Raw genomic sequence first — 72,089 nt, forward strand, 5'->3', positions numbered from 1 at the left:
AGATCTGAGCATTGCCATTTAGATTCTTCACGTAACTATAGAATGCCTTATGGTTGTCTTTGGAATCTTTGGCAATTTTATTTTTGCAACTAGCTTTGGAGGATTAGATGAGGGATCTCAACTTCTTACAGAGGCCAGTAAGGGAGATTTTTGTTGATAGAGCAACAGGGTTTGTATTAACATAACGAAATGCAGAGAAGGATTAGAAGTCTGAAACCCAAATGTATGCCATTATGTAGTGACTTCAATCCTGATATGTCCCATACAGACTTAGACAGTTGATAGAATGACATCTATTACCAAATATGACTTATAAGTAGTATTGATACATGTAATTAAAGTGCTTTTATTTGTTTGTTTTCCATTCTAAGTTAAGTTTAAGCATAGCTGAGTGGGTTTGTGGGTTACGGCCCTCTGCTCAGAATTGCTTAAACATCTCATAGGAGCTAAGTAAAAATGTACATAGCTAAACTCCTTAATGATGTGATAGCATACTGATTAGAGTCCCGACTTTGTATGTAGGAGTTCACCGTTCCAGTACCAAAACAGGCACTTTATTTTTACATGGGAAAGCATTGTTAAAATTATTTTTTTTTATGTTAAATTATGTAGTAATTTATATTTGGTTACCCAGGGTCATGTGACTGGTTCAAAATTGAAGTGTGAGAGCATATAAGATGTGAAATCACCCATGTATACACAAATGTCAAATACAGTATTGTCACACAATGTAATGAAAGCATATAAGGGGATGTCATGTAAAGTAAATGATATGCTTTTAATAATATGTCAGTAATGAATTAATCTACAATCCTGATATTTTTTTTAAATGAAAGCTGAGCAATGCTAAGCAGTGCTCAGCCAGTTTAAGCATTGATTAGACTTAAATACTAAGCAGCAGTCACTCAGATAAGTGGATTTGTGCACTGTTAAGCATGGCTCAACAATTACCCCTTTAAGCACTGTTCAACTCAGATTAGCAGATTTGCTCACTGCTTAGCTGAGCTTAGCTTTTTTAAAAGGGTCCAATGATGACAAAGGGTGGAAATATGCCCTTATTTAAACCACACAGGTGGGAATACAGCCATAAACTGTTGTAGTCTGATCTCTGCAGGAACCATGTCTGGCATTGGAGAGGGAGTGCATTTTCAGGCACAGCACTGGGGCATTCAGGAGTCCAGGGTCATGGGTGGGCTCCTCATAGAAAACAAGGATGACAGACTGTGGCAGGGCCAGTACCAGGGCTTTCAGGACAAAGCAGAGGCCTGGGACTGTCTGTCACATGACCACACCAGTGCCACTGGAATCCCCCAAACTGATGAGCAGGTATGGCATCATTATGCTGACCTAAAGCAGAGGAAGGGAGAGCTTTTGGCCCAGTAGCTCCAAGATGCATGGGCATGAAATTGTTGTAGTAGCTGTATGAAGAGTATACCAATACACCGTGTACAACTGTTCCACTGTCCAACTGCATACCTGTAAATGACAGCAGGATAGATACATACACCATGCACTCTTCCTGATACATGTCTCTCAAGTGTCACACTGTCATTGCTAGTGGTCACTGCTGCCAATAACCTTGGACACAGATAGTAATCCAGGTGAAGAATGCCAGTAGCAGACTCACACAACATCAGTGCAATGTACTCCTTCTCTGTCAAGTATGTAACCCTGATATGTGCAAGCCCTCTCAAGCAATGTAGCCATAGTTCTCCCAGTCTGCCACATACTATTACAGGAAGACAGTCTAACAGGTATGTATGTGCTGCAGATGCTATGGGCCATAGGTAGATATTAAGTGAGGGCAGATGTGTAGAGTATTGAGCAGCACTATTATGAAAAATAGAAGCCTCTACACTTGTTAATGGACTGTTTTCTCTCACCCCACCCATCTGCAACAATAATTATTATCATATACTATGGGTATGTTGTTCTCAAAACCTGTTGCTGGGACATGTGTTCTATTATTGTTCATATATTTAATTGGTTGCATATTAACATACCTTGTTCAAATACGATTATCGGTGGCCTGCTGGCGTCAATGTAACTTGCATGCTGTCAAGGTGCTTACTGTTGTTCCATTTATGTATGTGTCCTGTATGCTATGCAACTGTTTCAAATCTGTTGTTTTGGGTTAATTGGAACACCCATGCATGCTGTTTTAACAAATTTTGAAATATTTTGTTCATGACTAACAATATATCTTGGAAAACCACAACACCATAGCACGTTTGGAAAGGCCGATCCCAGTGGATCCACCTGTCCCACCTCATCTGGCCATGGCACCAGACCTCAGCATGTCTGGGACCCAACCTGGAATATCTTCCTCTACTGGTCCTGCACCACCTTTGGGTGGAACCACCTCAGAGGATGGGGCCTGTCCCCGCTGGGCACAGGCACTGAAAGGAGCCCGTCACATACAACATGGTCTGGGGTATGGTGCAGAGCATCATCTGTTCTGAGTTGGATGGATGGATCCACTAGATGAAGGACCACCTGGTGCACCTGGAGGGGCAGGCTGCCCTGTTGTCCAGTCCCCAGCACAGCCACCTTTGGGGCCGTGAAGGTACAGTGGTGCCTGCCCATGGGTGAGGACCTCAGTTCCACTGTATCTATTTGGGGGCTCATTGGCCTCTGATTCCAAGCCACCCTCCCTGTCCAAGGTGTTTACCCCCTCATGAGTCATATAACACCCCTGTCTGCTGCCTTGTGTGTCTTGTCTGTCTGCAAATGCAACCAATCCTAGCCAACCTACCTCCCCAAATATACCTACAGTCCTTCACCAACATCCCACTCTCACCTTAAAAAAAAAGTGCATCTGTCCTGCAAAAAAATCAATGGCCCATACATAGCTCTACATTTCGCCACCATATCCAGTGACGTAAATCAATCTACAGCCAAATTACTCTACAAATGTATATTGCCAGCACACCTCCTTGTGAGGTATGAGGCTGTAAATTCCAAATTTGCCATATCAGTCACAGCTGTTGCAGCAGAAGAAATGTAGAGCTATGGTCATTCCCTACACCCATCCTGTACATCCCTAGCTACTTTTCCTAATGTTTTACCCACTTTCCTATCACCCTTTTTCTTTTCTTTATTTAAAATTGGCACAGATGTAAGTGGGAATAAGCGCCACTAAGCAAAGCTAAGAGGACTTAACCATCTGTTAGCATTGCTTAGCTTCACGCAAAACTACACAAACCTGCTTAAAACTGCTTAAAAGTGCTTTAATCACTCTGTCTCCATCAGCCCTTGTTCTGCCCAACAACAAAATAATCAGTGCTGCCAATTATCGAACACAGAACACAGTACACTGCAGTCACAGCAATGTACCACTACACCATCTGAGCTGTGAGGATTTAAATGCTTTTGCAAACATATTATGCATTATGGTCATTTAACATTAATAAAAATGTCATCACTATGAAGTCTTGAACCCAGGACCAATTGCACTACAATCACAGCAATCTATCTCTGCACCCCCTGAGCTATGGGAATGTGCAATTCTTTTACAACCATATCATGCAGTACAGTCATTTAACATAAGGGAAAATCACATACCCCTACCAAGCCTTAAATTCAGGACCCTGTGCACTCCAATCACAGCAGCTACCACTACTCCACAATAAGCTGTGGAATTATAAATGTAGGATGGTCATGCAACATTAGGTTAGGTTTTCTTATAGATATATGTATTCATATATATATATATATATATATATATATATATATATATATTTACACACACACACACACACACACACACACACATATATATATATATATATATATATATATATATATATATATATATATATATATATATATATATATATATATCGATACACTCAACCTCTTACTTCAAGACATCTGCCAGAAGCCTGACAAAGTGGGGGGATAAAGGGCAAGCAATAGTGACATATTTGAAATATGGCTGTTATAGGCATAGAAGTTTGCTAGAGCATCATGGTCTGTTTTAACATATATTTTCTGAGAGATTTTAGGTCTGAAACACAAATGACTGTCATCATTTACTGATGTAAATGCCCATATCAGCCCAGTGATGTGTCTGGAAACCCACAAGTGTTATAGGGAACACACCAAAAATATGAGCCACACATCTGGACAATGTATAGAAATCTGGACAGTGGAGAGGTATGACTGCAGTCATGTAATAACAGAAGGGAAAAAGCATTGACAGCTGTTGACCATTTCACCCAGCACCTTTTGCACTACAGTCAGACCAACGTGACACTACCCCAAACTCAGCACTGGGGAATTAATCATACACTACAGGGATGCAACTAAAGGGTAAAGCAGACATCAGTGAGAAATTGTCCACCCACAGACATTTGCACCACAGTCACAGCAACATACCTGTACCCCGACTGAACTCTAGAGTATAACAACTGTTTGAACAAACACATCCTGATTGCCAGTCACACACTACACCGATATATACTGCCCCAAGTCACAGTCTACAGGGAATCCTGAGGTGTTACAAGACATTTCTCAGTTTGCCCCTACAAACATATACACCTAATAGACCACCAGCAACTGTAGCAGCATGCACAGTCAGATAGAAAAGTAACTATGACACTCACATCTGCCACTTTCCCTACTCAGCCAACAAACATTTACACACAACACTGCTGCACAATCTTGACAGTCTGTTAACGATGGCCAGACATACATAACTCTCAATGATACAGATCTCCCCAGAATGTCCAGGGTGTGGGACCATATGTATGACCACTGCCTCATACCACTTCTGGGAGTCTGCTAACTCACTGGGATGATATCAGGAGTGACGTCACTAAATAATGATATACCATACCTCTGAACCTCTTACTGCAAGACATCTGGACAAAGCCTTACTTACTTGGGGACAGGGGTCAGAAAAGAGGGACATATCTCACATAATTGTGTTACAAACTGAAACAGTTACTGGTGTTACAGGGTTTGTCATAACATAACATCTCTGAAGGATATGACATCTAAAACACAAATAGATGCCAACATTTACTGACTGCAATCCTCACATTATCCTACTGATTTCTCAAAAACAGAAATTGTCTGAGGAACAGACCAAATATAAGAGACAAACCTCTGGGCATTCTATGGACATCTGGACAGTTGAGAGGTATGTCATAGACATATCACTGTCAGACGTCATGTCACGCAGAAAATGCATGTCTAGACAAACCCAGTAAATCTAGCAATCTTCTATGTGCATGACAGCAATACTTACTTACAGTCTGTACCTAATTCTGGAACTTTGTCCCCCATTTTGCTGGGCTGTCTCCACATTTCTTGTACTAAGAGGTATTTCCACCTACTTTCTGTGAAGCTGTAGCCACCATGCCTCCATAATGTCCTCCTCACAGGCAAGGAAAAGGGGCAAGACCCGCATTATGGACTTAATTATAGCACTGTGTTGCTATGGCATTGGCTAATGGAAAGACAACACAGCTGCTCTGGATGCAAGTAGCAAGTGGGAGATACCAATTGGTGAACAGGCCATCACCTGCTCACGAGCATTACCTACAAATGGCAAGATGCTGCCTATGCAAAACTGGTCTGAACGCATTTAGACAAAAACAGACTGTGACTACACAAACCTAAACATTTGTATTATTCTGAGGAAACTCTTCAGCAGTATAACAGGTACATCAATCAATTAAGCATGTCATGGAATGCAGAAGGGGGGATGCAATAATGTGAAATAGAATGTTAAACAATAGGTCTCATCAAGACTTGCTGGACACACATGTTGCTGTCCAGCACCTACAGCCATTCCTGCTGGCCCTGTCTGCAGTGACATAGATCACAGCTTTGGCCTCTGAGTCACTCCAGAAAGGTCAGCTCATATATGACTACTACTGGAGTATCTGTTGTCCAGTACTGACTGTGATTTTGCTAAGCCAGCTACCTGGGATGTTGTAAATATTCATATTTTTATTTATTTCATTTTACATTAGTTGACCTGGCTAGTCCAGCTGGATATATGTCCATTTTCAGTGGAGACCCGGGGAGAAAAGCTCCACAAATTACAACAACATAAAAGGTCAAGACAAAGACAATAACAGTATAATTTGGTACATAAGTTTTAACAATTATAGTACAAGCCTAAGATTATATATTTTATATTTCAGTAGGAAAAAGGAAAAATTTATCTAAGAATAGATGAATAAGACTAATACATTTGTATTAGAAATGGTGTAGTACAAATCTTTATAACATATTACAACATTAGATACACCTAGTAATTTATGATAAGAGATACTAAGGTCTCACAAAAACCTAAGAAAGAAAAACACTAGAGATCAATAGATAGAGTATAGAAGAACAGCAAACAAGGATGGATTTCTAGTGTTATTTAACACATAGGTTGTGATACTATATGAAGGTGTTTGATCATTCCACAGTATATACTTATTTACATGAGAAGAAATCCTAAGGAAGGTTAAGCTCACTGCAAATTAGTGAGACACAAGATCATGATCATGGGAGGCTAGGAATTGTGGGAGTCTAGTTAATAGTTAGGTACTTAGTCTGGGTTAACACAGGGGCATAGCCAGTGTGATTTGAGGTAGGGTTTAAGCTTGCTTTTAAATAAGCTGACAGAGGATATTGAGGTTAGTTGGCTTGGGAGGATGTTCCAGGCTTTACCTACTGTACTGGAGAACAAGGTGTCACCAGCTAAGTTGCTGGATTTTGATATTTGTACAAGTAGGTTATTAGCTGAGCGTAAGGTCTTGAGGTTATTATAGGGGATGACTAGGGATGTAAGTATGGGTGTATTTTGAGGTAAATACAGGATCTTATGAGCTACTATTAATTGATTGAAAAGTATTAAATTTGGCAGCTCTAACCATCCTAACTGATTCAGATTGATACAGTGATGAGTTCTATAGGAGGGCCCAGCTGCAAATCTGGCAATATTGTTGTAGGAGGATGTAAGTTTACTCAGATTACTTCTACATATGTTGGTATAGATAGGGGAGGCATAGAGCAAGGTAGAGATGAGGTGGGTACAAGCAATAGTAACCCTGGCTGGAGGTGTAAGAAAGGGTTTTATTCTATAGAGGGAACCTAGTTTGTTGTTTACTATTTTTATGGTGTTATTAATGTGAGGTTCAAAGGACAAGTTGTTATCTATTAGTACCCCGAGTAGTTTGGTGGTTGGTTCAGGAGATATTATAGTTCTATCATTTGAAGTAATAGTAAAATTAAGTGGGGAGGTTCTGCGGGTGGGGGTAAATAGTAACATTTTTTGTTTTTTTGGGGTTAAGGATAAGACATCTTTGTAGGAGCCAGTTTTCAACTGTACTAAAGGTCATTTTGGTTAGTGACTGAAGTTCTGCTTGAGAAGCAGCAGTGCATATGAGTGTGGAGTCGTCAGCGTATTGGATACAGTCAGCTTGAGGAATTACAGAATGAAGGTCATTTGTAAAGATGGAGAAGAGTAATGGGCCTAATATAGATCCTTGCGGGACCCCTAGAGTGACTGGGACATGGGAAGATAAAGTATTTTCCCATGGTACAGCCTGTTGCCTGTTATGTTGGTATGATTGGAACCACTGTATAGCATGGTTGTCCAATGACAGGTTTTTGAGTGTGTCTATAAGGAGGTGGTGATTCACCATGTCAAATGCTTTGGACAGGTCAATAAAAACAGCTGAGGATAGAGTATCAATATTACGATTACTGTTAATATGGTTAGTGAAGGATAAGAGAGCAGAGGTGGTGCTATGAAATGGTCTAAAGCCATGTTGACAGGGTACTAATAAATTGTGATCGAGTAGGTAGGTTAACAGTTGTATGTGTATACATTTCTCCAATATTTTTGCCAAAGGAGATAGAATAGCTATGGGCCTATAATTGGACAACTCTTTGGAGTTACCACCCTTATGCAGGGGAATTATGTGAGAGACTTTCCAGATTAGGGAATAGATCCTTCAGAAATAGTTCTGTTAATGAGGATGGATATGGGGTAGGCTATGACTTTAGCAGCTTTTTGCAGGTATTCTGCAGGTAATTTATCAGCAGAGAGAGTAGTGGGTTTAAGTTTCTGTATGAGGTTACAGATAAGTGAAGTGGGCACTGGCTGAAAATGAAATTGATGAGAATTATTGGTAAAGGTTGTGGCAGAGCCTGGGGTGCTAGGGGATAGCTGGTTGGCTAGGGACTGTATGGTTTCAGTGAAAAAAGTATTAAATGAGTCAGCTATTTGGATGGGATTGTTGTGATCAGTGCCAGAGGGAGAGGGAGTACTTGAGCATCCAGGGTGTAGGAGGTTATTGATACCTCGCCAGAATTTATGGGGATTATTTTGGTTGGTTTGTTGTAATTGGTAGTAGTAGTTTCTTTTATTGGCTAATATGGCTTTTTTTGTTTCATTTCTTAGCTGTCTGAATTGCAGGTGGTCTGAGGAGCTTTTTGTTGAGCGCCATTTGGCCCATTGTTTATTTCTTTGGAGAATTTTTTGTTTGGTCGTTTTGGTGAGCCATGGTGCCGGTTTGGTTCTAATTCTAACTTTGCATAATGGGGCATGGCTGTCTAAAATGGTTAGAAATTTAGAGTTAAAGTATTTCACAGCATTATCTATTGGGAGATATTTCAGCGGTGACCAGTCACAGGTGACTAGTTCAGCTTGAAAGTGAGCAGGGTTAAAATTTTTGGTAGTGCAAATAGTTCTACAGATGGTAGAGTTTAGGATGCCAGTTTTTGTTCTGATTAAATAGGTAAGCAAGTGATCACTTATGTCCTCAGGGAGGGTGCCTGTTTTATAGTTTAGTTGGGGGGTATTAGTGAGTATCCAGTCAAGGGTACTAGTTTTGTTGTTAGTTTTATTGGTGCGGGTTGGGGATGTTATAGTTTGGGTAAAACCATATAAGTTGATATGAGTAGAAGGCTGCTCAGATATACAGGAGTTCCAGTTAATGTTAAAATCTCCAAGTATAATGGTTTCTTGGGGGTAGTTACTTGAGAGCCAGCTGAGGATAGCCTCTAATGTGTTGATGTTATTGCCTGGGGGAAGATAGACACATGATAGATATATGGCTTTGCTTTTGTTAAGCTGAACCTTAGTTAGCAGAACTTCTGCATTGTTGCAAAGTGGAGGTTTGGAGTCTAACAAGGCAACTTGTAATCCATTCTTATAAAGTATGGCTATGCCTCCTCCTTTTTTAGTGTTACAGTCACGTCTTATGATATTATAGCCAGGGGGTAGAATTGCACTGTCTTGTATTGATGGATTAAGCCATGTTTCAGACAGACAGAGGATGTCAAAGGAATAAACATCAATAAGGGCATGCAGGTGAGCTATTTTGTTATTGATGCTACGAATATTAAGATGAGCTATCAGGAGAGAGTTGGGGGGCTTGGTAAGTGTCTGTGTGATTGAATTTATTGGTGTATTAGGCTGTGTATCTGTTATAGTGGTAGGACCTGGGTTAGGGTGTATATCACCATCTAACAGGGAGTGGCCCTGAACTTTTAGGATGAGTTGTAGAAGTTTAAAAATTAGGTTCTTATTTTTTCTAGCTAGTGGGTTAAATTGAGAGATGTGATGGAGTCTATGAAATATGGCTGCTGAGTACTTAGCTGAGCTGGGGAGGTTGCTAACACTATGAGTGGAGCTGGGGGTAAGGACAGAGGTGTGTGTGTTGTGGGTATGCAGTCCTAGGAATCTATGGTGTTCGTAGAGAGTAAGTAGATAGGAAATGATAAGTATAATTAGGAGTAGTAATAAAGGTAAGGGTTTACATGATCCTTGAGCCATTTGTTTAGGTTAAGGTGGTTAAATGTAGGGATATTTGTGGATAGAGTGGTAGGGTAATGGATAAAGGTAAATGAGTGATGGTTCTTTAAGGGGGAGGAGATGGGGTAAAGTGAGAATATAATAGAGGTAATAGCACTTTAAGGGGAGGAGTTAGAGGTTGGTCCTAATGCATAGGGGTGTGCCAGTTAGAGTATAAGTTTAGGACCACTGGGGGTGGGTGGGATTTGGGGGCAGGGTAGGGGAGCAGAGTGAGCCCGCAGGGCGAACGGAGTGGGATGAGCCACAGAGGAGTTCACCCTAGGAAAACAATCAGAGGAGCAGTAAGCAAAGGTAAGTAAAGCAGCAGAGGGTAAGGTGACACAATGCCTTGATAATAGAATATGCAGAGAGGGTTGGCAGTGAAGAATATTAGAAGAAAGAAAGAAAAGAGTGGGAGTATTAGCTCTTCCAGAATATTAGAATCCAAGAGCCTGTAAGTTACTTAAAATTGGAGTCAGAATGGTGGTCTAAAGGAAATTATTGCCCTCTAGTGGACAAAAGCTGTATAGCAGAGGCTATATATATTGAGAAAAGAGTGCAGGGCAGTAAGTATGTTATAGAGCATTGAAGAGTAAGAACAGTAAAAATACTTGTAGTCTAAGAAGGGGGAAGGGGTGACAGGTATGGGTGCAGATAGTAAAGGCTGCCGGCTGTCCTGGCTGGTGAAAGTAAACTTACAACCTAGGATATCGCACACTAATTGTCTTAAGACTTTGGTTTAAAGTACGTACTTTACTTATAATTAAATTCCCTTGGGGACTGTAGCAGAGGGGAGGAAAGGTTCAGTTCCTTAGTTAGGGGAACCGCAGTGTGTTGAGGAGAATAGTTGTTTTCAGCACGCAGGGCAAGTCCTCCTTAATACTGGGAAACAAGGTTGAGCAGCTGGGAATATAAAGGGAAAAGAGAGACAGTGGTAAGACACACAGAGAGATAAAAAATAGACAGTTACACAGGCTTATTAAGTAGTAACTTGAGCATAGAACAGAGATTAACTTGCATAGTAAAACAGTCTTGACTGCACATATTACAATGTCTCTATCAGTGATAATATTCAAGCAAGACACTTATAAAAGCAATATAGTTCAGGAACAATAAAGGTTAAACTCTTCTATGACTCAGTCAAAGACTACATTCAGCAAGACACTTGTTAAAACAGCATATCTCTGAAACAATAAGGTTCAACTCGTCTTATAACTCTCTATCATGTTTGCATTTGTTATTTGTATAGATAGATATATATTTTTGTTTTAGAAAGGTAGGCTTCTAATTAGTCCTCCTTATTTGCACACATCATTGTTAATTAGGCTAGTCAGTATAAGGTGCTTGGGCAGAGGATGCTGTGATTTCTGTCATATGTATAGTAATAGTATGCAACAGGAAATACTGCTCTATATAACTATACAGTGGCAAACAATAGCTCTTCAAATCCATACGATGGTGAAAAGCAGAAACATAAACTCTATACAGCAACCTTAGCTGTCTTTATAGGTCTGAAACAACACTAGAATGCTTGTAGTCATTAGCGTTGTTAGCATACAAAGAATGCCATGATTCCAGTCTAATATATAAATATATTATGTAACAAGAGCGGTTTATAGTTTTAGTATTCGTCAAGAGGTTAGTTCTTATAAATCATACATTGTCCAAAAACAGAGTCTAGAGCTCTATGTAGTGACTATAGTAGTCGTAAAAGGTCCAAAGCAACACTTAAACGCTATTAGTTGATGGCGTAGTTAGCATGCCACAAAAGCATACAGTCTATCCGGTGCTACAAAGTTCCTGAAAACTACTCTACCAGATCAACTAAAAAGGCTACATAAAAGGCTACACAGTAAACACACTATCATTTAGGTTGCATGTTAAGATAATCCATTTAGCATATAAGCAGAGCTGTACAGTATTCTAACCGTGACTTTGTTCACACCTGACCTCCATGTGCAGTAAAAACACTCAGAAGCACGCCAAAACAGCTGGGGATAGTACACGCTACGCAGGTTCTCAACACAGTTATTTACAAACCTGTCCTGCACGCAATTAGTACTTTACTAGGATATCATCAGTGTGGTTTAACAATTCTGAACAGGACAAAAAGAAAGCTTACCTAAAAACCCTATTTACTCCACCGCCAGGACTAAACAGCACCCTAAGGCTAATTAGGAGAATAAAGATGGCGTCCTGAGGGAGAAGGTATATTTATAAGGTAAGTGATGTCATAGAGGGGGGGAGGGCAAGAAGAGTAAGCATAGCTACAGGTAATGACCAGATTTATCCACAGCAAAACCCTAGGCAGGAAATGGAGGGGGTGGGTCCTATGCTAACATAGTGAATAGTTAATTCCTGATGTGCTAAGGATATGAGCATATAGGAAATACAGACAGGGGAAGGAGCAAAGTATTCTAACCAGATGGATGTTAAAGGGAGTAGATGGGAAGACAGAAGATAGAGAGCTATATTAAGAGGGTCAGAGCCACAGAGGAGTTCACCCTAGGAAAACAATCAGAGGAGCAGAAAGCAAAGGTAAGTAAAGCAGCAGAGGGTAAGATGACACAATGCCTTGATAATAGAATATGCAGAGAGGGTTGGCAGTGAAGAATATTACAAGAAAGAAAGAATAGAGTGGGAGTATTAGCTCTTCCAGAATATTAGAATCCAAGAGCCTTTAAGTTACTTAAAATTGGAGTCAGAATGGTGGTCTAAAGGAAACTATTGCCCTCTAGTGGACAAAAGCTGTATAGCAGAGGCAATATATACTGAGAAAAGAGTGCAGGGCAGTAAGTATGTTATAGAGGATTGAAGAAGAAGAACAGTAAAAATGCTTGTAGTCTAAGAAGGGGGAAGGGGTGACAGGTATGGGTGCAGATAGTAAAGGCTGCCGGCTGTCCTGGCTGGTGAAAGTAAACTTACAACCTAGGATATCTCACACTAATTGTCTTAAGACTTTGGTTTAAAGTACGTACTTTACTTATAATTAAATTCCCTTGGGGACTGTAGCAGAGGGGAGGAAAGGTTCAGTTCCTTAGTTAGGGGAAACCGCAGTGTGCTGAGGAGAATAGTTGTTTTCAGCACGCAGGGCAAGTCCTCCTTAATACTGGGAATCCAGGTTGAGCAGTTTACTTATAATTAAATTCCCTTGGGGACTGTAACAGGGGAGGAAAGGTTCAGTTCCTTAGTTAGGGGAAACCGCAGTGTGTTGAGGAGAATAGTTGTTTTCAGCACGCAGGGCAAGTCCTCCTTAATACTGGGAAACAAGATTGAGCAGCTAAAAACCCTATTTACTCCACCGCCAAGACCGAACAGCACCCTAAGGCTAATATATCACCTGTGAATACTACTATGATACATATGCTTGTCTTACAAATGTAAGATACCTATATATGGGTAAGTGCATAGTAAACAACTGGCACAGAAGTGTGCGTTGAACTATATGTTATATACTGAGCTCATGCCTTTCAACTGTCGAGAGTCTTGCAGACTGACCACAGGTTTGCCTCATATTTATAGTCAATGCCTCATACAGTTGTGTATTGTCTGGCAAATCACTGGCAACCCAGTAAAGACTGAAGTCATAACATAATAGCATACATTTGAATGTCAGATGTAATATCCAGTGGAGCATTCCTGTGAATGCGAAACTGTCTTTGCTAGCAACTACGTGTGTTACAGCTAATTTTATAAAGTGTCACTGTTTTCCAGCCTTTGCCCACAATTGATGTGTGCCTTTGTCCAGATGTCTTGCTCTAACAGGAGCTAGGAGTCTTAGCATGAAACTAATGTCATTGAAAGCATACCTTATCCTGTAGGATGCTGACATTTGTGCAGTCACTGACACCTAGTTTGCAGCTGGGGAGAGCAAACTAACCTTGCCAGGTTACTCATCCCACCATACTGTTAGACCCCAAATGGAGGGCTGCAAAGTCAAAGGAGGTGGAATTTTAAACATTATCATACACATACATACCTCCAGGCTGGCCAAACAGTATGATGCATGGGAGACATCCCAGGTGCAGTTAACTGTTGACAAAACACCTACTCAAATCATAGCTAGCTACAGACCTCCAACCATGACTCTGGACATTCCCTACATCTATCTGCACTCACTTGAATCTGTCAAGATTCAACTCTTTACCCTGCTCCTGGCTGACTTTAACTACCCAACCATAGTGTGCATGACCTATTTTACCTGAAAATTAATGCACAGAGATTCCTTGGCTTTGACAATGCCAATGAATTAGATCAGTTGGTCAACACTCCTACAACAGGTGGAAATATCTTGTGCCTGGTCCTAACCAACATGAGTAGCCACTTTAGCACTCCTACAGTGTCATCGTCCTTGGTAAGATCTGACCACATAGCCATCACTGTTGAGGTCACCATCTCTCCTGCCCCCCCCCCCCATTATCAGGGTCAAACAAAAAACACTTTCCAAAACTGACTATAAATTTCTTCATGGCAGGTATAAGTAGAAAACAGCCACTGTCCCCTCAGTTGGAACTAGCAGTAGCATCCAAGCCTACACCACAATACTATGTGGGCACCTACATAGCTGTATTGACTCAGCAATACCTGAAAGGACAAAATCATCTCCTTCAAGGTAGGGTAAACCTCTGTGGTGGACAGCAACAATACACAAATTCCATGATAGATGGAAATAATTGCTGGACAGGGCCAAGAAGAAGCAGGTGCTAAATTGGAAGCAATGTCACCTTTGTCTGAACAAGCAAATAAGGTCACAGGTGAATTACCCTAAGGCTAATTTTGAGTGCAAATTGGACACATCCACTAAGGCCAATCACTAGGCCTTCCACACATATGCCTACAATCCCAGAGGCAAGACCGAAATCTGCTCTGTAGTGGTGTTCAATAACACCACATACACATACTGCACAGATATAGACAACCTGCTGCAGACAGGTTAAGTGTACACATTGCTTTCCTGTCCCCCCATTGGTGCACTTGGACATGCACAGCACCTCCCCCCTCCCCTCATCAGCAGGAACCAGGTCTGTAATGCCCTCCCAAAGGCAACAAACTGAACTCTCCATAGGCCGGATACCATTCCTGGCTGCATCCTGTATGTACTCAGGCATGAGCTCTCAGCTCTATTACACACTGTAGTCAACCAAAGCCTGAGCACCAGTGTCATCCCATCTGCACAGAGGACAGCCACTATCATCCTTATACATAAAGGTGGACCAGGCATTGATTCAGCCAATCATATGAAGATCAGCCTAAGTAGCCTGATCTGCAAGGGCATGGAAGGCAATATCAAGGATGTTATAAACAGGGACATCAAAGTGCTTGAGCTCACACAGTGTGGTATTGTCAAAGGGAGATCAGGCCTGTTAAACCTGGTCAACTTCTTTGAAGTGGTCAACAAACACAAGGACAAGGGGAAGACGATGCACACTGCCTACCTTCACCTAGCTGAAAACTCTCACAATAATCCCCAGGTAGCCATGATACATAAGCCTACACAGCTAGGCATCAACCTGTATGTTACCAGATGGGTAGCTAACTGACTCAATGATAGTACCCACTTGGTCAAAGTAGTGGAAGCCACCTGTAGTAGTAGATTCTTACAGAGTGCGGTACCCCAAGGCTCTGTCTGGGGGCCTCTACTGTTTGAGATATACGTTTCTGAAGTACTAGACAAAACCAGTGATCTGTGTCTGACCAGGTTTACTGATGATTGCAAGTTGGCCACTGTCTTGGATTTCCCTACTGATGTGAGCATCCTCCAAGAGGCCCTTACTCAAATTAATGACTGGTGCCAGAAACATTGCCTCAAACTTGAATGCCAGGAGATGCATCATTTTCCCTGTTGTGGTAGATGTCATCCACACTAATTATGACAGTAATAACGTACTGAGAATGCAATCAGCTGCAAGGCAATGTGCACCAAGGTTGGTAGCAACCTGACAGGTTCCCTCCATGTGGGCACTATTGTACAGAAGGCTGTCTACATGGCCCACCTCAAAAATATGGGTATGTCATCCAGGAACCAAGAGGCTACAACATCCCTGTACTCCATCCTTATCAGATGCATTACCAAGTACAATGGCTCCTTTGGCATGTACCTTGCCAAGCAAATGCAGCAGTTGTACACACAACAGAGGTTCCTGAACAGGCAAATCCTGGGTCTCCAACATCTATCTTATACAGATAGGCTGAAAGCCCAGTCCTTGTACTCAGTCTCATATAGCCTGATCATAGGCGACCTGTGTCAGGCATACAAGGCCATTTCCAAACCAGCCTAGATTGTGTTTATGCATATCCGTAAGACAAACCCCACTTATGCAACCCACATGCAAGGCCCTCACTTGGTTGATAACACGTGTAGTACTTGTTGTCGGGATAGTGTAGTGTCCCACACAATATAAAAAAAACACCAAGCAAGTGTTAAAACACACCAGACTACAAAGCCAGTGAAAAAGATGCCACCAATCTTGTATTAAATAGTTTATTCACACTGAATAACACTCTGGCGCCTCAGCACAGCCTTCCTGGAATTACAAAATATGTCACACCATGCATCTATATATATATATATATATATATATATATATATATATATATATATATATATGTATATATAAATATATATATATATATATATATATATATATATATATATATACACACATACACACGCACATATATTCACTGAAATACAATTAATTAAACAATCATCTAATTAGTCAACCATCAATTAAAATAATCATATATACATTTTAAAGAAACACTCTCCAGTTACATTCACTATTTAGACCTGCCGGATATAGTGTATTAAATTTTAAAATATATAAAGTTTCTTTGTACAATAATTTCTTTTTCATTAACACTTCATCTGTTTCTGAAATATGTTCCAAAATACAAGTTTTAACAGTTAAAAATCACTGCTATGACAGGTAAAAAAAAATACAAAGCTATAGGGCTCATAGCATTATTTTTTTATTTCTCTAATATGTTCTTGTAGCTTGAATATTTCTTTTAGTCTCCCCTGTATAAAACAAATTACAGGAGCAAGACAGTGCATATACCACTGACTTAGTTATACATGAAAAAGCAGAAGTGGAACAAAATTTTACACCATTTATTTTTTCAAAACTTTTAGTAATGTTGGGGCAAACCGAACACCTTCCACAAGAGAAGGTGCCACATTCACCAACCTGTAGGTTTAATTTTTCACCAGGTGAAACAAATCCATTGTGTACCACCATGTCTTTAATATTTCTACTTCTCTTAAAAGAGATATTTACAGTTTTACAAATATTTTTACCCCTTCCATATTAATTGAATAGGGCCAATAATATCTAATGGCATCAATAATTTTCTCACTTAGAATATTATATACAGTAACAAAATAAACTTTTCTACACTCCTGCACAATATTAAATTCTCTATTATTTATCTTATTTACTAAAGGCCTATTATGAAGTAAGCTGGTATCTATTATTTTATGAAGGGCATCTAAATAACATTTTCATCATATCCCCTTTGCTTGAAGTTAATACATGTTTTTATTATTTCTTCTTCTAGGCCCATTTCATCATTACATAGCCTGGTAACTCTCAATAATTCATTATAAGGGAGTGCCTTCAAAGTATGTGGTGGATGGCAACTACTACTATCCAAAATATTATAATCTCCAATTCCCTTTCTATGTATATTAGTTACTATATTATTATTCATAATAGTCAAAGTGACATCTAGATAGTTAACTGTTTTTCCTATCTGTAAACCATCAAATTTTATCTGAAAACGATTTGGATCTAAATCATTTGTAAACTGGGGAACTATTTCAGCACTCCCCTTACATAAAAAAAATCAAATCATCTATATATCTACAGTATAAAATAACATAACTATTAAAACAATTCAACATTTGTCACCCTTTGTTGAGGGCCTTACAGTAGCTGTTAAAGAGATGGATTGTGGCAGTCAGACCTACCATAAATTCTGACCTGAAGGGCTCATAGGTGGCAAAGCTGTGCCAGACTTTACCAGGAGTGTGTGTATGTGTGTGTGTGTGTGTGTGTGTGTGTGTGTGTGTGTGTGTGTGTGTGTTTGTGTTATCACAAACATTATACTGCACGGTATTAATTTACATATGTTGTCTTCCCCTCACAAGGTAAACATGGGGGTTGGTGTCTCTCTCCCCCTCACAACCTAATGTCAGTGTCTTAATGGACTCTCATGATGATGGTGGTCATAGTGAGGCACTGGTGGGGTTGTTGGGTGCTGAATTTGTGCCATTGCCTGGTATCCCACTATCACCCACAATGTCCCCACACACATTCAGTATACCCACACATACCCTGTCCCCAACAGCCACAGATAATGGACAGTTTGAGGGTGATGGCATGGAAGAGGCTAGTGTGCTGACTATGGCAAGTGTGACTGTAGACACTAGCCATAGCCGGAGAGCAGGCAAGGTCACACACAGGCAGATGGACAGGGCTCTTTGATGGAGGACTGCTGCCCATCAAGCCCCTGTTCCAAGGGTCACAGTAGGTGTCACCAGATGCATATTACATTCCATCATGGAGGCACAGGCACGTACTGACCGTAACACCAGACAGATGTTCAGGGTCATGAATGCAGCGCTTCCTGTCATGCGTGATGACCTCCACTGCATTTGTGATGCTGTATGGTATTTTGCTGATGTCATGGATAGACATTGGGGTGAGAGATTGTCAGTGACTGACCATGCAATGTCTGTGCTTGAGCATGTGGTGGGAGTAGGGCAAAAGCCAGGTGGACGTAGGTCAGAAACAAGATCAGCTGAAAGCCCACATGGCCATGCACATTCACAGTTCTGTAGTGGCAGTACCACCAGCACTACCAATGTGAGGGTGCTGTCCACACCACACAAGAAAAGGCCATAGGCACATGGTCCTGACCACTCCAGTCAGGGACATGGATCCAGCAGACAGCAGTCACCATTGAGGAGTAATACTGCATCTGTCTTTAGGCCTGGTGGTGCCAGTGAAACTCCTGGCAGAACCAGTTCCATATCCATGGCAAGAGAGGGTGAATCATACATCCTGCCATATAGGGTCCATGGCTGTCCAACATAGCCCTGTGTCAGGCATCCACATGGCTTGATTGTGTGCATACAAAAACTCACACATCTCTATCACAGGCTGGTCACCACTAGCATGCACAGCTCATCTGCATGGCCCACTTGAACACAACCCCTTCAGACACACACACACACACACACACACACACACACACACACACACACACACACACACACACACACATATAGGATGTCAACCATATGGCCCAGCCTAGGCCTCTGGCAATCCCACACCACACCCTTTGTATGTGATGATACTTATGCCACATCCCTGTTACCCATACCATCGATGCAGGGACATGCTCATATGGGTCTGATGCACAGGGTGAATATAGTACAGTGTAGTAACGTAATGTTGTGTAAGGTGCTGTCTGCTGGCAATAGTTATGGCAAGACATTGAGGTGTATGTACCTTTTTAGCCATGATACATTATTGCTGTTAGTACTGCTGATTGTGATGTCATGTACTGTATTCTGTTTATGTTTCAGGTGTATGTGTGTCTGCAGGCTGTGGGCCTGCTGACAGTAGCAATGATGAGTATGGTGGAGTGGAAACACAGTGACCTTTACATGTCCCAAGGTACAGCTGTATATGTACATATTTATGGGGTGTGTTTACATGCAACAGTGTGCGAGGGACAATTGGGGCAGATAGCGTGACCTTGCATATATACCCTTCACACAGCCAGCAAGCCTTCATACATATCTTTGGGGTGTTGTGTAGCACCACAGGCTCACACATACAGAGGAGGTTACTTGATTACTGGCACCAGGTCCATCACAAGCTTAGCCATTACTTTAACTGGAACAGATTCACCTATCAGCACCTGTTGCCCCTGCCATTTCTGTCCCATCCACTCAACCTTCATGCAGTTGATGAGTGTATGCCTGGTTCTGTGTATGACAGGTTTGGGGTATGTATTCCTGACACAGGTCAGCCTGTGTCAATCTCACCTGACAATCACCAGTATGTGTGTCTGCTAACTCATATGCATGTCTGGCCTCTCATATTGGTAGTGCACACAGAGTCATAGTCCTGTTCATGGGGCAGCTGTTGAAGGGCTGAGCACAGCCCCTACCTACACAGTCTTATGAACAATAGCACTAGATATATAACACAAATAGCACAGAAGTGATGTAGTGTTGCAGTGTCTGCCACTACTATTCAACTGGGTGACAATTGCAGGGGCTGTTAGGATTGCCAATGGTGGGTTCAGAGTCCCTTAACATGGTAGAGCCATCTGACACACACACACACACACACACACACACACACACACACACACACACACACTGCTGCATAGGGACATGCATTGAAACGCACATGCACATGGAGTTGACACTACTCAGAGTAGATGACCTACCCATTTATTTATATACAATACACAGTGACATGACCATTGCATGTACCACAGTGGCTTTGTGTTAGAAACTGTGTAAATGTGTTTGTAAGGTGGATGGCATCTGTATGGGCTGAATGTAGTTTGGCAATGGCAAAGTTCACAGAGTGGAAGTCATGCACAAAATGGTAAAGCCATCACATACACACAGTAAAGACAGCCACAGGAGATGTACATACAGAAACACTTACACTGTTGTCAATAGACAAAATTAGTAACCTTATGTAGCCACTTGTATGTACTAAAGTGCTACTTACACATGATATGCTCCACATAGATTATATGACTGGGACATAACATACAACCTCTTACAACAAGTAATCTTGCCTTCATGGATGGTGGGATAATGCACCAGAAATAGTGATTGATCTCATCTACTGCTCCTACAAACTTGGACAAGTGATAGAGTGACAGACTTCGTATCAGCATGATGTGTCAGTCAGGTACGATGTCTGATGCTGGCATGTGTGTCACTATGGTAACTGTGACATATTTGTCAATGATATCACATGACTGCTCATTGTTAGGGGACACAGACCACTTATAGGTTGCAAACATTTGGATAGTTCATGTACATCTTTACAGATGACTGGCATGGGTTGTATAGTGTTATGTGGTGCACATGAGGCAGATGCAATTAACAGGCTCTTTAAAGTATTGTCATGGGTAGGGGGGGTCAACTGGCCTTAAAATGGTATAACTTACACACACAACAGCCAAAGAGGATATGCTTCACACATACTACTATAGGTGGCAGTAGTGAGATTCAAACCTCTGCCTATCTAATTATTTGCACTATAGTATTATGCAGTTATTGCACACACTACAGAGCTTGGAGGAGTGATGCATGTATACAAGTACTTCTAAGGTGAATGACATCAGCAGGCCTTGTAAAGTAGGGCAATGGGAAGTGTACTGAGTGGTACACGCCTCAAAATGGTATAACCCACACCTCCAGAAGATATGATTTTCACACACACACACACACACACACACACACACACACACACACACACACACACACAAACACACTCTTATATTTTCCAAGACTAGAATTAGAACCTCTGCCTATCTAGTTAATTGTACTATAGTGTTACACAGTTATCTGTGCTACAGAGCTTATAATGCTGACAAGTGTCCAAAGGTACTTTTAAGGGGAATGACATCAGCAGGACTGTTAAAGTAGGACACAGGGAGGGAATGGCCTAAAACTGTTTTGCCAACAAACATACACATACGCACACACACACACACACACACACACACACACACACACACACACACACACACACACACACACACACACACACACTAACACACACACACACACATATTTGCCAAGACTGAGATTAGAACACCTACCTACCTATCTAGTTATTTGCACTATAGTGTTACGCATTTATTGCATGTGCTACAGAGATGATAGGGTTGACAAGTGTCCAATGGTACTTCTACGGAAAATGACATCAGCAGATCTTGTGAATTAGGGCAATGGGAAGTGTATTGAGTGGGACTGGCCTCTTAGTACTTAAACCTGCAGACACACACACTCACCCCCCCCACACACACACACACACACAAAGGCAGGTGATGTGATATTACAACCCCCATCTCGGTACTATTACACAATGGAGCTCATCTTCATGCTGGCAGGTGCGACTGGTTTTGACCAGTATGCCACTGTCCGTAGAAGGACATCACTCTATGCCATTCATGATATCCCTGTGTATGACTCACTCTGTGTGTGTGTGTCTCCCAGTCTCTCTGTCTTTCTCTATCACTATCTGTCTCTCTCTTCCCCACATCTGTGTGTGTGTATGCTTGACATATTGTTATATGTTGCCCTTATACATGTCTGTGTATCACACACAACAGATGCAGCTATATCACATATGGGCCACGTACAGCAAGCTGAGGGTAATCCTGTCTGATGGGTGATGTTTAGAGACAGTTAATGTGTACATAGCTGTCTGCATGCAAAGACACATATATGCACAATACACTTATATAGTCCGATGTGGGTTCCAACATGGGTTGTGATTCTCTAAGTGTAAGAGCATGCCCAGTATGATCTATAGTAAGAGTGGGACTCCATTCCAGAGATAGTTGTACTCCGGTCTGGGGTTTTGTGTGCTGCAGCCATACCTCTCAAAAGTAAACAGGTAGTTACTAGAGGTACAGGGTTTATTTTGGCAGACATTTTCTGACATATCTGATGTCTGACACTGGTATGTATTGTGTCATTACCTAGTGACAGGCATCCCCAGATCATCACAATGCTTTATCAGAGAAATACAAGATGTATTATGCACAGACCAATATTAAGAGCTATTAAGTGCCCAACTATAGATATTCTTTCCCAAAACAGCCAGTTGAGAGGTGTGGCTACAGCTGATTGACTGATGAAGCTGTGTAAACAGTCCAGCAACTTAGTGATATACTGGCTGGGAATCTCCTGCTTGTATGGTATTCTTCTTACCTGAAAAGTGATATGCATGTTTGTCTAGAAGTTTTGTCCAGTCTACATAAACTTGTGTTTTCACGGCAAGTTAGTTGCAAATAATTGAAGACTAACATTACAAAATAATGACAGACATTAGAGTTTCAAACTTCATAACCTTCAGACAATTCCTGCTAATGCAAAATCCATTATTCTACCAACTTTCTCAGTTTGTAAAAGCAATATTTACAAAATGTGCCTATCATTGGGCCTTTGTCCTACTTTTATCTATGACCTTGTCCAAATGTCCTGCTGTCAGAAGTTTAGAGGTATGGATGTTGGTACAGAGTGCTTTCTGCTGTGCAGAAATGTCCATTATATGTGTAGTATATTCCACATAGCACTGTGACTTCTTGGTATGTCAGTGGCAGGGCAGTACAGACTAATGTGGTGAACCACTGACAGACAGTTGTGTATTGGTTGATAGGTTGATATGACATTAGTAGGGCATTGGCCCTGAACCCCTTATAACCCACGCAGATGAAAGTTTAGCCCATGTTAAGACATGTCAGTACACAGAGCCCCTGTCCAGCAGGGACACAGGTGGAATCATAGGATTGTATTTTGTGTTTTCCATGCACTTATACAGAGAGCACATCACTAGGGGTATTGAGGCACTTGGTTTGATGCGGACAGGGAGTGTATTCCACAGATGGGGGAGTGTGTGGGACATGTGTCTGTCACACCAACAAGCCATACTGATATCATACACCAGGTTGATGCTGCACCTACTGGTTGATCGAGTAGGCCTTGACTTCTAGATGTGTAACAGTACCATTAAGGCAGGGTCTGGATTGCTTTGTATGCCAGACAGGGCTCACCTCAGCAGAGTCTGTATGGAACAGGATAGAGGGACAGTGCTGTTAGACTATCTGTATAGGTTAGGTGTTTGGGGTTTGAGGTAAGGCCTTAGTGTTTGCAAGACCCTGGTGTGTTGAGTCTGCATGGTCTGTGGTGTGTAGGTTTGTGGAGTTCTCATGTGTTTTTGCCTCTGAGGTATCCTTTGTTTGGGTTTTTGTTTAGTTGTGGACCTCCACTTACATGAGTGTGTGCTGTGTATTCGCAGGTGATGTTTACTGACTCCATATACTGCATGGCACCTATGTTAATGCATGATTTCTTCAGGTGTGCACATTCTCCATTTGTCTGGCCTGTGGTTCCCCTTATATGTGTCTCTTTGTCCTTCTGTAGTCTAGTTACAGGCATTGCCACAGTGGCTGTTGTTATGTATTTGTAATTCTGATGTGAGCAGGGTAAATGCCGTAATATCACACACAAGGTTATGGACTTCACACCTCTGAGTGTACCTATTTAGCAGGTTGTCCATCATTGCACCACTACATTTGCTGTGGTCCTCAGACGTTTTGTGTTGCTATATGCTATTATGAGGCTACATGTTGGCCTAGCTGTCAAACCATCACAGACTGACATCTGGACAGTCAGACAGAGGCCTACACATGGGTACCAGGTGTTAATACTGTTCTGTGAAACATAAACATTGGGGGAGACCCGTTTGATATTTGCTTGCTTTCTCTTAGGGGTATGACATCTGCTTCCCCACTGTCTGCTATTGATGTTTTGACATGACCCTTTCTTGTTTTGCAAATAGTTGGCAGACATATGGAATGTTAGGACAAGCAGAACAGATACACAAGGCATACTTGTGCTCCTTCTGTGACAACCTGTCATTCCAGGGGTAAGGATGTTGGCCAGTGACATATTGTCAGTCCTGACACAGTAAGTTGGCAGCCTTTCATAACCTGGCAGTGCACTGACCTTTAGGTACCTGCTATCCTACTAGGCACCATATCTCCTGATTTTTTAGAGCCAAACATCTGGACAAAGCCATACCTACTTTGGAGACAAAGGCCTACATATAGGAACCATTGTTAACTATTGACCTTACAAACCGAGAAAGGTGATACAATAACAGATTTTGCATTAGCATGCATTTTCCTAAAGGGTATGAAGTCTAAAACTACAATCTGTCATTATTTTATGACTTTAACCTTTTGTGATTTGCCAGTGGTTTGCCAGAAAACCACAATTTCATGATAAAGAAATATGATGCAGACCTCTGGACATTCTGAAAAAAAGTTTGTACATTTGAAGGGTATGCTAGGCACTGTGTAGGTCACTCTGAGCTGTGTACTGGTCATATGTGTGGACCCCTGTCCTTGACCTGTCCAGCTGTCCTGCAGAAAAAGATATTGATGCCCACACAGTGTGCACAACTCCTACCGTAGCTGTATTTGACATACAGAATAGTTGACACTGCAGTTCTTAGAACATGGACCCTGTCAACCACAGTACTGTACCAAGACCACTAAGACACGATAGCCAGGGGTAAGTGCAAGCCACATATTAACAGTATTGACCACACATATATATATATACCTCATAGACCTCTGAATATTGTGGACATGCAACAAGTTATCAAGTTAATTGGGACAGCCCTAGGAATGTGTGCTCTGCTGCTGATACCCTACAAACATTACTGTTACTGCATTTCTACGGGAACATGGGTGTGGGGGGGGGGGCACACCTGTCAACTGTCTACATTTGCACAAACTATGCTGATGTTCCTTTTACATTTTGGTTCCATTTAGCATAGTATTGTGCCTGTCTTAGAGACTACAGGCTTATGACTAAAGACCACAGCTTAGATTGAAATGGCAGACATTTGGGTTTCAGACTTCTTACCCTTCAGAGCCTTACTGCAACTGCAAGACCTGCTGTAATATCACTGTGTAAGTCTGTATGGGAATATTTCTTCATTGTCCCCATTTGTGGACCTTTGCCAGGCATTTCTTTATGTTTTTCTACAGCTGCCTTGCTGGGTGAGGCTAAGAGGTGAGTATGGGACCCCCCACATTGATATTCATGCATGTGACCTATCTTCTTCTTCTTTCGGCTGCTCCGTCAGGTGTCGCCACAGCAGATTAACTGTTTCCATTTCTTCCTGTCCTCTGCATCTTGCTCTATCACACCAACCACCTGCATGTCCTCTCTCACCACATCCATAAACCTTATCTTAGGCCTTCCTCTTTCCCTGTTACCTGGCAGCTTCATCCTTAGCATCTTTTTCCCAATATACTCTGCATCCCTCCTCAGCACATGTCCAAACCAACGTAATTTTGCCTCTCTGGATTTGTCTCCAAAACTTCCAACCTGGGCTGACCCTCTAATATACTTATTCCTAATCCTGTCTATCCTTGTTCAAATCTTAACATCTTCAACTCTGCCACATCAAGCTCTGACTCCTGCCTTTTTGTCAGTGCCACTATCTTCAACCCATATAACATAGCTGGTCTCACTACCCTCTTGAAGACCTTCCCTTTCACTCTTACTAGTACTCGTCTGTCACAAATCACTCCTGACACTCTTCTCCACCCACTCCATACTGCCTGTAATCTCTTCTTCACCTCTCATCCACACTCACCATTACTCTGAACTGTTGAGCCCAAGTATTTAAACTCATCCACCTTTGCCACCTCTACTCCCTGCATCCTCACCATTCCTCTATCCTCCCTCTCATTCACACACATATATTCTGTCTTAGTTCTGCTGACCTTCATTCCTCTTCTCTCTAGAGCATATCTCCACCTCTCCAGGGTCTCCTCCACCTGTTCCCTACTCTCACTACAGATCACAATGTCATCTGCAAACATCATAGTCCACAGGGACTCCTGCTTGATCTTGTCTGTCAAACTGTCCATCACCATTACAAATAAGAAAGGGCTCAGAGCTGAACCTTGATGTAATCCCACCTCCACCTTAAACGCATCCGTCACCCCCACTGCAGACCTTACCGCTGTCACACTACCCTCGTACATATCCTGTACCAGTCTTACATACTTCTCTGACACTCCCAACTTCCTCATACAATACCACAACTCCTCTCTAGGCAACCTGTCATATGCTTTCATTAAATCCACAATGACACAATACATCTCCTTCTGACATTCTCTGTACTTCTCCATCACCACTCTCAGAGGTTCATAGGTTCATAGGTTGGTACTAGGCTATCAGCCCTAGGGCCTATACAAGCCTAGCCATAACAATTCCCTTGCTATTTCTTCCCACATTATTTACTTTCCTGGACCCCTGTCTAGCAGGGCGACTGACATGATCCCTGGGGTGAATTTCCTTTCTCCCATCCAATCATCAAGGTTCCTCTTGAAGAGGTCCAAAGAGGCACTCTGCTTGACATGTATGGGCAATCTATTCCAGAGTCTGGGGAGTCTCTGGGTCAGGAACCTATCCCTCCAGCATGTTTTGTTTATTGTGATGACAAGGTTTAGATCCCTGGAGCGTGTAGCTCTGAGGGATTGGGATTTCTTTAAGTGTAGCATGTCCAACAGCTCTGGGTTTGACATGGCCTTGTATGTTAAGCAGAGATCACCTCTGAGTAGACCATATGCGACAGAGTATAGCTGGAGTTTTTAAGGCGGTCAGCGTAGGGCATCTGCTTTAGGCCTGTGATTCTTTTAGTGAGGTATTTCTGAGGCCTTTCCAGTTGTTGCAGATCTCTTGAGAGGTACATACCAAATGGGGTGTTGTATTCTATAATGGGTCTAATGAGGGATGAGTACAGTGGGACAATGACCTCCTTTTTTCTGGATGAAAAGCCCTTCGTGATGAGGTGTGCCACATAGAAGGATTTCCTGACTGTTGTGGCGATGTGGTTATCGAAGGTGAGACCACTGTCTACCTGTGTCCCTAAGTCTCTTATCACACTTTCTGTGTTTAGTGTACTGCCACCTATATGGTAATTCATGGATACATGTTTTTCCCAAAGGGGATAACAATACATTTCTTGGCATTGAGCTTGAGCCCATGGCTCTGGCACCAAGCATCTGTTTCTGTAAGGCCCTTTGTAGAGTATCCACATCATTTGGGGATTCAATAATGGCTCCCAGTTTGCAGTCATCTGCAAACTTTGTTAGCCAGAGTCCCTTAGTTTTGACCTGTACTTCAGAGAAGTAGATGCCAAACAAGAGCGGCCCCAGGACTGAACCCTGAGGTACTCCACTTGTCACTTGTCTGGAACTGGATTTGGAGTCAGCTACTTTTACAGTGTGGGTTCTATCAGTAAGCCATTTAGCAACACATTGGGTGACATAGGGATTAATGCCCAACTTAGTAAGTTTATCTATGATTCCAGAGTGGGGGATGGTGTCAAAGGCCTTGGCAAGGTCTAGATAGGCTGTGTGGACCACCTTACCCTTGTCCATGGTTCTGGAGACTGATTCAAAGAAGTCAATCAGGTTCAGGAGACAAGATCGGCCCTTCACAAACCCAAACTGGGTGGGGTCCAGTGTTTCAAGGTTGCCAATGTCTTCATTTATAAGTTACATGATAATACACTCCATGGCCTTGCAGATAAGGCTTGTCAGACTGATGGGACAGTAGTTTACAGGATCCTAGTTTGATCCCCCTTGTGGATTGGGATAACTGTAGCTCTGTGCCACTCAGTGGGCACGAAACCTGAGGTGAGGCTATGATTAAACATGACACTTAGGTGAGGTGCCAGTTCATATTGTAGTTCATGTAGTACACAGCCCGGGATGTCATCTGTTCCCATGGATGCTGTATTCTTGGCTTTAGAGAGTGCGTTTTGTACCTGTGTGGCCATTATTACTGGAATTTGGCAATCTTCCGGTATTGAGATGGGCCATTTAGGGGGTGAGAGCAAACATTGCATCTGTAGTGCTCTTTCCTGGCATAAAACCATACTGCTGATCACTAATCATCACCACCCTTCTTAACCTAGCTTCCACTACTCTTTCCCATAACTTCATGCTGTGACTGATCAATTTAATCCCTCTGTAATTACTACAGCTCTGCACATCACCCTTATTCTTAAAAATCAGAACCAAAACACTTTTTCTCCATTCCTCAGGCATCCTCTCAGTTTCCAAGATTTCATTAAACAATCTAGTTAAAAACTCCACTGCCATTTCACCTAAACACCTCCATGCTTCCACAGGTATGTCATCTGGACCAACAGCCTTTCCGTTCTTCATCCTCTTCATAGCTATCCTTACTTCCTCCTTGCTAATCCACTGCACTTCATGATTCACTATCCGCACATCATCCAACCTTCTCTCCCTCTCATTCTCTTCATTCATCAGCCCCATAAAGTACTCTTTCCATCTGCTCAACACACTCTCCATGTGACCTATGGCCCCCCAATTAGTTAGCCCTCCCCACATATACTGTGGTGAGATTTATCACCTAGAGGACTCCTGCATACTCTGGGGGAAGCCAGTATTCAGTGGACATTTCCTGTTATCCCACATAGCTGTCAGTTGTCTGCTACTATCCTGGGAGGCCACCCCATTCCCTTGCATGCCTGCAGGGATACCATAGCTATGCTACCACAATGTATTACTCCATTCGTTTATTGTTTAGAAGACTGACTTACCTTGTACCTGTGGCAGTTGTGAGGACAGTGCTTGAGGGCTGGCTGTGTTGGATGTACTTAGTGTACATCCTATACATGGTAAGATACAGGTAGTGTGATGTGTGTGGCATCCATTTTACTGTGTGTGCCAGTCAGAGGGAGGTGTCAGTCCCTGGGTCCTTACAGTGTCAGTGTGTGTGTGTGCTATTGGTTGCCTCTTTTCCAAGGCCTGGGCATACTGGGCATGCCTCCATCTGCCTACAGGAGCAGGGTCAGAGGGTTCCGCCTCTGAGTTCCCCTGTGCCTGTGGGGGCCTTGGCAATAGTGGGGGGCTGTGTGGGCCTTCCTTCTGATGTTCCTGCTGCAGCTGTTTCCACAGGATCATATTGTGTAGCATGTCACATACTATGAACATGTGTGCACCTGTGGCAGGAGAGTACTACAGGGCTCCACCAGATATGTCAAGGCAGAGGAACCATGACTTGAACATCCCTGACAGATGTTCTATAATTATCCTTGTTTGTGAGTGTGCCTCATTATGGCATGTGTGTGTGTGTGTGTGTGTGTGTGTGTGTGTGTGTGTGTGTGTGGGTGTGTGTGTATCTGTGTGTCTGTGTGCATTTCTGATGGGTGTCATCATCCACAGTTCCAGTGCATAGCCAGCATTCTCCACCAGATGGTCATACAGGATGGCCCCATGGCTGTGAGGCATGCCAGATGTGGGAGTCATGGTAACTACCAGGACTGGCAGCACATGCATTCATGATAAAGCCCTGGGCATTGCACACAACCTGGCAGTTGATGGAGTGATAGTCCTTGCAGTTAACATAGACTCTACACTCTTCACTGGGTGGTGCCTTGATGTGGATGTGCATGCAGTCTATGCCACCCAGTACCTCTGGGTAGTCTGCTACATGGTGGAAGAGATGCATATTGTTGGTTCTCTCCTCATGGGTGCTGGGGAAATATATGTGCTCACCAGCATGTGTTTGCATGACATCCAGGAAATGGTGGAGTACCCTGGATGCAGATACCTGTCAGAACCCCATAATGTCCCCAGTAGGTCTTTGGAAGGTAACTGTAGCTAGTATTCTTAAGGCTACATATACCTTGGATTTAACTAGGATGAGTTCCCCTCTGTTGGCTCTGGGTCTGAGGTGAGGCCGGCACAGCTCGCAGAGTTTCTGAAGTAAGTCCCTGTCCACCCTGTAGCACTCTAGAATCTCCAGATCATGTAGCCCCTGGTAGGTTACCCTGGGTCTGAACACTCTTCTCCTCCTCCTCAGTCTGGGAGGATTATCAGCATTATCCTTCTTATCACCTTTAGTCTCTAGCGCATACTGATATATCAAAGCAACAGCAGCCCCTAACATTATTCTGTCTGTTAACATTCCCCCCGAGTGTGTACACCAATGGTGCAGAGTTTGTAGGAAAAAAACAGAATGAAAGGTGTTTGCATAGTTTATACTGATGTGCTGAAGATGTTACCTGTATGATTGGCTAACTATGATACATTCCACATGCCAGCTATATTATTTGTACTTGAGTGTCTTTATTCTGCTATTTCCTGTTTTTTTTTTTTTTTTCTTTCCATTTCTGCCCCTTCTAAGCCCAGCAGCATGCTGCACAAACCCACTGCTGAAATGTAAACAGTTATACTGGTTCCTGTTGTTTTTTTCTTTTTTCTTTTATAATTTCTGTTGTGTTTAAGCTCCGCAGCATGCCATGCAAACCCATGTAGCTGTAGTAAACAGTATTGAGCAGAAAAGGCCCTCCCAGGTATGCAAACACACTCAGCTTTTCTTGAACTAGCTCAGACTTGCTTAGCTTAGCTTAGCTGTGCTTAGCTGAGTGCAAATAGAGACCGTGGAGCTCCAATGTGCTTACACCAAGCATGACACATCTCCTTTTCATGTTAGCTGCTTCTCCTGCTTACACTACAGCCTTACAGCTCCTACACGGTTAGGTACAGGTGAGCATGGTCTCCCATTTTGCTATTCAATAAATTTAGCTCATTTGCATATCCCACTGCCTTAGTCCCTTGTTACATTACTATACCAGAGCCTATCCCCTTTGCAACCAGTGTTACCTGTTATTGTTTTGGTTCTGCATACTATCAACTATAATGGTAAAATTCATATTTCACATTAAATTGCCTTTTTACATTTTTTTTCTCCATGATCTCATTAGCCTATCTATGCTTAAATGGCCAAAACTGGCCAAAAAAATAAACTTTGATTTTTTTATAATTTTGAAGCAGCTTTCCATGCAAGTGGTCATATTGTTGGCCATTGGCATGCCTAATAGTCGGAATACATGCTTTACTTTGAGCTGTCATGTCCCCATTTTGATTTTTGCTGAAATGTACATGGTTAGTAACTGAATACATTTCTGCAGCAGACACTGCTCTGATGCGGATGCCTGTCTGCTTACTGAATTGCTAATTCACCTCATTTGCATGGTTTTCACCAGCAAATGAGATAATTAGCATTATTCAGTGGTGTCTGTGTCAGAATAGTGATGGGAGGCTTGTGCATGCCCCCAGCCTTGTTTACCGGATCGTTCTGCAGCCATAGTCATAGGTTCATAGGTTGGTACTAGCCTATCGACCCTAAGGCCTATGCAAGCCTAGCCATAATAATTCCCTGGAAATTTTTTCACACAATATTTACTTCTCTGGGCCCCTGTCTAGCAGGGCAACTGACATGATCCCCAGGGTGAATTTCCTATCTCCCATCCAATCATCAAGGTTCCTTTTGAAGAGGGCCAATGAGGTGCTCTGCTTGATATGTATGGGCAGTCTATTCCAGAGTATGGGGAGTCTCTGGGTCAGGAACCTATCCCTCCAGCATGTTTGGTTCATTGTGATGATAAGGTTTAGATCCCTGGAGCGTGTGGCTCTGAGGGATTGGGATTTCTTTAAGTGGAGCATGTCCAACAGCTCAGGGTTTGACATGGCATTGTATGTTAAGCAGAGATCACCTCTGAGTAGACGATATGCCACAGAGTATAGCTAGAGTTTTTTTTAGATGGTCAGCATATGGCATCTGCTTTAGGCCTGTGATTCTTTTAGTGAGGTATTTCTGTGGCCTTTCCAGCTGTTGCAGATGTCTTGTGAGGTACATACCAAATGGAGCATTATACTCTATAATGGGTCTAATGAGGGATGAGTACAATGGGACAATGACCTCCTTTGTTCTGGATGAAAAGCCCTTAGTGATAAGGTGTGCCACGTAGAAGGATTTCCTGACTGTTGTGTCAATGTGGTTATCGAAAGTGAGACCACTATCCACTTGTGTCCCTAAGTCTCTCATTACACTTTCAATGTTTGGTGTCCTGCCACCTATGTGGTAGTTCATGGGTACATGTTTTTTTCCAAAGGGGATGACTATACATTTCTTGGCATTAAGCTTGAGCCCATGGCTCTGGCACCAGGCATCTGTTTCTGTAAGGCCCTTTTGTAGAATATCCACATAATTTGGGGATTCAATAATGGCTCCCAGTTTGCAGTCATCTGCAAACTTTGTTAGCCAGAGTCCCTTAGTGTTGGCCTGTACTTCGGAGAAGTAGATGCCAAACAAGAGTGGTCTCAGGACTGAACCCTGAGGTACTCCACTTGTCACTTGTCTGGAGCTGGATTTGGAGTCGGCTACCTTTACAGTCTGGGTTCTGTCAGTAAGCCAGTTGGCAACCCATCGAGTGACATAGGGATTTATGCCCAACTTAGTACGTTTATCTATGATTCCAGAGTGGGGGATGGTGTTGAAGGCCTTGGGAGCTCCAGATAGGCTGTGTGGACCTCCTTACCCTCATACACAGCTATGGAGACCAATTCAAAGAAGTCAATCAGATTCAGGAGACAAGATCGGCCCTTCACAAACCCAAACTGGGTGGGGTTCAGTGTCTGGAGGTTGCCAATGTCTTTGTTTATAAGTTCCATGATAATGCGTTCCATGCCCTTGCAGATCAGGCTTTTCAGACTGATGGGACGGTAGTTCCCAGGATCCAAGGTGGATCCTTCCTTCTGGAGTGGGATAACTGTAGCTGTGCGCCACTCAGTGGGCACAAAGTCTGAGGTGAGGCTATGATTAAACATGACACTTAGGTGGGGTGCCAGTTCATTTTGTAGTTCATATAGTACACAGCCTGGGATGTCATCTGGTCCCATGGATGCTGTATTCTTAGCTTTGGAGAGTGCTGTTTCTAACTGTGTGGCTGTGATTATTGGAATATGGCAATCTTTTGGTATTGAGATGGGCCCTTTAGGGGGGTGAGAGGGGAGTGAAGTTGGCACTAAATCGATCTGCCAGGATATTGGCAATATCCTTGGGATCAGTATATTTAATGAAATTCTGTTGTAGCTCAGAGCAGATCTGAGCATAGCCATTTAGATTCTTGACATAACTATAGAATGCCTTGTGGTTGTCTTTGGAATATTTGGCAATTTCATTTTCTTAACTAGCTTTTGAGGATTTTATAAGGGGATCTCAGCTTCTTACTGAAGCTGGTGAGGGAGTTTTTTGCATCCTGGGATTTTCTTCTTTTCTGTAACAGTTTCTTCCTTCTGTTGTATAGTTTGTTTATAGCAGGGGACCACCAGATTGGCTTCTTTTTTTGGAGAAGAACATCTTGGTTCTATCTGGGATGGCACGATTCATGCATGAGTGGATGTGTTCGTACAGTGCCTTAGTGTAGGATTCTGCAGTCGAACTTCCATATCCCGTATGCATGGGTGTTGTGAAGTTTGTCACTTCTGACTTCAGTAGCATGAAGTTGGCTTTGGAGAAGTTTTTTAAGGAGGTTTCTTTAATGGGGGGGTGGGGGTGGGATGTGGATGTCAAGGGTGATTTGCTTATGGTCAGACCTGACCAATGAGGGGGTGACCACTGGTGTGGAGCATCTATCTCCCATGTTGGTAATGACCAGGTCTAAGATATTGGAGCCCCTGGGGGGACAATGGATTAGTTGATCCAGGGCAATGGAATTTATGAATTCCAAGAACAGTTGGGAAAAGGAGTTTGGTACCCGAGTAGTTTTCCCAATTAATGGCAGGGTAGTTGAAATCACCTAGCATTAGGGTGTTTGGTTGTATCTTAATATTTTCCAGTATGTTTAGGAAGGTGTAGTGAGAATCTTGGGGTATGGTGGGGGATCTGTAGCATGCTACAATTTGGATTGCAGTCTTACCTAGTGTTAGTTGCACCTGGAGAATTTCAGATGCATTGTGTTGGGCAACTAGCCTGGAGCTGTGAATATCCTTGGTGAATATGGACACTCCTCCACCTTTAGTGTTTAAGTCTTGGTTTTGTGGCCTAAAAGTGTGGTAAGAATTGTAGCCTGGTATTGCAGGGGTGCTCTCTGGAGCCTTGAACCAGGTCTCAGTTACTGCACGGATATCGATGTTCTCCATTTTTAGGAGTGCCTCGAGAGAGTGCATTTTGAGGTTTAGACTTCTAGCAGTGAGTAGCATTACCTTCAGATTTTGCATGCTTGTATCTGTTATGGTGGTGGTTTTATCCTTTGAACCTTGCCTAAAAAAGGCACTATAGGGATGGCAAGAGCTTTAGCCAGTAACCTGAATCCCAGGGGTGACAGGTGCAGACCATCTCTGGCAAAGCATCGTGGTTTGTCGATCATGTCTTCCCAGGCAGACAAATACTGGATCCCCTTTGAATGACACCAGAAGCTTAGACAATTGTTGAAGTCAATCATTTTGTCCTTATACTGTGGTATAATTCTGGGAGAAGGCAGGATGCTACTCAGGGCTAGGGTCATACCTGCCTGGGTCACATGACCCAAGAGCTCTTCCATGTCTCTTTTCATGAAGTCCAGGGAGGTACGTCTCAAGTCATTTACTCCAGCATGGACAATGACAGAGTCGTATTTGTACTTGTTGTGGAGTGACTTCAGTGCATGCATTATGTGGTGGATCCTGGCACCCGATAGGCAGCTGACTGTAATTTTCTCCTTGTTCAGCCTGGTGAGTAGGACATCAGTGTGCCTGACTATAGAGTCACCTATGACTAAAGTGTTGGGTACATTGTCTTGCCTTAGGGGCTATTGTTGGGTGACACACTGGTGTTGTGAGCTGTCACTTTGGTTGTGACTGGTGTTTGTTTGCGTTTCGGCTTCGGAGGTCCTTGTTGCTTGGGCAGATTAATGTTAAGGGCCTCTGCATATGTGGGTTTAGTGTTGCTATGTGTGGGTGTTAATGGTGTGGGTTTTGGAGGGCTATGAGTTGCTAGAGGTGTAATGCATCTGTTAGCCTTCTCCTCTTGACTGTCTAGCACAGTCTTGACTGGAGAGAGCTTTGCTTCCCGTTTGGCTATGTAAGTGCATCTCTCGTAGGTTGTAGTGTTGGGTGGTAGGAGGAGAGGATTGTCTGTGTACATGAGGCAGTTGCTGCATTGCCCCAGTATACCCAGATTCACCAGGTGGACAGGAGAAACCACCAGAAGCTGACCCTTGGACATGCCTGTTTAGGTGCTTTTTTGTAAGGTTTAAGAGCTGTTTTCCCTTACCTTTGCAAGGTACTTTGCAATTGTAGGCTGTTTAGTGCCTATGATTAATTTTTCCTTATTGACAAGGAGAGCTGAGTGCTTGCATCAGTTTCAGGCTTCCTAGTGCTTTACAGCAGGTTCTAGAGCAAGTGCTAGTCACAGGATTTCATATTTTAGTGCTACTCCTGAGAAACCAGCTAATTTTAAGAGAAAATCTGAAGAGCAGACTTTCTGGCAACTGGAATAGTTTAACTGTAGCCTCGTAGTGCTGCACGATGTGAAAAATGTGCAAACACACGTGTTTGTAAGCCAGAAAGTTGAAATGGATAGAAATCAGCCCCAAAAGGCTAATACAATTACAATTTCAGAGCTGGAAACTACTCCTCTAGCGTTAGATAGGCAGTACAATGCTCACCAGTCCCACTGGTAGGCAGTAGGACTTCCCTGTACCACAGCAAGGTCTGGATAGCTCTGAGCACAGAAAATAAAGTCCTGAAACAAGCAAGGCCTGGGATATGGACTGGCTAGAAAAGGTGGGAAACGAGCAAACAAGATAGTATATATATATATATATATATATATATATATATATATATATATATATATATATATTTTTTTTTTTTTTTGTTGAAACAGGCTAAACAATGCAATAATACATTAAATAAACACAGAAAAGTCTAACCCACTTGAGTGTGTAGTCCTAAACAGTAAATGCAATTAAAACTCTACAAAATTAGCAATTTAAACTTTTTAAAATGAAGCAAGGCAAGTGTACAACTGAAAAACGATTTAAGTGGCAGTAATACAGCAGAATAAGTAGCTAGTCTACATATACAGAGAAGTCTATATGTACAGAAAAGCAGCTAAAACACACAAACACTTCAGATGCAGCGCAGCCTAGAGCACTTGAGTTGTAGCAATATTAAGGCAATTACAGTTATAATAAATTATGTAAAATATACTCTATATTTCCAAAATGTTTGAGAAGCACAGTCGGAACATAAGGAAATTCAGGCAAATTTTTTTTTTTTTGAAAGTAAAAAGGAGAAACAGAAAGCCTTATCAAATGTTCTCTCTGTATTAGGTAGAATGAGCTAATGACACTAGACTGGGAGGAGTGTCCCAGATCTGATTTACAGTAGGGGCGGGCAACTGCAAAGCCACCAAGTATAACACAAGACATCAACAGAGAGGGTGGGTGGGAACACTAAAAGCTATTAGCCCACAAAGCACTAGGGAAAGCCACAAAATGAAAGTTTTTAAACATATAAATATTTGTAAAGATACAGAATGCTTTAACTGCAAACAAATCAGTTACCCATGCAGATTACAATAAAAGTGCTATATATAACTTGCTAGAAACAATAAACTGTATAAATAATCGAAAAAAAAAAAAGAAAACAGGATACTTATATATCTCAGCTAATAAACTGTATAAATAATCGGAAAAAAGAACAGGATACTTATATATCTCAGCTAAGAGTTGGAGTCAGCACCTCTCATCCACTGTGCTCAGTGTGTATAGACAGAAACTCTCTCAAAGTTAGGGCTTAAATGCCAGAAGAACAACTTTTATTTATTTATTTTTTTTTTTACAAAAACACAAAAGAACCAGCCCCCACTAGCGTGCAGCTATTAGCCTACAAGGCACTAGAGAAAGCCACAAAATGAAAGTTTTTAAACAGATAAAGATTTGTAAAGATACAGAATGCTTTAACTGCAAACAAATCAGTTACCCTGTGCAGATTACAATAAAAGTGCTATATATAAATTGCTAGAAACAATAAACTGTATAAATAATCCAAAAAAAACAGGATACGTATATATCTCAGCTAAGAGTTGGAGTCGACACCTCACGTGCAATAGCTGCTACACTATTCTGACATGGTGAATTGGCTTTCTTGAATCCCAGCCACTGTCAGTCACAAATCAAAGAAGATACATCCAACATTTAAACCAACACAAGTACAATTCCCAATCAAAACCTTTGTTAAGGGGAAAAAATAGCCAAAGAAAATAGTCCTTAGATGAGTAATTAGTAAGAGAGAATTTCTCTCAGGTACAATTACATTTCACATACTAGAGTTAAATGTGTGACCAACATTGCTGAAACTTAAAAGGGGAAAAAAGTCACAGCTCAATCTTGTTCTTCTTCTTTCGGCTTTTCCCGGTTAGGGGTCACCACAGCGGAACTCCGGTCCTCTAATGATTGGCAGTAGATTTTTACAGTGCCGAGGTGCCAGCCCGATGCCCAACCTTCAACGTAGGCATGCCCATTACAGCTCAATATAGCTATGTGAGAAATACCTTTGGTTAATTACAACAAAGTGCACAGAGGCAAAGACCAAAAGTGTAGAATGCTGTTCAATCCTGTAAGTCAATATAGAAATCCATTAGGTTGGAAGCAGTGAGCAGGTGCTCTGCTGCTAACTAAATGCATAATTTAAAGGTGTGTATCAAGATATCAATGTAATGATAGCATTTGATATCAATATAATGATAACATCTTAACATTCATTTAGCCAAAATAACTAAGAACATCTCCAATAAGAAAAAAACAGCAAAGGTTTACCCCTGGGATCTCTTCTGTGTCCCTGCTGGACAGAGGCACAATAAACTAACCTTAAAAGGGCTATCTTCTGTGACCTACTATACAGGGCACAGTCAACAAATCTAAAAGGGTGGCAAAAGTCAAACACACTCTGGCTAGGCTTATAAATGCCCTAGGGTAGATAGCCTAGTATCAACCTATGAACCTATTTTTTGGAGGCTAGACTGGGATGTTCTATGACAATTTTGCAATATCGGAGTCACAGCCCATAAAAAGCAGCAGATGGATCTATTCTCCAATAGGAAAAGTATGCTGTCATAGAAGTAGGCTAATAAGTATAATATTAAATAATAAATATAGTACAAACCTTAGACTCACCTATTGGCATGGACAGTAGAGAAGAGAAGAGTTACCCTAATTAATAAAGATAAATGCTGCAAGAGGTTACATAAAAAGAAAAGTTGTAGCCGACGTAAGGATATGAAATACGGGTTAAAAAAAGTAAATTAATACATCTGGGTAGTGGTGGCAGTTAACTGGATATCAATTTAACCACCGGCAGAACCTAACTGCAGAGAGATGAAGCTACTGACATAGCAAAGAGCCGCATATGAATAACACAATTGTGCGGAATATAGTGATGTAAAAAATTATCAACTGATATGAGTTTGATAAGATACAAAAAAAGTTGAAGAAAGCAGAACCAGAACCGAAGCTAACCAGGGACATAGCCCAAAAAATGGACTGAACCTTAACCATAGCCAGTAAGAAAAGTACATGCAAGGCTATCTGCCAATAGAAAATGTAGCCTAAGAGGTGGTGAGCTTGCCAACTCGTAAAGTCTGTGTGGTGATAAAATGTCTTATCCAAATCTGAAGTGTAAAAGAAAAAAATATGTAAGTAAAAGTAGGCCAGCAAGAACTATTTAGGGACTAAAAAAATGTCCATAAAAAAAGGAATGAGTGGCCATAGAAGATTTTCTACTAAGTATAACTTACTAGTATGTCATGGGACCTGTATTCACCTGTGAAGAAATAACACTTCCCAAATAGCGAAGAGCAGCATAGGAGTAATACAACTGTATGGAATATAGTAATGAAAAATTAAACAACAAAAAATAGCTTATATGGAGTGCTGAAATACATAGGGACAACATGGAAACAAAACTAAGAAAATGGAAATGCAAAGGACTCGCTTATTCTGTAAAAAACATAGAAGAAGGCAAAACCAGAGCTGAAGCTAAACAGGAAATCAAATAAAAACAAGCTGAACTGGAGCCATAGCCAGTAGAATGTACAGACAATGCTACCCTGACAATGGAAAATAGCATCAGCATAAGAGGTGGTTTGCTTACCAACTCACACTAGTAAGTCGTGGGACCTGTATTCATTTGTGGAAAAAGTGGGCTTCCCAGATAGTGAAAGGCAGTATAGGAATAATACAAATGTATGGAATATAGTTAAAAAAATATAATACTTATATGGCTGTGCTGAGATACATAGTAGGCAATACAGAAACAAAACTAAGAAAACAAAAAAACAAAGGACTGGCTTGATCTGTAGAAACATAGAAGCAGGCAGAACCAGAGCTGAAACTGACTAGGAAATCAAATTAAAAAAAAATGGCCAAACTGTAGCCATAGCCAATAAAAATGTACAGGCGAACATGAAAATGAAGCCAAACTGAAGCCAAACTGCCAAAAGAAAATAGCATCAAATATATATATATATATATATATATATATATGGTTCCCTATTAGAAGACCGAAGACACATTCTTTCGAATGCGTCTTGGTTGAACTCAAAAGCCTGAAACGGCAAAATATCGAAGCGGCTTTTAAGCAAAATCTTTTCCCGGGAAAGAGTTTGCTTGGCCACTTCATTACTTTGCCGTTTTCGGCACTGTAGTGCAGTCTCAGAGTTGGTATATTTAAGTAGGGGGGGTTGGGGGCGAAGCCCCCCATTTAATGTAATGTTTAAAGTATGTTTTTTTTTTTTTGGTTGTTGGAACAGCGATTTTTTTCCCTAGGGAAAAAAAATCACTGTTCTGACAGTTCGAACATTTAAGCTTTCACTTACATAGGGTAGATTAATCACTGCTCACTTTTTTTAAGTGCTCGGTGATCTAATATAGACCCATATATATATATATATATATATATATATATATATATATATATATATATATATATATATACACGCACACATACACACAAATAAATATACGGTTGTTATTTTATTGCTTAAAGTGCCCCCCCCCCCAGTAATAAAAGGATTGGAAAACTACAAAATCTTGATGTAATCTCCAGAATTGGTACAAGCATTGCTATATGAAAACAGACCAGAGAATGATATTTGTTCAGTTATGTGATGGAACATTAGCACATGTGGACAAATCAATTATGGTACTGATCTGTACATAAGAAGAACAATTGCACACACATATATATACAAATGCATGTTTGCCTACTTTTATTTTAGTGTACTTGCGATTCACATTTTACTATGCTAGAGGGCATTTACTTAGATTAAACATTGGCAGGTGATGACTTCAAATTAAAGGGGGGGCTGCAGGAGACAGCTGAATGGGTGCGGCCAATGGGAATGGGTGTGGCCCACTAAAAGGGGTGGAGCTATGCTCAAAACCACAACAATTAGAACTTTAATTAAATATGCTGCCTGGTTGACACACCATCATTACAGGAGCCCAATCAAGACAAAATGAAGTGTAGAAAAAATATTTCATTGCATTGACTACATGACAACTTACTTAATATCTAGATGGAAACACAAAGGTTGTGAGGCATGAAAAAATAAATTGCTTTTTAAATACCTTACTGGAATGCCAGTCAAAAGCAGTTCCAATTTTAATTTATATTCGGCTTTATAAAATTACCAAGTAACATGCTGAATGCAGCAATCTCTATGATAACCCCACTTGTAAAAATGTCTCATCCAAAAAAGACCTGCTGCCTGACAACAACTATCTACTTGTTTCATAGGGAAGACATGATCAAAGTACAAAATGAACAGCACACAAGAAACAAGCTCAAAATAAATTGCTTAAAGGATTACTGCACAAGTTATGGACTGCACATGATAGATTGGCATTCTGTTTAGTTTACAGGTAAAGCCTGCAAAGATGACTACATGTCTCCAACAAATGTAATGAGCTTCTGAAAATACTGTAATCCTGTCCTTTGTTACAAATACTGTCATATGCATTTCAATACCTAAGGCTTATACGTTATCTAGTTATGTAAATATTATCTGAATGGCAACAACAAAAAGGCTTTCAGTGTTGGTAATTCTTTAACAGTATGCTTATTAAAGCTTATTTGCATCTTAACAATCTCTGACAAGCTTACCTGATGGTCATTAAAGCATTGCTACTTAAATACAGAGCAACAGGACACTGCAACAGCATGCATTTTCTGGATAATAAGAAGCATAAATCAACAGTATAAAAATATGACAGAAAAACAGAACATTCTGCAAAATCAAGGACAGATGAAAAAGCCAAGGTCGTACTTGTGGTCTACCTTGGATGGGGGAATATTCTGCACAATTACACTGCATAACTGCTCCTTGCCTTGCCTGGACACATGCAGAGTCACTACATGGGGGAGTGGGGTGCAACAAGTATGTCACAATTTGAAATGTCTCTGGCTGATGGTGATGGCTCTGACACTCATACCTCTCAACCTCAGAGCAAGAAATCTGGACAAAGCCATACATAGAAGTGAGACACAGGCCAAAAAATAAGGACAATTTTTAAATATTGCTCTTATAAACTTAGAAAGATAATAGAGTAGTAGTAGGTCTTGCATTAGTATGAATTTTCTGAAGGGTATGAAATCTGAAACTCAAATGTCTGCCATTATTTTCTAACTTCAGTCTTTAATGATTTGCCACTAATTTGCCAGAAAACTACAATTTTATGAAAAACAGACCAAAAATGTGATGCAAAAATATAAAATTGCCACACAATACAGCTGGGAACCTGTCAAAGAAGGGACACCTTTTTAATATTAGTACTGTTAACTTGATCAGCTGACAAAATAAGAGCATCTACATGCATTTCTGAAATAAAAGTAATCTATAACTCTCATCATTACAGTTATTTATAAAATTGTAAACCCTCCACATTTTCTTTCAAAATTGTCATTTTGCAGAGGGATTATTTGGGGGAGAGCAACATTTTGAGCTAAAATTGGGGACAGTTGAGAGGTTTGGATATTCCTAATTCTATAAAGCAATTTATTTGCATGTACCTCTCAACCTCTTAATGCAAGAAATCTGGACAAGGCCAAATATATTGGGGGAACATACAAACAGTACTAAAAATTGCTCTTGTATAAACTCAAGACAGTTGATAGAATAACCGGTCTTGCTTTAGCATGCATTTTTCTGAAGGTTATGACGTCTGAAACTCAATGTCTGTCATTATTTAGTGACTTCATTAATAAATGATTTGCCAGAAAAACACAAATTTTATGAGGAACAAACCAAAAATAAGAAGCAAAAATCTGGACAGTTGAGAGGTATAGTTCAGCCGGGGCTGTCTTTGAGTATGCTGCCCTTCCCCCCTCACATAATCATGGTTGAATGGAGTCTCCCCCCTGCAGCCATTCCTATGCCCCATTCCTTGGTAATTTCACCCCCATTTACCTTAAACACTATAATGTGCATACTGCTTCACTTCTATGATGATTTGGATTTCATGTGAAAGTTTTATTTTGCATTTTACAGCACAAATACTAATATATATCTGCTAAACAAAGCAATGCAGTCTCACAATGAAAACAGACTTAGCATTAAAACTTATCTGCCCTTGAAACTCACATTCATTGAAAAAGCACTGAAACCCACATTCAAAGAAAATGCATTTTGCAAGTGGCAGATAAAGATCAACTTTGGGCTGTTTTCAAATCATAGGCCCCTTGAACATGAAACATGCACTTGTTCTTTGATACACCTTCCTGATTGTATTCAAATATATTCCTTGTACAATACAATACAATACAGTTGTTAACGGGTATTTTAAATTTATTGTTTTGAATATTTTTCCAGTAAACAATGAAACAAAATGCATGCACCAGTAATGACAAAACTGCTCAGTTCAGAACATTTCCATCATAAAAGTCTACTCAAACTTCTACAGTCCACCAGTATCTGTAAATATGCACAATCTCTGAAGTAAAAGTCATCTAAATTCCACATTAAAGAAATCTGTAACTAATGAAGAGGTTGCTGCTAGCAAACAACTTTATATGTCATTGTTTCAGCTACAAATAAAGTGCCTGTTGCCCTTAAGGAATAAATTGCCTATGTTGCATTAAAAAATTATAAGCTAGTAATATCGCAATAGGGAATGGATGGCAAACTGATAATAGGTTCATAGTCACTAGGTATCTTCGCCAAAAAGGACTGTAGTATCCAATCTCTTTACAACATAGTACAGTATGAGCAATGCATCTATCTACTGTGGGAGTAGAACCTACAGCCTTCTGTATCAAAAGCAAGTATACCACCTGTTGCTTTATTAACAATGCAAGCAGACTCAGCATAAGCAGCACTAAACTTTTGTTCCCCTGCAGCTCTCAGCTCCTTGTAAAATCTACCTCAACACTCAGCTGTATCTCTGAAATTTGCAACACAAGAAATCTGGAAAAAGCCAAAATGTATTTGGGGGGAAGCCCAAAATCCAGGGACACATTTTAAACATTGCTTGTATAATGTTAAAAAGTTGCTAGAATAAAATGTTGTGTTACCACCATACATTTCACTGCCAAGTCTTAAACCAAGGACTCTGTGCAAAACAGTCAGAGTAACATACCACTATTCTAAATCAGCTGTTTTATGATAGAGAGGAAGACAAACTTAAATGGCTACCATTTAGTGAATTCAGTTCTCTCCATAGCTGTTAACCTCTTAGCACAAAATACCCAAACAAAGTCAATGATGGGGGAATACAGCCCCCAAACATAGTCTGCAAATTCAGTTCTCACCATAGCTCTCAACCTTAGCACAGAAAACCTGGACGAAACCAATAATGGGGGGATACAGTCCCAAAAATAGGGACAAATTTCAAATACCCATGTTATAAACTTAGAAAATTGCTAGAATAAAAGGTTTTGCGTTACCATATGCTTTCTGAAGAATATGAAGTCTGAAATTCAAATGCCTGTTATTTTTATTTATTTAACATTTGTTAACCAGGAAAGTCTGACTTGGAACAAAAGCCAATTTTCAGCAGAGGCCCATGGGAGAAACACTACAGACACATGTCTTTGTAAGATGGGAGGACTTGCAGACTCCACACACAAGGCACCCAAGCCAAGAATCAAAGCAAAGAACCTGAAGCTGTCAGGCAATAATGCTACCAGTGCACCACTGCACTACTGACTGTGTAAGGAAAAACAAACATACAGAAACCACAGATTTTATGAGGAACAGAACAAATATGAGGCGAAAATCTGCAAACATTTTTTACAAATGGTGGTGGGTAGGGAATTCAGACCCTTGCCACTTGCATCTATGGTACAGGGTTCAAGCCTGAGGTATTCTCTACCCACCACCATGTGTTCTCTGGAGCATTTCACACACACACACACACACACACACACACACACACACACACACACACACACGTTTGTCTACCTGACCTGCAACTTCTCAGCAGTTACCATCCTCTTCCCACAGAAGCAAGCAATTACTTCAGCAGTCTCCATTCCCATCCTCTTTCCAAAAAAGCAACTTCTTTGATCTGCTCCATGTTCCTTAGCCTGCACAACCTAATGGCTGAGTTTCCAGTCTTCCTCTCAGCCTGCTGATGATGCTGGTTTCCCATGAAAGTAGGTTGGAAGCCTCAGCCTGCTGATGATGCAGTACAATGTTGGTCTGTTCCATGTAATCATCAATGCACAGACTTCTGGGCTGCAGGGCAGGAAAGCTGTTCTCCCTTATCTGGACTGCCTGGCAGAGCAGTCTGGAGTTCTGAGAGAGTACGGAACTCCAAGCATGGCATGCATGTGTGGAGTTCCAGATGCATTAATTTTCTTTTTTTTAATTATTTCCTTTTTCTTTTACAATTATTTCCCTTTTCTTTTTACGTTTCTAGGTGTGGGGGGGGGGGGGGGCTGCAGTCCTATAGCACGAGCCGTCCCTGAGATTAAACAAGTTCTTTTGCATACTAAATTAACACTCATGACAGAAAAGCTCTTATTTAACAAAATTTCATGTTTTTCATTTCTTTTCTAATCATCCTCTTTACTTATATCATCCTTTGCGCAATAATAAATTATATCATCTGATTATTGAAGAGAACGATTTATTAGGATATATAAATGCTTGTATCCCCTCAACATGCACACACACACACACACACACACACACACACACACACACACACACACACACACACACACACACACACACACACACACACACATGCTCAAACAAAGCAGTTCCAACACATGCATGAGATCCACTTCATACAGACATGAAACAGGATCATCAATAAAATGCTACACTTCTCATTATTAGCGCATTATGCTAATTGCAGTAAGCTAAGGCAAAACTTTTAATAACAACTGGTCTATAATTTATTATTCTGTTACCATTTTCTCATATGCCGTTCATGGTCTCCCAAGCCAGCAGATCCACTAATAGGTATATGATTGGTGTTTTGTATGGGTTGTAATTTGTAAAGTTTGAGGAAGAAATTGACTGCTGTTTGGGGAAGTGAGGGTGGCAGATTATAATAATGATCTACAAATATACATGTAGAGATATTTATTAGTATTCATATTTGATCTGTTGATATGGTCATTAATATGGAAGTTACAATTGTGAAACATATACATGCTCATTTTAATTGAAGCATAGATATATTCATTAATATTCATGTACATATGCCAATGATGATGGTTACAAAACAAGTTAACGTACAGGTCACTGGCTGCAATGTGACAGCAGGTATGAGCTGACAAGTTAAACTGATCAAGCTGTCTAACACAGAGTGATACAAGTAGCCATATGAACCTCAGTGAAGCAGTGACTGAAACAAAATGGCTCCTATGTTTTAGGGAGCAGAAATTAGCTGATGAATGCATGTGCTAAAAAGGGAACATTTGTGTAGATAGGAAAGAAGAAGAACACTGAATAAAAATGCAACACAAATACCTGCTGACAACTGTTATCCATAGGGAATAGACTGCAGTATACTACCACTGAAGAGTCAACATGTAAGTAAGCAGATTTTGTACCTTAGATCACAACTGGTTGCTGATAGTCAAGTTACACACGCATACCAGCATTGCCATTTTGGGTTGATCCAGAGGATTATACACCTTTTGGTAACTGATAACAGTAGATAGCCTGGTACAGAAAAGCATACGAGACAAAAGCTAAATTTCTCAAATTTGGCCATTTAACACTGTGGTGGTAAAATGGATGATGCTACTGTATGTACCAAAATGTCCTTAATGTGGTTTCACATATTCTGCCTCTGTAGATCTTGCATACAGAATGGATGTTTGTCTTACTCCATTATATTTTATTCTACCTTTTGTTAACCATATATGCCCACTGAGCACAAGTGCCCCTTGAAAGGGTTGATTGAAGACGGTAGAATCTAGTCACATGATTTGCTCAGGATTACAGACCATGCACATGGAGGCTGAGGGAAACATTCCATGTGCTTGTCATACTCCTGTGCCCTGACTGCCAGAATGTTTTTAGTATTACTTTATTTTACCTTTTTTGAGATATGACCTAGTTCCCCTGCGCACGATGTCTGTACACTTTTCAATAGTTTGCAGTCTTGGAACAGGTAGCCCAAGAAGTGGCAGAGAGGAATAAGGCCATGGGTTGTGGATGTGCTATTGCCTGTAGTTCAGGGACTTAGCCCCTCAGACTTCACTTGTCAGATGAACATATCTCTTGATTTGCAGCAGAGTTGCTGTACACGTACTTGGATCTCAGTAACAACTAGCTGATTACTGAGCAAAGCATTTTATTATTGGAAGAGCTGAGCAGGCATGCCATTGTTTTATGATTTCTTGAACTCGCATTTAGCTCAAGAAACATCTACTTACATTTGGCTTGTGTCTCAATAGGAAAATGAGCTGTGGGGAGATGTACTGGAACTGTACCTAGCCTTATTAATATGAATTAAGAGATGACACTGCCTCTTATATCTGTTTTCCATTCATATAGATCCTTTTTCACTCTATCTGAATAGAGACGTGTTGTGGTTGTGCTTAAGTATGAACTAGAACAAAAAGTCATGGCACTCAGGTAAGGGAGGTCAGTGCATAAAAGTAAGAACTAGAGAATTGTAGAACAAAGTAAGCTGATGTTGAAGAAAGGAAGCTTACTGAGTTATGTTTGACCAAAGAATTATGAAAGCAGTGTCCTGAACTGATGTCTTAATCCCAAATAGTTTATGAATAAATGCAAGAATGACTTTACTTCCCAAGTAAATAATGAGAGAAGTATAAAGAAGAGGGTAAACAATCAACTCCTAAATAAACCAGAGACAATTTCAGGAATTTATATGTGCAAATATAGCTGCTCTGTATCCAGATACATAGATAAAGACAAACTTTAAAGTTATGAAACTCACTGCTGCAAGTTAAAAGCTGAAAGGAATTCAGCCTGGTCATGTGGCACAAGGGATTGAGCCCTGGCTATTACCCAGGCAACTGAGATCTATTTAGTAGACCTGCCAGGCAAGGAGGAGGAGGAGGAATGAAGAGATGTGGTCCACTTGCTTTTCCTAGGAGGGATGGGTGAGATTCGCATGCACTCAGAAGCACACATGATGGTGCAGTCTCCCTTCTTCTCACTCTGTGGGTGGAGGGAAAGGTCTGTTTGAGGAATTGTCACTTGTGGATGTGAGGACACACTTTCTGTACTCAGCCCATTGCTCATTCTCTCCCTGGTACATTGCTGACTATACATTGTTTGGGCTGGCAAACAAACAGTAAAAACTTCAGTCCACCCCAATGGCTGCCTGGATACTGACCCCTCTCTGTTTGATCTTGCACGGTAGGGAATGAATGGGCCTCTACACCAAGATAATGTTTGATGGTTGGCCGGCAGCAGTGGCAAAAAAAAAAAAAAAAAAAAACTTAGAATTCACCTGCAGTCTTGAAAATACAGATTTTGTGAATCTGTACTAAAGAAAGAAAGAAAGAAATGCTAACAAACTGTGTGTCAAAAATAATGCGAAAATTAATGAGAACTTACATGACATATTTGAAAACTATGGAATACCAATTTACTGAGCCCCTGAAGAAGGAATGAAAAGTTGGTAATCTTCCCATGTGACTCACAAAAAACACTAGATAACTGGAACCAAATACTGTTTCAACAATTCATCTCCAATGAAATGAAACTTGATGAAGCAGTTTAACAAAACCTTAAAGCTGAATGATCTTTAAAAGCATGTACAGTGGTTGCTTATAACATCTGTGGTTTAGGTGACCAGAATAGGACTCTGCTTAGAAGATTTATTTGAAAAGCATTACATGTAAGCTTTCACAGAAGTGTCATTAAATAGTAACAATGAAAAAACAGAATGTGTAAATTTTCATGTAATCTCATCACAACAAATGCGCAGTTCCTATTTTACGTTGATTTGGGCATATGTCCCACAGCTAATGTTCCAAGTCTCACAAATTTGAAAAATGAGCTTGGATTTCAGTATTTAAACAATAAATTATGAATCTCTCTGTTATATTTAATGCTTTTTTTTTGCAGAAAACATGCCCTACTTCATCCCTTTATATTGGAGGACTAAATTCTCACATCCCCATTACAAATATATCTACCTCTGAATCTGCTGTAACTTAGAGTAGGGGGATACTCTGATCTGCTGCAACTTCAGTATATATTTCCCACTTTCACATAGTCATGTGATCCTGAGGATGGTAGTCATGTTCCCCCAATCACAAGGATGCCCTAATGCACAACATTTTATAATCTAGAAGATGGTCAGGATCACAAGGATGCTATAATGCACAACATTTTGTAATCTAAAAGAGTGGGGTAGGATGTATCAAAGGAATAGCTTCACTTCTCACCATGTATGTATGGTGTGATGTGCAGTGGTATTTACAGTGTGAAGAATATACTTCAAACTGCAGGACAATCTCCTGGATTCAATAAACTTCGTGCAAGAATAGCACTATTCTTCCATGGAAAGGTGCATATCTGTATAGCACAGCAGAGTGCCTTGCATATTCATGAATGCGTGTTGCTGTTAAACCTATACGAACATGAACCATGAACGAGCGTAGGGGGTGTGTTCAAGTAGTGTGTGAACATTGAACACGTCCCCTGCACTCAGAAAGTGCCATATGACACTTTCTAAATTAATCTGGCATAATATTAGATAATTACTCTAATATTATGCCAGTATTTCAGTGTCTGCAGACACTGAAATGAAATAAATGATCATTTCAGTGTCTGCAAACACTGAAATAAACAGAGCATCAAGAAAGGAATGCAGGGGGTGTGTGACAGGTTCTGTGACACACACCCTGTATTGCCAAAGTGCTGTATGACACCTCCGCAACCTGCTAAAGCAGGAAATGTGTGCAAATACACAAATAATGGGGGATACATCCCTTAAAATGGTACACAACACACATATTGCCCACTAAATTTAGAAAGATGTTAGAAAACAGGTCATGCATTAGCATGAATTATCGAAGGGTAGATGTCTGAAAGCAAATGTATGCCAGTATTTCCTGACAGCAGTGCATGTGGACAAAGGCACAAATGATGGGGGGGGGGGTGGCAATAAAATAGGGATACATCTGAAAAAATCACCCTCACACACTAAGAAAGTTGATAGAAAACAGGATATGTATTAGCAGGAGTCCCTGAAGGATAGAAGCCTGAAAGCCAAATGAATGCCATTTTCTCATGATTGCAGTCCTCAATGACTTGTCAGAACAACACAAGACTCACTTATATAACATAATAATATAATAATAATGATATATACTTTTTTTTTCTAGGCTAAAGAATGTTTAAGCATAGCTAAGTGGGTGCACGTGTTATGGCCCTCCACTTACCATAGCTTAAACATCCCAAAGGAGATAAATGCAAATATACAGGTGAAATTTCCAAGCTGAGGTAGTGTAGTGGTTAGAGTCCTGGCTTTATATGCAGGTGTTCATGGTTTGAGTGCTAAGACATGTAACTTAATTTTCTATGGGAAAGTAGTATTAAAATTATTTTTGTAAACTTAAATTATGCAGCAACTGTTTTTTGCCAACCAGGATAGTGTAGCTGGTGTACAATGTAAGTGTGATTGTATATAACATGGGAAACTACCCATGTACACACAAGTGCCCCATACAGTATAGGCACACTCCTTGCCAATGTAAGGAGAGCACATAGAGAGATGTCATTTAAAGTATATGATATACACTTAATAAATAAAAGCACTCTCTGATATATTAAAAAAAATTAAAAGTGAGCAATGGTTAACAATGCTCAGCTATGCTTAGCAAGTGTAACCATTGCTAAGACATGATTGCTAAGCAGCAGGTAGCTCAGCTAAGTGGATCTGTGCATAGTTAAACAGTGCTCAACAACTGTTCCTTTAAGCAGTGTTAAAACCGGCTTAGCAGATGTGCGCACTGCTTAGCAGAGCTTAACCTTTTCAAAATGGTCTAATGACAGCAAAGGGTGGGAATATAGCACTATTTAAATGGGGCAGGCAGGAATACAGCCATAATCTGTTATAGTCCATCTGTGCAGATACAGTGGCTGGTGTTGGAAAGGGAGTGCTCTTCCAGCTCAATGCTGGAGCATTCGGGAGTCCAGGGTCATGGCTGGACTCCTAGTAAAAAAACATGAAGAGAGACTGCTGCAGGGCCAGTACCAGGGCTCCCAATACAAAGTTGAGGCATGGGACTGTCTCACATATGACCTCATCAATGCTACTGGCATCCCCCGGACTGGTGAGCAGGTATGGCACCACTATGCCGACCTAAAGCGGAGGAAGAGGGATTTCTTGGACCAGTGGATCCAAGATGGATGGGTCCAGAATGCTCTGGTGGTGTGTAAGATTCACTATCAAAGAGTTTGTAGCAAATACTAGCCTGAGAATGTGATAGATATACATAATGTGTGTGTTTTTTTCCCTACAGCTACAGCAAAGAGGGCTGTGAACATTGAAGCCAACAGTAACAGACTGCTGAGGCTGTGCTGACAGGCTGGTGAGTACAAATCTATTTTGCAGTATATAGTCCAAATAGATAAGAAGGAGTACATTTCATAGTGCTAGTAGGTATACTCTTAGTGTGTGAACTGAATAAATATAAACTTTTGACTGACTAATATTGATGTGAAATAAAGGCCCTTTACAAAAAAAAGTTGTGTTTATTCTGGTAAATAGTTGTAGGCATATATACTGCACTAATCTCTGAACCCTGAATAGTAATGTGTAAAGTATAAAACTGTGTTCCATGCAGCATTGCTTTGTGTTAAACTTTGCTTTCCAGATTGTAGTAATCCAAAGAATTTATGCACAGTACAATAATTATCTGTCATGCATGAATCGCAGGATTTCAAGTTCAGACTGTCTAACCAAGAGACTATTAGGCAGCTACCAGGGAAACAAAAAACAGCAGTTCCCAAGTAGCTCGTTGTGATGTGAAATAGCTTAGTTGTTAATTTTGCACACCCAGACACGGTTCGAATCCAGGGAGTGGTACTAAGATGTGTGCAAATCTACATACAAGGAATCAGCAATAAATGTAAAAACAGCCAAGTAGTGTTAACCTAAATTTTACCCACAGGTTTTACAGGTAAGGAAATGTTGCTAGTAGCTGTATGAAGGGTATACTAATAAACTGTGTACAACTGTTCAATTGTCACACCACATGCCTGCAAATGACAGCAGGATAGGTACATACAATATGCACTCTTCCTGAATCATACCTCTCAACTGTACAGATATTCACTGAATGTTCAGATATTTGTCTCAGAGTTTTGGTCTGTTTTATATAAAGTAGTGGTATCATGGCAAATCATTATAGACAAAAGTTAGAAAATAATGATAGACATATAAGTGTCAAACATAATATCCTTCAGAAAAGCCATGCAAATGCAAAACCTTTATGCTATCAACCTTCTAAGTTTGTAAGAGCAATATCTAAAAATTGTCCATATTTATGGCCCTTTGCCCACTCTCATGTATGGCTTTGTGCAGATGTCATGCTCTAAGAGGTTGAGAGGTATGTTCCCAATACATGTCTCCCAAGTGTCATGCTGTCACAGCTAGTGGTCACTGCTGCAAATCATCCTGGACACAGATAGGAAACCAGTTGGCATATGTCAGTAGCACACTCACATAACAGCAGGTCATGGTACCCCTCCTGTACCAGATATGTACCCCTGACATGTATGAGTCCTCACTAGTCATGTACCCAGAGTTGTCACAGCTTCCCACATACTATTCCAGGCTGACAGTTTAATGTGCTACAGAAGCTGTATGCCATAGGTAGGTGTAAAGTGAGGGCAGACTCATAGAGTATTGAGCAGTACTGTTGTGGAAAATAGAAGCATAAGCAGATGTTAATGGACTTTTTGTCTCTCCCCCACCCCTCATCTGGATCAATACAATAATTCATATACTATGGGTATGTTTTATTCCAAACCTAATGTTGGGACTTGTGTTATATTATTGTTCTTATAGTTGATTGCTTGCATGTTAACATACCTTTGTTCAAATACCATTGTTGGTGGCCTGTTGCTGTCAATGTTACTGGCATGCTGTTATGATGCATACTGTTGTTCTATTCCTGCATGTGTTCTGTTTGCTATGCAACTATTCCAAATCTGTTTTATGGAGTTAACTGGAACACCCATGCATGCTGTTATAACTAATCTTGAAATGTATTGTTCATCACTAACCAACATAATTTGAAAAATCTCAACACCATAGTGCATCTGGGAAGGCAAATCCCAGCAGATCCGCCTGTCCCACCTCATCTGGCTGTGGCACCAGGCCCCAGCATGTCTGGGAAGATACCTGGATCTGCCTCCTCTGCTAGTCCTGCACCACCTTCAGGTGGAACCACCTCAGGAGATGGGGCCCACCCCCCACCCTGGGAGTGGGCACAGACAGGAAGCTGTCACCTGCCATCAGGTCCGGGGTCTGTTGCACAGCACCCTTAGATCTGAGTTTGGAGATCAGCTGTGCCAGACTGAGGGCTGCCTGGTCCACCTCAAGGGGCAGGCTGCCTCTGCTGTCCAGTCTCCAGTACAACCATCTTTGGGGCCATGAAGGCGTAGTGGTGACTGCCCATGGGTGGGGATCTCAGTCCCACTGTAACCATAGTTACATGGGCTTTGGATTCCTAACCACCCTCCCCGTCAAATGTGTTTACTCCCCTCATGCATCATATACTGCCCCTGTTTGCTGTCTTGTCTGTCTTGTTTGTCTCCCTACCAAACCTACCACCCCAGACATACCTACAATCCTTCTCAACCACCAAAGCAGACGTAAAATGAAAACAACCAAACACAGATCCAAAATTTCATTGCACTTTAGCTCCTCGGCCAAATAGCCTTTAAGAAGTAACATTCACAATGATCACTTCCCATATATATATAGATATATAGATAGATAGATATATACATACACACAAACACACACACACACACACACACACACACACACACAAACACACACACACACACACACACACACACACACACACACACACACACACACACACACACACACAGCTTTGCTCTACAATAAAACAATTAAACAATTAAGAAATCACTATAATAGAATAAATAGCTGACTAAAGCAAATATTTCCAATAAGGTTCATGATTCAATCCCCCTGCTAAAAGAGTATTGTATTTTAAATTAAATAATGCTTCTTTATAGCAATATATTTTTACCAACATAGCATCACCAGTTCTAACAAAAACTTTTTCTAAAATTGTATCCTGTATTAAAGAAGAGTCACTACCATGTTTATCCATAAAATGAATAGCTATGGAGCTTTCTGCTCTCTGTTTTTTAATACCCCAGATATGCTCCTGGAGCCTGACTTTAAATTTCCTCTTACTTTGCCCAATATAAAACAGGTTGCAGGGGCATCTGAGGCAATATATAATACCATCAGTGTCACAAGAAAATGTATTATTCGGTTCAAATTTTTTTCCATTAATTTTACCAAAACTACAAACAATACATTTACATACATTACAATTATTGCAAGGTGTTGTACCCACACATTTTACAGAAAACATAATATTTTCATCAGGTGCCACAAAATAAGACTTAATCATCTTATCCCTTAAACTCTGTCCCCTTCTATAAGAGATAAAAGGCTGGATATCAATTATTTCACTTAACTTATCATCTTTCCTTAAAAAGGGCAAATAGTATTTAACTAGTTCACAAATTTCATCACTTAAAATATTGTAAGTTGTAACAGAAAACATATGGTCCACACCATCTTTTACACAGATTTTCCCCTATTTCTAAATACGTGTAGTTGCTCCACACAAAGTCCAGCAATTTTATTCACTGCATCTAATATGATATTTCTATCATAACCCCTACGTAGAAACATAAGTAATGTTTCATGAACTTCCTTACAAATTCTATGTAACCTACCTAACTCTCCATAGGGAAGAGACTGAATCATGTGGGGAGGGTGACAGCTATTTCCATGTAGAAACTGGCTTGTATCTACGAACTTCCAATATATGGAAGATCAAACAAAGCCATTATCATAGCCAGTCAAATGGAGATCTAAAAAACTGATCTCTTTAACATACTGTAGACCATATAATTCCAGGCTATATACATTACTACTAATATCTTTTACAAAATCATGAAATTCATTCATACCATCCTCACATAAAAAAACACAAATCATCTATGTATCTGTAAAACAATTAAATGTGTTTCTGAAAAAACAAATTCCTATAAATATATTCCAATTCAAATTTTGCCATGAACAATTTAGCATATATGGTGGCAAAAGATGCCCCCATGGCCTTGCAACTGATGATATATGATACTGTTAAAACTAAAATAATTGTTTGTCAAACAAAACTGTAATACTTTTACTATATAGTGTGATACTGGGCTGTTTTCTAAAAAAATATGATACAGCTGATATGCCATCTCTGTGTTTGATGTTCGTATAGAGACTCTGCACATCAAGGGTAATCCAGTACATATTGGCTTTCCACTTAATTTTAGAGATTTTACTAAGCAAATCAAATGAATCTCTTATATATGACGGAAGTTATTCTACATAAGGCAACAAAAAATTATGGAGAAAAATACCAATATTATGAAGAAAATAATTAGTAGCTGATACTGTAGGTCTACCTGGAGGGTTAACATTGTCCTTATGAATTTTTGGAAGGCAATAAAACGTAGCCATATTACAGCCTTCAACATTCAACTTAGTTTCAAATTCCTTTTTTGTAAAATAGTCTAGTCAGCAGCCTTTTTCTGATAAACTGACAAACCTCTGTATAGGCTCACTGTACTTATTACTGTCATTAACTTCATACACCATGTTATTATTAAGGTGTTGCATACACGTAGATAAATATTGGGAAAAATGAAGAACCACAATTTTGTTGCCCTTGTCTGCTGGCTTAATAACAAGATATTTTCTATCAGATAAATTCTTTAAAGCAACCCACTCACTTTTAGTTAAGTTATATTCAATAACATTCCTATTATTGACAAATTCTTTATACAATTGTTCAACAGAAAAATCCAACATCTGAGCAAAATGTTTAATACATTCATTAGTAAACTGGGGAATAAACTTACTTTTAAAATGCACAGTAGAAGTATCTAATGAACAATATGCATTAGGGCTAGCATCAACATCACCTAGATCAGAAGAACAAGAGTAAAAACTGTCTTCCTCACTCATTAATTCCACATTATTATTGACACCATATTTATCTATTTTATTAAGAGAAAAATACTTCAAATGCAATTTATATATTAATTGAAAAACTTCTTGTTTTAAAACATATAGCCTTGGTATCACTGTGGGCATAAACTTAAGCCCTAAATTCAACACATTCAGTTGTTCAAAAGATAAACATACTCCAGATAAATTAACAACATAAACATTATTAACATTGTTAAAATTACTGCCATCTACCTAGTTTATGCATGTGTTTAAAATGTCCTTCATTAGTAGTCGACCCATATTGGGTTCCCCTTTTCTTTGTAGTGCGGTCATTTTCACTGTCTCAGTTGCCACAAAATCGGGAGGCACCAATTTTATTTAATAACTCAGTAGGCATAGAATTAAGTTCTGACTTTAATTTCTTCTGCTGCAACTGATCCCTTCAATAAGGATCGACACCCACTCCATAGCACATTTATGTGTGGCAGCCAGCCAACGACCTTTAACGGCTGTGTCTGCTGCATCAGATGAATCAAAAGGAGTGGAAGGGCTCTTAAAAGCCTGCAGCCCTCTTGGCAAAATATCAAGTTCAACATATTGAGTCAGCCCCAACAGATTAAAGTAACGAGTTTCTTTGTGAATTTGTTTTTCAAAATGGACAACAAGACTCTGTGTTTCCACAGAAAATCTGTTAGCAGTAGCATATCCGACACCAGAAAATGGATTATTGAGTCTATGTAACCAGTCTTCCATATATTTAGAAGCAAAATTATTATGCCCAGTTTCTATAAGATTAACAGTACCTAAACCACCAGCCTCCATCCCGGAATTACCATTCATTTGTGTATTATGCAACACAAAATTATCCAAAGTTCTTTGAAGAGAGGAACCACTCGACCCTGGAACTGAGTTAGATGCAATGGATGAAATATCCTCATGAAATATGTGGGGAATATTCACCAAAAGATCTGTCACCATGAACAAATCTCCACAACCACCAAAGCAGAAGTAAAAGTAAAACAACCAAATACAGATCCAAAATGTTATTGCATTTTAGCACCTTGGCCAAATAGCTTTCAAGAAGTAACATTCATAATGATTTTATTTATATATATATATATATATATATATATATATATATATATATAAATATATATATATGTATATATATATATATATATATATATATATATATATATATTTATACACAGCTTTGCTCTACAAAAAACAATTAAACGATTAAGAATTCACAATAATAGAATAAGTACCTAGAGTCCTTCCCCAACATCCCACTCTTACCTTAGAAAAAAAGAAAAAGGCATCTGTCCCAAAAATAAGAAAATGTCGCCCCATACATAGCTGTCCATTTCACACACGTGCCCGCTGGATACATGTAATCTGGTCTAATTGGCTTGACAACACATTTCTGTTGTCCTCACCCCTCTCTCTTGGATTTGAGTGTCCAAATTCACCTCCAAATTTTGTACAAATGCACAACTGTTGCTGTATAAGAAATGGACAGCTATGGATCAGTCAGGTTTTGTATTTATACATATACACATGTATATATGTATGGTATGCATATATATGGAAAATATATACATAATATAAATAGAGATATACATATAATATATATATATATATATATATATATATATATATATATATATATATATATTAAGAGAGAGAGAGAGAGAGAGATAGAGATATATATGCAGAAAAAAAAATATATATATATATATATATATATCTATGCTCATAACATGTAGTGGAGTCATACCTCAGAACCATACCTCTCAACCTCTTAGTGCAAGAAATCTGGCCAAAGTTTGTCCAAATGGGGTAACAATGGGCCAAAACTAGGGGCATATATTTTAAATATTGCTCTTATAAATGTAGAATGTTGCCAGAGTGACAGGGTTTGTTTCAGCATGCATGTTCTGAAGAATGTAAGTTTTGAAACTGAAATGTATGTCATCATCTACTGTCAAAAATCCTCAGATCATCACAGTGATTTACTGGGATATAAAAATAATGAATCTGTGGAACAGACCAGAAATATGAGCAATAAACCTGGAATTCTGCAGCAATTGGGCCAGTCAAGAGGTAGGCTCAGAACCCCTTAGTGCAATGAATCTGGACTAAGCCTGACAAAATGGGGGAGAAAGCCATGAAAATAAGGACATATCTGACATACTGTAGTAAATAAGCTGACACAGTTGGTGCAGTAACACCCTCATGTCTGTCCTAGCATCTATTGACTGAAATAGCACAAGTCCAACACTCAATCAGTTCACACTAGTTAGTGACCGAAATCCTGACATCATCCCACTGATGTGTCAGAAATACACAATACTTATGGGGCCAGGCTACAGTACATCCTACAAATATCTGGACATAACATCACATTAGGCAAACTACACTCCGCTGCTAAGCATGTCACCAAGCACCATCCAAACTACAGTCAGACTGACACGACACTAACCCAAATCCGCTATGGGGAATTACACATGTACTGGAAAATATATCAGGCACTGCCGGGATGTAACAACACTGAAACACAGACACCAGTGTGAAAGTGCAGACCCACAACCAATTCCACCACAGTCACAGTGACATACTGGTAAGCCAAAGGAACAGTAAAGGACTGCTTGAGCAAAAACATCTCAACATGTTTGCCACTCACACACTACCCCTACATATACTGACCCAATTCACAGTGTAGTATGACACCTGACCATGGTATGGGACATGTCTCAGTCTGCCCCTACAAACATATACAGCCGATAGACGACCAGAAACTGGAGCAGCATACACAGGCAGATAGAAAAGGAGCCATAACACATACGTCTACCCCCCTCCCTAAACAGACCAAATAACATTGACACACTACACTGCTACACAATCCTGACAGCCTAACAATCACCAGAAATGCACAGACCTCTCAACTGTTCAGAGTCCCACTGAATGTCCAGGCTTTGTCTTCATATATAAGGCCTCTCACACATAACATTTCTGGCAGTTTGACACATCACTGGGATAATATCAGGAATGAAGGCACTAAATAATGATATACCCTACCTATCACCCTCTTACTGCATGACATCTGGACAAAGCCTGACATACTTGGGAGACAGAGGCCCCAAAACAGGGGCATATGTGAAATATTGCTGCTATAAATGGAGACAGTCGCTGGTGTAACACGATTTGTTGTAACATATCTTTTCTGAGGGATATGAAGTCAGAAACTCAAATGGACGATACCATTTACTGACTGCAATCCCCTCAGTATGCTACTGATTTTCCAAAGGAAAAATATGTCTGAGGAACATGCCAAACATGAAAGTCCAAAATCTGGCCATTCTGCAGTTAGCTATACAGTTGAGAGTTATGTCAACCACATAACACTGTCAGACTTAAAATCATGCAGAAAAGCCATGTCCACACAAACCCTGTTAAACTAGCATTAATTCAACTGTATAACAGCAATGTTTACATTCTGTCCTTATGGCGGGAATATTCTCCCCCAGTTTATTGGGGTGTCTCCACCGTTTTCGTAGTAAGAGATATTTCCAACTACCCTCTGTGATGCTGTTGTTCACACACCTCCATGAAGTCCTCCTTACAGGCAAGGAAAAAGGCCTACACCCACATGAAGTACTCAATTATAGGAGTGTGTTGCCATGCCATTGGCTATAGGAATAACACCACAGTATTCTGCATGCAGTTAGCAAGTAGGGTACACCAATTGGTGCAGAGGCCATCAGCTGCTCATGAACATTACCAACAAAAGGCAAGCTGCTGCCTATGCAAAACAGATATATACCCTACATCTGGGAGAGAGAGAGAGCGACACACACACACACACACACACACACACACACACACACACACACACACACACACACACACACACACACACACACACACACACACACACAGACCAAGAAACCAAGCTACACATAGTGGAATAAAGCCAGCCATACTTGGCAAAAGAAAAGGTATGTCAAACAAGTAAGCATGTAATAGAATGCAGTAGGGGGATGTAATAATGGGAAATATGAAGTTCAACAAACATGTCTCAACAAGACTTGCTGTACTGATATATTGCTGATCAGAACCTATGGTCCTAGCAACTGGGTCTGTCTGCAGTGACATAGATGACAGCTCAGGCCCCTGAGTCACTCGAGGAAAGGATGGCTCACATATGACTACTACTGGAGTGTGTGTTGAACAATACTAACTGTGACTTTGCTAGGCCAGCTACTGGGATGTCATAGCTATCCATATGTTAAGTGTGAATACAACTATGATATACATGTCTGTCACAGAAATGTGAGAGACCTATACATGATATTTGCATAGTGAAATACTGTTGCAGATGTGTGTGTTGAAATGCATGTGATATACTGACCTCATACCATTCAACTGTCCAATGTTATGCACACTGACCATACGTGTGTCTCATATTTGTAGTCATGTACTCATATAGTTGTGTTATGTCTGGGAAATCATTGGCAACCTGTGAAGACTGACATTACAACATCTCATTCCCTTTCTTTTGGCTGTTCCCATTAGTTGTCCCCACAGTGGATCATCTGTCTCCATTTCCTCCGTCCTCTGCATCTTGCTCTGTCACACCAACCACCTGCATGTCCTCTATCACCACATCCATATACCTTATCTTAGGCCTTCCTATTTTCCTCTTACCTGGCAGCTTCATCCTTACCATCTTTTTCCTAATATACTCAGCATCCCTCATCAGCACATGTCCAAACCAACATAATCCCACTACTCGCTGACTTGGTCTCCAAGCTGTCCAACCTGGGCAGACCCTCTAACATACATATCCATAATTCTGTCCACCCTCGTCACACCCAGTGCAAATGTTAACATCTTTAACTCTGACATGTCAAGCTCTGACTCCTGCCTTTTTATCAGTGCCACTGTCTCCAACCCATATAACATAGCTGGTCTCACTCCCATCTTGTAGACCTTCCCTCTCACTCGTAATGGTACCTGTCTGTCACAAATCACTCTTGACACTCTTCTCTACCCTTCTCATCCTGCCTGTACTCTCTTTTTCAGCTCTCCCCCACACACGTCATTACTCTGAACTGTTGATCCCAAGTATTTAAACTCATCCACTTTTGCACACTCTACTCCCTATATCCTCACCATTCCACTATCATCTCTCCCATTCACACACATATTCCTGTGTTAGTCCTGCTAACCATCATTCCTTCCCTCTCTAGAGCATATCTCAATCTTTCCAGGGTCTCCTTAACCTGTTCCCTATTCTCACTATGGATCACAATATCATCTGCAAATATCACAGTTAATGGGGACTCCTGTCTGATCTTGTCCGTCAACCTGTCCATCACCACAGCAAATAAGAAAGGGCTCAGAGCTGAACCCTGATGTAATCCCACCTCCACCATAAACACACCTGTCACTCCCACTGCAGAACTCACCACTGTCACACTACCCTTGAACATAACCTGTGGCACTCTCACGGATTCATGTGCCACTCCTGACTTCCTCATACAGTACCACAACTCCTCCCTAGGCACCCTGTCATATGCTTTCTTGAAGTCCACAAAGATACAACACAACTCTTTCCGACCTTCTCCATACTTATCCATCAACATTCTCAGAGCAAACATTGCATCTGTATTGCTCTTACCTGGCATGAAACCATACTGCTGATTACTAATCCTCACCTCCCTTCTTAACCTAGCTTCCACTACTCTTTCCCATAACTTCATGTGACTGATCAATGTTATCCCTCTGTAGTTATTACAGCTCCAAACATCACCTTTATTCTTATAATAGGTAATAAACACTTTTTCTCCACCCCTCACATGTTCTCTCACTTTCCAAGATTACATTAAACAATCTGGTTAAAAAGGCCACTGCTATTTCTCCTAAACAACTCAATGCTTCCACAGGTATATCATCCGGAACAACATTCTTAATCCCCTTCATATCTATCCTCACTTCCTCCCTGCTAATCTGTTGCATTTCCTGATTTGCCATCATCCAACCTACTCTCTCTCCCATTATCTTCATTCAGCAGCCCCTCAAAGTACTCTTTCCATCTGTTCAACACACTCTCCTCACTTGTAAGTATGGTTCCCTCATTATCCTTTAACACCCTTATCTGTTGTACATCCTTCCTAGCTCAGTCCCTCTGTCTGGCCAATTGGTACAGGTCCTATTCTCCATCCTTAGTGTCCAGGCTTTCATACAATTCTTCATATGACTCGTCCTTAGCCTTTGCCACCTATCTCTGTGCTATGCACCTCATCTCCTTATACTCTTGTTTAATTTCTTCATCTCTCTGACAATCCCACTTCTTTGCCAACCTCTTTCTCTTTATACTCACCTGTACTTCCTCATTCCACCACCAGTTCCCCTTGTCCTCCTTCCTCTGTCCAGATGTCACAACAAGCACATTTCTAGTCATCTCCCTTACTAGCTGTGCTGTAGTTACCCAGATATTCAGCAACTCTTCACTGCTACACACTGTCTGTCTTAACTCTTCCCTGAACTCAATCTCACAATCACCCATTTTCAGTTTCCACCATTTGATCCAGAGTGCTGACCTCACACTCCTCCTCCTCTTCTTGGTCAAAAACATCATCCCACAGACAAACAATCCATGCTGCCTAACTACACTTTCCCCTGTCACCAATTTATAGTCTCCAATCTCCTTCTAACAGGCCCTCCTGCATAGGAGATAATCCTCCAGTGTGCATCTTCCTCCATTCTTGTATGCCACGCTATGCTCCTCTGTCTTGTTAAATGTGTATTTACCACAGCCATGTCACTCCTTTTTGCAAACGCCACCAGCATTTCACCTTCTGCATTCCTTTGCTTACACCATACCTACTTCACTTCGGCATCCCCTCTGTTTCCTTCACTAACATGTCCATTGAAAGCTGTTCCAATCACCACTCTTTCACCCTTGGGTACAGTCATCACCATGTCATCCAACTCACTAGCATATGCACTGACAACAGTCATCATTACACCATCAATGTCCAGCTTCATTAACATCAATCTATCCAACACTCTTTTCAACTCCAAAAACACCCTTGCCATACTGTTCCTTCAGGATAACCCCTACACCATTTCTCCTCCCATCCACACCATGATAGAACTATTTGGACCTGACTCCAATACACATAGCCTTACACCCCTTCCATCTGGTTCCTTGCACACACAATATATCAGCCTTCCTTCTGTCCATCATATCAGCTAGCTCTGTCCCCATACCAGTCATACTGTCAACATTAAAAGTTCCTACCCTCACTAACACACTCCTAGCCTTTTTCCTCTCTTCCTGCCATATGAACATCAGACATCCTCCAGGGTATGTCTGTGAATGCAAAGACTATTGTGCTATCAAATGACTTGTGTGTTACAGCAATATTAAGAAAATGTCACTAATTTTGGCCCATCACCCCCCTGCCCCCACCATGTATGTGTGGCATTCTCCAGATGTCCTGCTCTAAAAGGTTGACAGGAATGACTGAGAAGCAAGAGCGTAAATACAGTGTGCCATACTGACATAGAACAAAAATGTATATCAGGTATTACCTGTGCAGAGCTATGTATGAGTAGGTGTACCTGGCTGCCTCATAACAACAGACATGGGATGCAAACTGTCAGGTAAATAAGCTGTACATTTTGTACGCATGTGTAATCTCAGTTTCTGTGCATCCAACAAAGTTAGATTTCTACAGCTGCTGGCTGTTGCATTGTCCTGACACAGACATGGGTACTAAAATAAGCATGATTATCAGGTTGAAATTTCAGAGGTGTCCAACCATGTTATGACCTTCTGCTCATGCCTACTACAAGTAGCCATATGACCACTGACATAGCTGTATGGACTCAGCAATACCTTACCTGTAAAACATGTGTCCAACAAAGTAGAGTAATCCCCTTTGCTGGACAGTTGCAATACACAAACCACATAATTGGTCGCTATGTCAGCTGTACAGGTCAGCAAAGGAGCAGGCACCAACTTGGCAGCGAGTCAAGCTTTGTCTGAAAGAGCATATAAGGTCCCAGGTGGATTACTGTAAGGCTAACTATGAGTACAAATTGGACACATCCACCAACGGCAACCACAAGGTCGTCTTCACATATTTCTGCAATCTCAGAGGCAACAGCACAACCCACCCTGTAATGGTGGTCAGTCACACCACATACACACACACACACACACACACACACACACACACACACACACACACACACACACACACACACACACACACACATACCATAGCTATAGGCAAACTGCTGTAGACAGGTCTAGGGCAAACATCACTCCCCTGGCTCACCACCAGTGGAGGTGGATATGCACAGCACCTGCACACCTCTCCTCGTCATTAGGGAGCAGGTGCATACTGCCTAATCAAAATCAACAAAAGCAATTCTCCATGGGACCTGAGAACATTCCTGTCAGCATCCTGTGTGAACTCAGGCATATGCTTCCAGCTCCATTACACACTGTATGCAAGCAAAGCATGAGCACCATTGACATCCCATCTGCAAGGAAGATGGCCACTGTCATCCCTCTACTTAAATGTGAATGATGAATGGTGGTTTATGCAATGTACAGGCCCTCACTGTGGGGAACAGGACACATCAGGACCAGGAGTGCAATGCAGGTTCATACTGTGCTGATAGATGACAGGGGTATGATGTGCTTGTAAGTGATGGCTAATAACAGGCAATATTGATGTGCTGGCTGCGTAAATAACTCTAGGCAATGTCTGAGGTCCTGTGATGTGTTTCCCTGTTTATGTCTTCCAGGTGCCATGCAACATCAGCTGGCATAGATTACTGAGGAAAATGCAGCCATTACAGAAGCAATACTGCAGCACCATGCAGTACTGTTTGGCCAGAGCAGACAAAATCTGTGGGAGTGGACTGCTCTTTGGGATGACCTTCTCTACAGAGTGAATACCTTGGGCCACCATGGCCGCACATATGATCAGGCCAGGCATCAGGCAACTGACCTGATACATCGTGCCCAGCAAAGGGCTGCTGACATGGCCAGGGACCGTTCCGCCACAGGTGGCAGTCCTGCTACGCAGGTCCCACTTACACCAACAGAGGAGCTCCTTACCGACTTCAAGTCAAGCTCCTACCTTACTCCTCTATTCAACACTCACTACACTCTACCACACTACTTATTTTTCAAAACAAAATTTCTTCCCTCACCAAAACACATCCCAAAGTTAAAATCCAAATTTCTGTATCCTCTCCCCCAACCTAACTTTTTACTCTCTCTCCTGAAGTCACATCTCCTTTCAGGTGATATACACCCCAACCCTGGTCCTAATAAGCAGTTCTCATCTTCCAGCTCCGCCACTCCATCGACTATCACTACTACTTCCTCCCCACACCTCTATCACTCTCACTCTCACTACTACATCCCCATCTACTTTCACTTCCCCACATAGAACCAAAATACTAAAATTTTTCTCCCTTGACATTCAGAGCATCTCCAACAAAATGTTTGAACTCCATGGACTCATACAACACTATAACCCCAACATCTTAACTCTCTCTGAAACGTGGCTAAAACCCCACATCCACAACTCAGAGATCTGCCCCTCAGGAAAATAAAAGTCAAAGCTAAACATGCCCCTGGCTATCCAAAGACACCTTCCACCTTATGTATAAAAGAAATGTCAAGTGGAAACAATATCAGAAAAACAAATCTCTTGCCCTCCTACAATCTTACAGGGAACTTAGAAATCTTACAAAAAAAAAAGCCAACCAGGACAAAAGAAACTGTCACTTCTCTGACCAATCTCTGCAGACTAGTAACCCCCAGAAGTTCTGGTCAACCATAAAAACTCTTCTCAACTCTGGCTCACCCACAGCTCCCAACCCTTTTCCCAATCAATCACCCTCAGATACCGCCATACATTTAAATCACTACTTCATTGATACCATTTCCAAACTAGTACCTAACACCACCAACAACCCCAACCCTACCAATAATTCCACTTCCAGTTCTACTACTTCCACTACCAAGCCCACACATTTTTTCACATCCCCAGTCTGACTCCACTAACCTCTCTGACCTCTTCATGCTCAAGCCTGTATCTGTTAGTTATATTAATACTATCCTCAGTAAACTCAAACCTTGTTCCCCTGCCCCTGATAACCTATCTACCCAATTCCTAAAACTTGCTGCTAACTTTATTGCCCTTCCTGTCACCATTCTAATCAACCACTCAATCCAAGAATCCACTGTCCCCTCTATTTAGAAGCAGTACTACACTATCCCACTACATAAAGGAGGTAACTCCACAGAACCATCTAACTTCTGTCCCATTGCTATTCTTTCTCCCCTCTCCAAAATTCTTGAAAAATGTAGCCATTCTCAACTACTTTCCCACCTTACTCAAAGCAATCTTTTAACCATCACCCAGCATGGTTTCAGACCCAAACACATTACTAACACTGCACCCTTATCCTTCTCACATACAGTAGCTGAGGCAGAGACAATAACAAACTTGTGTCCTGCCTTTTCTTAGATCTCTCAAAGGCTTTTTGATACTGTCTCTCACAACCTTCTACTTCATAAACCTTATCTGAACATTTCCATCCACACTCTTAATTGGTTCTCAGGTTAACTGTCCAATCACCTACAAGCAGTTAAATGGCAAAATTCCTTCTCACCTTTTCTGGCAGTTCAAACCTGTGTTCCTCAAGAGGCTCAATTATCGGTCCCCTCCTTTTCAATCTCTTCACCAATGATCTGCACACTGCCAGTAACCTCTCCTCTATCATACAGTATGCAGATGATTCAACTCTGATCACCATTTCTAACTCTATCAACAACCTCCACCATACCACCCAAACTTCATTTCATTCTGTTGAGAAATGGCTCACCAACAATCAACTCATCCTGAACCCCTCAAAAACTAACCTCTTATTATTCATGCCTAAAACTCTAGCCCACCACAAATCCAGCTTTCTCGTATCCTCTCTAAATGGCACCATTATAAGACCAGACTCACACACTAAACTCCTGGATGTCATCATAGATGACCAGCTCAAACTAGACCTCCACATACTTCATTCCATAAAGAAAACACACCAAAAACTGGGCCTGCTATACAGAAATAGCAAATTCCTGACCCCCAAATCAAATCAAAACTACTACTAGCCCAATCCTATCTCCTCCCTGCCCTCCTCCATGGTTCACCTCTATATCCCAATCTACAAAATAACCTGTTGGCAAAGCTAGACCAAACCTACAACAAAATTGCTAGGTTTGTCAGCAGCAGCCCCTGTAAATTCCATCACTGCACCACACTCAAAAAAACTACATTGACTGGAATTCCCACACCTTCTGGCCAAAAGTCAGCTGATCCAAGCTTTTAGAATTCTTAATTCAAACTGACTGTCCATCTCTGTCCAACCTAATTTCCTGGTGCTGCCCTCACCGTTCCCTGCGCAGCTCTGATAAACACTTACTACAAGTCTATAGACCCAACAAGAACATAGGTAAAATACTCCATAAACACTCCATCTCCCTTATCTGGAGCAATCTTCCACTCCAAATCAGAAGCCATACTTCCCTTCCTAACTTCAAACATGACCTGATACTGTATCTCCATAAAAAACCCTACATGTACCTGTAACCACCCTACTTAACCCCTCCCTCTCCCTATACCTCTCATATCATGCGTTCCGGCCCCAAAACCTGGACAATACCAAGAAAGGAGGAGGGGTATCCATATTCATCAAGGACACCCACACCTCAAGATTGGTGGCATCGCACGATGCATCGGAAACCATCCAGGTGCAATTAACCATAGGCAAGATTGCTCTGCAATTTGTAGCATGTTACAGGCCACCCTCACAAACTCAGGAACCTCATATGGCATTCCTGAAAACACTGGAGGGGATAAATGTATCTCCGAACACCATCATACTAGGTGACTTCAACTACCCTAATATAGACTGGGAACACTACTCAAGCCCAAACACTCTAGCCCAAAAGTTCCTGGAATTCATAAACTCAAATGCCATGGAACAACTAGTCACCATCCCCACAAGAGGAGAAAACATACTTGATCTCATCATCACGAACATGGGAGCACAATGTTCAACGCCGGAAGTATACCCCTCACTGGTGAGATCTGATCACAAACTAATCTCGCTGGAGGTCCTCATCCCGCCCCACCGAAATGAAAAAGACCACAGTAAAGAACTTCTAAGCCAACTTCACACTTCTAAAGACTAGTGTGGTCTCCTTTAAGGCCCCTGAGCCGGTTAACATTACTCAAACCACTGAATCACTTACAAATGCCTTCTACCAGCACCTGCAGGGCTGCATGGATCAGGCAATCCCAAGCGAAACAAAGACTCTTTGTACCAAAAGCAAGCGTCCAGTCTGGTGGACCCCAGCCATAAACAAACTCTACAACAAAAGGAGAAAGCTACTACAAGATAGAGCAAAATCCTTAAAAGGTAAGACACCGCTGATCACTATAAGTAAAAAGCTAAGAGCTCTCATAAAATCATCCAAAGCTAATTTTGAGAAAAAAATAGCTAAGGACTCTAAAGACAACCATAAGGCATTCTTTAGCTATGTCAGAAACCTAGGAGGAAACTCCCAGATATGCTCAGAATTAGTTCAAAATGATGTGAAGATTACTGATCCTACAGACATTGCCAACATACTGGCTGACAGGTTCAGTGCAAACTTCTCCCCTCCCCTAAAGGAGAGATATCTATACCAAATGATTGTAGCCCCCAAACATCTCTAACGCCCAGGTGAGAACTGCTCTCCAAGGCAAAGAACACAGCATCCATGGGACCTGATGGTGTCCCTGGCTGTATGCTCCATGAACTCAACGAGGAATTAAACCCACAGTTAGGACAGCTGTTTAATCTTAGTCTCACCTCCGGATACGTGCCAGGAGTGGCGCAGCGACTGTGGTCCCACTCCACAAAGGCGGTGCCTCCACCCGACCCTGGAAATTACCGTCCCATTAGCTTGACAAGCCTTATCTGCAAAGCCATGGAGAGGATCATAATGGATCTCATAAATAAAGACATAGGGAACTTGCAGACTTTGGATCCAACCCAGTTTGGCTTTGTCAAAGGCAGATCATGCCTTTTAAACTTGGTTGACTTTTTCGAAACAGTCACCAAGGCCATTGAGGGAAAGGCAGTCCATACAGCCTACCTAGACCTGGCGAAGGCTTTTGATACAATACCTCACTCGGGTATCATTGAAAAACTCATCAACTTAAATGTAAACCCATACATTACAAGATGGGTTGCGAACTGGCTGAGTGACAGAACCCACAGGGTCAGAGTTGCTGGTGCCATGTCAGACTCAAAGCCTGTCACAAGTGGTGTCCCACAGGGCTCAGTCCTGGGCCCACTCTTGTTTGGCATCTACTTTTCTGAAGTACAAGCAAACACAGGAGGGTTATGGCTGACAAAGTTTGCAGATGACTGCAAACTGGGCGCCGTAGTTGAAAACACATCCAACACAGATATCCTTCAGAAGGGTCTCACAGAAATGGATAACTGGCGCCAGAGCCATGGCCTAAAGTTAAATGCCAAGAAATGCATAGTCATACCCTTCGGGAAAAATAAGGTTACCCCTAGCTACCATATAGGTGGCAATCCCTGAACACAGAAGAAGTTATTAGGGACCTGGGAACCCAGGTTGACAGTAGCCTTTCATTCAACACTCATATTGCTAAAGTAGTTAGGAAGACCTTGTACATTGCCCACCTTATCATGAAGGGATTCACATCTAGATCAAGGGAAGTCATAGTCTCCCTATACTCATCACTCATCAGACCAATGATCGAGTACAATGCCCCATTCGGAATGTATCTGACCCGACACTTGCAGCAGCTGGAGGCCACAAAGTTCCTCACCAAAAGGATAAAGGGTCTCAAAAATCTGTCTTATGCTGCCCGACTGAAAGAACTCCAGTTATATTCAGTTGCTTACCGCTTGCTCAAAGGTGACCTATGCCTGACATACAAGGCCATGTCAAACCCAGATTTGATGAACATGCTTCATCTCAAAAAATCTAGATCCCTCAGAGCCACAAGGGCAGGAGACTTAAACCTCGATACGGTTATTAATAGGATGTGCTGGAGGGATAGATTCATCACCCAAAGACTCCCTATGCTGTGGAACAAAATCCCGGTTTATGTGAGGCAGAGCACCTCGCTGGCCTTGTTCAAGAGGAATCTTGACCAATGGATGGGAGATCGCAGATACACCCCAGGGGTTACCTCAGTGTCACTGCTCGACAGAGGCACAGCAAAATAATGGGCATAGTTTCTCCAAACTAAAGGGGTGGCGTAAGCCACAAAACTATGGGCTAGGCTTATAAATGCCCTCGGGCAGATAGCCTAGTATGAACCTATGAACCTATGAACCTATACCCACTTCACCACTAAGTCTGAACTATAAGACCTTTCCTCTTTCTATATCTTACTATATCTAACTGCTCTCCCTTCTACACCATCCCTCTAGATCTCTGCATCCCTCCTCTACTACTTTTTTCTTCTGCACCATTTCTTCTTCTGATCTGAGGCCACTTGTACATACACTATTCTCTACTTTTTTTCTTCTGCACTAGTTTCATCCTCAAATCTGAGGCCCCCTGCACATACACAACTCTCCTTCTAGCCACTAATCCAGTAATACCATGTTTCTTTTCAAAATAATACCTATAACCTTACTTCCCTTACTGCATACCTACTGGATTTATTATTGTGTTTTTCTTTTTTACAACTGTATTATTATACTTTTTATGTATAATCTATGTATAATTCCATGGTGTACATTATTTTTCTTATCCATAGTATTCATGACATTGTTTTGCTCTGTATTAATGTAAACTTGTTTCTACATGTATGTCTGTTTGGGGCTTTTCCCCTCAGGTCTCCACTGAAAAAGGGTAAAGTCTTACCCAGCTGGATCAACCTGGTTAACAAATGTGAAATAAATAACTAAATAAATAAAAACCTTGGGGCAGCCCCACACAACAACTAACACATTAAATACCAGTTGTGGAGGTGGGTGGCACCAAGGCAACAGGCAAGGAGCATCCAGATAAGGCCACAGTGCACATCAATTTAAGCATGTAGCACTCATACTGTGTTCAACATAGTATCTACATGCATATGTCAGTTCAAACTGCATTTGTGGGTGGGGTTTAGTAATGCACCCAAGTGCACATCTATGGCGAGGGAGCAAATTGTGTACTATCATAGCTTGTACTGTACCTGTGCAGACACATAGCATTCATCTTGTGCCAATGCTTACAATACCTCTCCTCCACAACTACATAGGTACCACTGGCCTACATGTGGGACAGCAGCCTGAAGCTGGTGAGTATGGGATTTTCCTGTTGTGGCTCACCAGTACCCCAGGAATGTTAAGGTCATGCATGTGACCATGCACACAACTCTGCATGTTCACTTGTGGTTGGGTTAACTGCATTGCATCACAGTGGTCATCACAGGGGCCTATTTGCAGGAGATGTCACATATCTGTAGCATACCTCACAACCTGTCATTGCAGGATATCTGGACAAAGACTGACAAAATGGGAGGATGAAGGCCCAAAACTAGGGACATATTTTATAAATTAGTGTTATACAGTGCATATAAATGGTGTACACACACCTGTTAGAATGCCAGGTATTTGTGAAATACAAAAATGATAGCACAATAACACATTCCCAAACCCTTCCAACTTTTCATGTGACCTATAATCTGTACAATCCAATTGTAAAACAAACACATCTGGTAGGGGAACAATTATGTTACATCCAAAACTTACAAGAT

Source organism: Protopterus annectens, chromosome 1.part2, assembly GCF_019279795.1.
Source record: "Protopterus annectens isolate FY-2018-M chromosome 1.part2, PAN1.0, whole genome shotgun sequence".
Classification (NCBI taxonomy): Eukaryota; Metazoa; Chordata; order Ceratodontiformes; family Protopteridae; genus Protopterus; species Protopterus annectens.